We start from the raw sequence: 60940 nt of genomic DNA, 5'->3' as shown, positions 1-60940 counted from the left end.
TGCCAAAAAAAATCACTCCGACCATCATCAGCTCAGAGTGCAAGCAACGCTCCCATCAGCAGCAGCGCCGCCATCGTCGCCGCGGCGGCCGGGACGACGGCGGCGGCGGCGCCGCCGCTCGGCGACGAGCCCGGCGGCGGCGAGGTCCCCGGCGCGGAGCTCTTGATCGGGCACGCGTAGCCGCACTCCGCCGGGTCGACCACCCGGTAGACGCCCTTGCTGGTGAGCAGGTAGACGTCGCCGGCGTTGTCCTCGCCGAAGGAGAAGATGTAGCCCAGCGACGGCAGCGTGCTCCTCGCCGCGGCGGCGTCGCAGGGGATCGGCGACCTCCCGGAGCAGGCGAACGGCAGCGGCGTGACGTCGTACGCGCCGCTGCCCGGCGGCGACTCGAGGCCCGCCCAGGCGGACTGGGCGTAGAGGTCGGCGTAGAGGTAGCGGCCGGCGAGGCAGGGGTCGGTGCCGGAGCGGTAGACGTAGCCGCCGGTGATGGAGGCAGAGCCGACGTTGTTGTTGACGGCGCTGTGGGCGTAGCCCATCACCGGCGGGATGGCGTCGATGTCGGCGGCGGAGGTGTTGCCGCCGGGGCTCGCCAGCGGCAGGTACGCCGTCGTGCCCTCCAGCACCCGCCACCCGTAGTTCCCGCCCTTTATCACCAGGTCAACCTCCTCGTACGACGACTGTTTTCAAATTCCACACAAATTCATCAACTATATGGCAAATTTGGACCACCAAAACCATTTTGTTAAAATTAAAATGGACTAAATTAATCCCAGTGACATGGTATCGCTGGAGAAAAATACTACTCCCTCCGTCCTATAATATAGCAATCTAAAATTGGATGGGACATTTCATAGTACAACGAATCTGAACATGTATCTGGACCGGTTCTAGGTTGTTATATTATGGGACGGTGAGAGTATTAGAAGAGAGAGCAGTATAAAAAAAAGCTATCACTAGGTCAATCTCCTTGGTGTTGCCTATTTAAACTTACACAAAATCATCACAATTATATGGCAAATTTAGGGGGAAATACAAAACAATAATTTCTTAAAATGGACGAAATTAATCATGTTTGCTTAAATATACGAGACATGGTATCGCTGAAAAAGAATAGTACCAGTAGGGACCATCGTAAAAATCTTTGTACCGATATATGTCCTATTACTAATAGAGATCGCCGTAAAATTTGTCTTAAAGGAAGGGAATGTGGCACCTGTCCGACGTCGGCGCAGTAGAGGTCAGAGGGCTTGCCGGAGTCGAAGCTGCACCGCCACGGGTTCTTGAAGCCGAGGGCGAAAACCTCCGGCGCAAACTTGGAGTCAGTGGAGAAGGGGTTGTCCTTGGGGATGACATAGTTTCCCCAGCCTGCAGTGCTATTGCCAGCTGCAGAGTTTGTAACAGGAAGATCGGTCAATCATCTTGTCAGGGGTTGTTGCAACTCAATTTCAGAACTCACCAAAATATGAACAAATTTCTGAATTCAGGTACTATCCTGAACAGTGAATTAGTTGAAAGTTGCTTTTGGGGGCATTTGATTTGATTATGAACAAATTCCAGAGGAATAGAGCTAATTCACACACTATCCTTTTTTTTGAACTTAATTCACACACTATCCTGAACAGTTCTGAATAGGATTGCACCTGAAGCTCAATTCGTTTGAAATAAAATGAATTTTATTTTGTTCAAATGTTGCTTTTTTTTTGGGGGGGGGGGGGGGGGGGGCGGGGGGGCATTTGATTTGAATACGAACAAAGCTAATTGACAAACTATCCTGAACAATGTTACCTGTCAGGACTGGACCTTAAGTTCAATTCGCTGGGGGAAAAAAGAAATGAATTTTTAGTTGAAAGGTTGCTCTTTTTCTGGGCAATTTGATCGCAAAATGGGGGAGAATTTGGGATTACTTGGCAATGCGTTGACGTCGATGCGGATGATCTTGCCGAGCAGCGACTTCTTGTTCTGCGCGAAGTTCCACGGGTCGCCGACGCTGCCGCCGTCGCCCATCATCAAGTAGAGGTAGCCGTCGGCCTTGCTGAAGAGGATCTGCCCGCCGTGGTGCGTCGTGAACGGCAGCCCCATCGTCATGATCCTCCTCACCTCCGCCGGGTTCGCCGCCGTCGCCTGTGACATCAACCGCTATTGAGTTACATGCATCGACCAATTTAACCCAAATACCTAAGCTGATGAGAAAAGACGGACAATTCACTTCATATCCAAACACTTCCCCCTCAAATCTTAAGTCAGGATTCAAACTCGTGATGAGAAAAGACGGACAATTTACTTTATATTCAAACATTACCCCCTCAAGTCTCAAGTCAGGATTCGAACTCAAAACTTTTGGCTCTGATACTACTATTGAGTTGCATGCACTGACTAGTTAACCCAAAAGCTAAAGCTGATGAGGAAAAAATAACAATTCACTTTATATTCAAACACTTCCCTCTCAAGTCTTAAGTCGATATACGAATTCGAGAATTCTGGCTCTGATACCGTGTTGAGTTGAATGAACCGATCAATTTAAACAAAAAGATTAAGCTGATAAGGAAAGACGAACAAACCACCACCGCTGGCGAGCGAGAAGAGCTGGGTGTGCGTACCGTCGCCGGCGAGCCGGAGGAGGCGTTGGCGGTGTACTCGGCGATGACGGTCTGGAACTGGCACGGCTGGGCGCCATTGTCGGCGGTGAGCTTGGAAGGGTCGCAGCCGACGTCGGAGTTGCAGGCGCAGCGGCCGGAGCAGGAGGCGGACTGCGTCTTGTCGCAGCTGTAGGAGACGAAGAAGCGGCCGTTCTTGGCGAACTCCGGGTGGAACGCGAGGCCGAGGAGGCCGAACTCGTTGTCGAAGTGGACCTCGTCGGTGATGTCCAGGAACGGCGTCGCCGCGTCCACCTGCAGCGGCTTGCCGGAGCCCTGCGCCGGCACGGTGGCGACGAACACCTTGCCGGCCTGGTTGTTGAGGAACACGCGGTTCGAGCCGTCCGGGTGCGGCGCCATGTTCAGGTACGACCCGTTGCCGAGGCGCTCCAGGCACATGCCGCTCGCCGGCGGCGCGACGCGGCTCGCGTCGAACGCCGCGGACTCGCCGTCGAAGCACGGCGCGCCGCCGCCGCCCGGCGCGCCGCCCAGCGCGGTGCAGAAGTCGCCCGACGACTGCCACACGTCGGTCAGCGTCGGCGCCGCCGCGCCGCCGCGGGGCGGCTGGAACGGCGAGCCCGGGATGCGCACGGCCTTGCAGGTGTCCCACACCGTCGTGCAGTAGTCCGTCGCCGCCGCCGCCGCCGCCTTGCCGCCGCTGAGCCGGCTCGCGACGCCGGTGGAGTTGCACAGCCGCGGCACCGTCCGGGGGCTCGTCGTGACGGTGAACAGCTCGCCGGCGTACGGGTTGCATCTCTGCAGCAGCCGGCGACCTCATCAAACCAAGAAATCAAATCTCCATGGAAATTCCGGCGACCAAGCGAAGGAGTCATCATACCGCGCAGAGGATGGACTTGACGAGTTCGCCGCACGGCGTGCCGGAGATGTTCATGGCGGCGAACTGCCTCTGCACGGCGGCGTCGTCCGTCGAGTTGCAGCAGGCCGTGCCATTGTAGCCGCAGAAGGTGAGCGATCCGTTCACCGTCCTCGGGAACGCTGCTCCGCGGCCACCATGATCCAAACCATCAGTTGCAATTCACAATTCAATCACAAAGAAAGACAAATTGCAAGAACATCATACTTGAATCCATGCACAATTGCGCGCAATGGCCATCCCGGACGGCGAGGAGAAGCACGGCGGCGATGGCGAAGAGTAGTACCGCCCCGGTGGACGACGCCGACGGCGCCATGGTGGATTCAGGGAAGGAGAAGGTGTGAAGATGCTCAGAGGCAGAAATGGTGGACAACTAGTTTGCACTTATATACTAGTATATAAGTAGAAGGCAGCCATTGACCAATGCAAGATCAAGAAATTCAAGATTTGGTAGTAAAAGAAGGCAAACAAGTGGTAATTTTTGGGTAGAATTAAATTCTGATTTCTGAAAGTTCACGTGTTGGATGGTGACAACTTTCTGTACACATTATATATCATAAGATGAGCATTAGCATCTGGTCATGCACTCCAATTTGCAATTAATTAAACAAGGAAGTCGCATGGAGAGAGAGCAGACAAATGTGCTTGTTTGGATTGTGAAAGTGACAAGGTGAAATCGACAGCAAATTTGTCAACGGCCTATTTGAAGTATGGAGTTCAGAGAATTTGCTCACTGCAAATACCCAATGCCCCAATCAGCTGAATATTTTCACTCTTGAACCTGAAGATCCCAGATCCATCGGTTTCAGACTTTCAGTGAACTACAAACTACAATATTGTATTGTTTTTTTATGCCATCAGGAAATAAAGCATGCAGTAGCATCAAAGCTACATGTAACTTGTAAAATCTTCATGTCAGAGCAAGAAGGTAAAGTTGGTGTTACTCTTTACCATCTATTGTCATAACAACTAACAAGTGGTATTAGAGATTCAGAACATCTTGACAGTTTTTCTTTTCTCGAATATGCAGCAGAACTGCATATCATTGCATTAAGAAGGAACATCTTGGACAGTCAACTGGGACATGATAGTTCTTCAGTGGCCTTGTAAACCCTCTTCATCACTGTACTAATTGAACAACAAAGCTCCTGGATTTTCTTAAGGTTGGTTGTCAATTTACGACCAGATAGTTCAAAGCCTGTCTAAAGAGACTTACCTAATTGCAATTTCCTTTTTCATACAGGACCATTGACACAAGTGGGGATATATCAATAGATCATGAAGGTCCAAATGTAACAGAAAAAAATGATTAGACAGCAACAGTTGACCTTGGAAAGATATGAAAGCTTTGAGTCGTTGTAGTTTGGATTAATTAAAGGCACAGGAAGGTAGGTTACTTTGGATACTTGAAATTTGTGCTTCTTTTAAGGCCCCCAAGGGAAGATTTTTAGAAGAAAATTGTTTACATGAGGATACTGAAGTCAAAGAGAGTGAGCAAGTGGGTTTGTATTTTGACACTGGATAAGAGTACTCACATGGATCAATGGACTTATAAACAGTGGGAGATATCTCACACTGGTTAGGGGAAAACCCAGCTATGATCACTCAGTAGTAGTGGAGCTGAAGTTACTACTAATTATTAGTATCATATCTGACAGTGATTTTGGTCTCAAAAGTTACAAATGACAAAGTTATGCATGCTGCCTCTTCTGTCACCAAATCATCACTCCAAGCCTTTATGTGCCTATATGTAATATATTATGATATAGGGATAAATTTTATAACCTTTTTACAATGTTCAAATAACAATGCCTTTTGAGGGAAAAAACTGACCCTGGGTGGTAGGCAAGTCCAAAATAATTTTTAAGTGAATCTTTTGAGAGCTTCGAAAAGGTTAGATGAAACTTAAGGAAAATGATATGTGAAAGGATTTTTTTTCCCTACATGCAAAATTATACAAAAGGAGTTGACTATGGGCATATGGATTGATGTGCCCAGAACAATAAAGTTACTTGTTCTTAGGGTAACATTTTGTATAGCATTTAAATAAAGAAAATTACCTATGCAAAGCTAAATATGGAATATTTGACGGAAGCTATCAAGACAAGAAAAAATATCTCCATTTGACATTGAAGAAATGTCTACATTTGGGATACGACTGCACCAGGCAAATTTATCTACTCCTGTGCATAGCTGTCACCGATAGAATTTTGTATGTAACATGACTAATCCAACCTACAAAAAAGTTTAAGTTTGAGTTGAACATACGCGAAATGCAGAAATTTTAGTACAGAAAACCTCGTGTTATCTAGCATTCAACAAGAAAGACGAGTAGCAACATATTACATTATTCCTGAAACTTCAGCGAAACCTTTCTTGGAAAACATCACAAAATGAACTGGAAACTGAAGCAATTGTTTTCTTTAAAGAAAACATGGAACCAAAGTTATAGTTTTTATAAATGCCAACTGCTTAATGGCAACTCTTATCTATGATGCTGTTGTTCCATGTGCCAATAAGTGTATAACAATAACTTTGGAACAGGATATTGTATGGTTGACCTACAGGCTACAGGTTAAGTTCAGAGGAAAGATTGCAACCATATATGACTATAAGAGCTCAAGGTGTTCTTGTTTGATCCCTTGTATCATGCTAGGGAACCAAGGGAATATTGCTGTTACTCATGGGTTAGCTTAGGTCAAACGATTAAAATAATCCAACCTCATATTAAGTACACAATTGAAATGAGAACAATAAGTCAGTGTCAACTGAAGGCAAACCCATATCCAGTTCAGAATTCAGATTTCTCTTCTGGCATGAGAAGTCACTAATCAGAGAATAATTTATTTCGACAGTATCATGAACCCACAATTCAATTTATGCTCTGTTCAAATCAACTATGACATGTAGATCGCGTACCGTTTTATGATTTAATCAAGAAAATCATATGTTTTCTTAGAAATAATATGTGATACGTGACACAGAAACGGACAACAGTGACTGGGAATAAGTTTTTCTTTATCTTTCTGTCTTCTTTAATGGACGAATGAGCTGAAGCTGACTTTACAAGACATAATAAATTACTATGTTTAGATAAATGAGTGACAGATGTTTGTCCAGGAACTTCATGAAAAGAACAAGAGAGTTGACATATAAAAAAAATGTTTTTAGGGAAAATGGGGTTTTGGAATACTGAAGATGGTGAACTAGCATACTGTGAGCAATTGCACAAGTTATTAAGAAGATGTGAAATCTTAGCCAAGTATCAGTATGAAACAATTTATTTTTATGCAGGATCCAGGAAAAAATCACGCTTGCAAATGGGGCCATAATGTCTGAATTGGATCACTCATAATGCATAATATTATTAGTAGTATAAAAATCTGATTATCTGGATCATCTGTGCTTCAAGGATTCCTTTTCAAAACATGAAGACCACAAAGTGAAGAGCTACTACATGTCCACACGAATCCTGGAGTAGTCAGTTCCAGACAGGAAGAGATACAAGAACATACATACTGACACGTTTTCTAAGCAGAAACATTATTTTTGTTACAACTTTTAGAACCTGTAAGCAGAAGCATTCTTTATGATATCCCACATATAAACATTGATAAATCCAGTTAGAAATGTATGATAAATTCAGCTAGAAATGTATCCACAACAATACACTATTATTGCAACAAAAATTAGCTTGCACCAAGTTCACTCAGGCACCCACAGATATCACAATTTCATGACAGCTGTGGCATAAGCTAAGCTAAACAGTCATGCAGAATGTATACAAGGGGCTAAGCAAAGCTATTAGTCGTGTCACACACGACTGGTGGTTTAAATTTGAATATCTGCCAGGGCAACTCGTTGAACATACAACTGTGAAGATAGGCAATCATGCTCTATTGATTTGACTTGGTACAGTTGTGTTGCACAGCAACTGATATTTGATTATGAACGTTTCCCCATTTTCACAAAACTAGATCTGGAATATTGTTTTCTCATGGGGAAATGGACATGGTTTCTGAGTACATGAAAACCTACTCGTGAGCCCTAACGCAAAGAGGGCTCATGCTTAGTTCATGTCAACAACTGCAATTTGCAGTCAGACTAATTGAGCTACTCATCAAGAGCACCCAATTCCTTCATATCTTCCAAGAATGCCATGTAGGAATCATCAATGCTTTGTGGCTTGGATACTGAGGACGAAGGCCGGGGCTCAGATCTAATTGGAGCCACTGACGGTTTCAGGGCAGAAGATGATGTTGTTGCTGACTGTTGCACCTTTGGTTTTGGTTTGAGGAGAGCCGATTCTCTCTTAACTCGAACTGATGCAGGAACCTGTAAAAAACCAATGGTTTTTCAGTACAATGGTGCATCTAAAACTATGTAAATGGAACACAAAATATATGAATCAATTAGCTATAGCAATCTTAGACCAACTCAGCTGTTTAAAAGTTCGTGGCCAATTTGTTTATTTATGATGACATAAAGGGAAAGCAAATTTATGTAAGTGTTAAGAGAAAGCTTAATAGTGGGCTAGCCAACTATAAGCTCATGTGGAGGAAGGGGAACAAGAAAAATAGAAAGTGTGAGCTCTCATGAAAGAGCTAGACTTATACATGCTCCAAGGTAAATGCATTAATAACATAAGTGAGAGAAAAAGTGAGAAGAAGAAAAAAATAGAGAACCATATAGCTAATCTATAATACTACATGTTAGCTCTAATACTACTTTTAGATTGGCTTGTAGCTAGTAGTTAGCTCTACTATTAAACTTGCTCTAGAAGGATAGATAGCCATATTGAAATCAGTGGCAAGCATATAGTTTTGTGAGTTCTAGATTGTGGATCTGGATACTGTAAACTACAAGCAAGTCTACAATGAGAACCACATCCAATACATGAGGGAACTCTCTACGCAAAGAGATGGTGCAGAAATGTGGCATGCCAGCCCTGAGAGAACTGTCTAAAAGATCTCATCAGCTCGTTATATGGACAACAGGTGTTTGATAATTAAAAAAAATGTATTTAGAACTAATCCTTCAGTGTTCAAAGTAAGAAATATATATAAAAGATGTAGAGAAGCCTTTTATAGTTACTATCATAAGGATCAAACAGTGTCAAACACTTCCGATACTTTTCTAATTGTGCTTAATATTTTTTTAGAGAATAATCAAGCTTGATGTTAGTAAAGTTATCAACCAGAGTAAAGAGCACATACCATAGCTGTGAGCTCAGGAGTATGTTGTGCTAATGGTCTCTTTACAACTGTTGGGGCAGCTGACTTGACATATGATGGCTGCTGAGGTACATTTGGCCTTGGACCAAAGGCAGCAAAATCACCTGTTTGAATTGGGGGTCCTGGATAAAATGGAGGCGGAAGCATTGGTGGTGGACCAGGAGGTACACCAAAGGGTGCCATTTGCATCTGTGCTGGAGGTAATCCCGGAGGGGGTGGTGGAAGGGGCCTGGCATTAACTCCAGGAGCCATAAATGGTGGCCTTGTATCTGGTGGTGGTGGAGGTGGAGGAAATCTGGGAACTCCTGGAGCTAGCATATCCGGTTGCATTGAAGGCATTGTTGGTGGTCTTGGAGGTAAAGGTGGCAGATGTGATGGTTGTGGTGGAGGCAGCGGTAAGATCCTTGTGACTTTATCATCTTCTTTCAAACCAGGAACCTCATTGGCATTCTGCATTTCACTTGAGTTTCGTATCAAACCAGGAGGTGGTGGAGGTAGTGCACCTTTTGCCTGCAACACAAGATGACAAGGTTCATTCAGACAAATCACAACAGGAAACAACATACAAACATGAAAACCAAGAACTACTCTAAAGTATACATGAACAATAGAAGATTCAAAATTTTCTGGACAACAGAAAGAAACTCAAAGTGCACCTGCGCAGAATCTGTCAAGCTTGCACCCTCTCCAATGGTTTGCTTATTAGCAAATTCGTTTGTACCAGCTAGGGGTGATGGCTGCAAAGGCCGTGGAGGCGGAGGTGGCGGCAATAATGTTTGACCTGGCACAATTTCTCTGGGAGGTGGGCCAGGAGGAGGTGGAGGTGGGGGTGGCAGAGGTAAGCCAGGTGCTCCTGCTATGTTAGCAGGCTTAGGTGGAGGCGGGGGTGGGGGTGGGAGAGGGGGTAAAGATGCAGCAGATGGGTCAACAGGTTCTGAAGAGGCAGGCAATGGTGGGGGCGGTGGAGGGGGTGGCAGGGTTGAAGGACCTGCTTCTTCAGTTCCTGGCATAGAAGATGAAGCACCAGCGCTTGATGAAGGCAGTGGGATCCTTGGCCCTGAATATCAACCAAGAAAAAAACTGAGAATTGCTAGAACATCCTACAGGTAGATTTTTTTAAAGGGAAAAATGATGATTTAAGAAACTACTAGGCACAGAAACCAGGGATATTAACCTATGGAAGATTTGTACATTGGAGGTTTGCCAGGTGGTGGTGCTCCAGATGGATTCAGGGTTGGGTGATAGTAAACAGAATCCTGCAATGCAAAGCTGGTTAGATTTGTAGTCAATATGCAACAACACATACAATGCTTTGTGAAAAATCATCAATACCATACCTCCGGCTTAGGATTTTTAGCTCTATCATCCTCCTCTGCTGCCGGCCGCCTCTTTGGTGGTCCAAGATGGCTGGAGGCACAAGAAATACATGTTGAATTACAAGAATAGTTACGTAAACTTAATAAAGTGAATGCATAAAAAAAGGATAAAGCTCACCTGAACATAATTGGTTGCTCACCCTTTTCTTTCATTTTCTCTTCATATTCCTGGCACAGATAACTTGAAATTAATGGGCTACCATGTGTGGAGGAAAGAAAAATAAGCTAATGATAGTACAATCCATGAGATTCTTTGGCCATTATAAGTTCAAATCAAATGCCACCCAAATAGACTTGAAGGTGCAGAAGCAATGGGTACACATTGAAACCAACAATTAAACAAAACCATTTTGCACAATAACATCTCAGAAATGTGCATGATTCATAGGAACCTTAAGTTGGATTGTAATAGAGTTGATACAAATAATTGAACAAGTCGTATCTCTGCCAATGCTGTGGTATCCTATTTTTTGTGAACCAAGACAATTGTCATAGTACAAAAATGTCACGGAAGGGGTCGACAAATCATTATCCAATGGCACATAGAGTAAGAGACCAGTATCAAAATATCCCCAAGTAAATGGAAAATTAGGAAGTGGACAGTTTAAAAGCTGCATGTTGTATAGTAAATACAAATGGCATGATAACTGTTGGCAAAAACAGTCTGGGCTATCACAAAAAAAAAGAAGGGTTCAATACATATCAGAAAGAAAAAATACCTTTCTTTTCTTGACAATAAGATTATATGTATCCTCAAGCTGCCTTTTCTTATGTTTCCTAGCCTTATCGAGAGCACCATCAGCCTCTGTTTCAACCAAAAAGTAATTTTACTATTCAGGAAAACCAAATTAGCTAAAAGTTAACAAAAAAATGCTACACATCCACTGTTGCACAGAGTTCCTCCAAGCAAGCAAATAAATAAAAAACAGGCAAAAATGCTGCAGTAACACATATAGTGCGACTAAGAGGCAACATTAGTTGTATTCCAGTGCATTGCAAGGGGAATTTGATCCCCCCCCCCCCCAAGTATGTACTAGGCAAAGAATCGGATCTGTAAAGGTAGGGCCCACATGATGGTGCTGACGGCTGACTCGCTGAATGATAAGGATCAGGCCTCCTAAAAACAAAATCCACTAAAACTAGATTGTGAGTGAAATGCCATCCAGTAAATAGAACAGATGAAAACTGGAAGATAGATATCACATAATCAAGAAAAATTCCACCCACATATATATTGGGTAAAACACCGCTTATATTTATATATATTGTGAGTGATGCATTAAGATGCCTTAGACATTGAACAGGTTTGACAGAGCATCCTAGAAACACCAGTGGAGCTAATAATAAGAATAGATACCACATTTACCTTGATAAAAGCACAGATGAAAGTTAAAGAAAAAGCATACAGACCATGAATTACAATCATGTCTAAATTAATATTGCCTAAACAGGTATGATTAATATAACTACAGAGTAAATGAAACACACCAATGTGCAACCAAAACAGAAACAATATGATTATTTGAGCTTTGAAAAGAAGTCTGTAAAACAAGAAAGAATAACTTTTTTTTCTAGAAAGACTAGTTTCAATAATTTTGTCTAGATACAGATATGCACTAATACAAGTTATTGCGCAATATACTTACTCATCTTTTCCAGTTTCTCAATCTGCTCCAGTATAGCCTCTGGATCCTTTTTCAAAATCCCAACCTCTCGTACTTTCTTCCTTTCTTTTTTATTCTGGCAAGTAAAAAAGGTGATGGGAATTTAGAATGTGAGGACAGAACAAACTAATTGGTATCTACCGTATTTATATCAGCAACCATAAAAGAAATAGAACTTAACAAGAGTACAAGATTAAAGAAAATCTGTAAAAGGCTAGATTGGTTTGCTACACTTACCGAAATTTGGTAATACCGAAATTTTGGCAAGGTAGCAAAAACCAAACACTCCAACAAAACCTTCTTCCACAAAAATGTTGGCAATGCCCATATATGTGCCTCATAATAGCCCAATTTTAGCACCAAATCAAACCTCTTAGCCATTCTACACTACCGAAATGTGGCAATACCAAGATTTTGGCAAGGTACAGAACCAAACCAACCCTAATATACAAGCAGTCATACAGATAGTGGGTACACGTGCAACAATCATGGTTGTCAAGTCGTAAAGTCAAGTCGAGGTACCCCTGGACCGACTTGTCGACTAGTTGACAACTTGTCCAGTTGTCCATGACTTGGTCATGCAAAAACAGGGGATGCAATATATAGTATAAACTATGGACTATGGAGTAGCAAAGCAAGACAATAAGTCAACAAGAAATAAAACAAAAGTACTAAACACAATAAGCCAATTAGCATGGTGAATTAGTGATTTGCTACGACTAATTTACAACCAACTTTACGACTAATCTATGACTAACCGACTTCACGACTAATGCTATTTTGTCGAGTTGTGGCTCTCTAGTCGACTAGCTTGACCGATTTTACGACTAATCGCGACTAGTCGGGTGACTTGATAACAGTGACAACAGTTGCCACATTTCTAGATAAAATGGCATGTTATAACATTATATCAATGTGCATATGAAGATACTCCTGGTCTCCTGCTCAGCAGCATAGAGCAATTGCAGTAAAGTAGCTGATCAATATAGTCACTAGGTTGCTCAAGTACAGGGGAAAAAATATCATGGGCACTCCACAAAATTTTCCAGCTAACCAGGAGAATCAGCAAAATTATGACGCAATATAATTGGTATTTGCAGTTGTAAATGCAAGAGGAAAAAGTTCCATTGGTAATTTGGTTCCATTGGTAATTTGGTACTATTTGCAGTTGTAAATGCAAGAGGGAAAAGTTCCATAAACCAAAAATCTGTTTTCATCCCAATTACACCTGAACACCTAATATTATTCAAACCCGCTACATATAGGGCTAGGTGAAAAGAAAATCACGAATCCAACAATCTACAATGCAGGCTGCCAAGCGAATCAATTTACTTGCAGTACGCACCATTTACACCACCATGGATATTCAAGTAATTGCTTAGATTATCAGTTGCATTGAAACTCTTAAACCGCAATATCTTAGTGATGCCCATGGAAATATGCTTAATTGCTTATTGCATGAAAAAAAAATCCCACATTGGAACTGAATCAAAACCACCATATTTCGCGTAGAACCGATCGCACGAATTAATTTACGATGTTTTCCTACCTCAGATATAGCCCAAATCGACGAAAGAACAGTAAACCTGACGAATCAAATCACCAGGCGCATAGCAGTCAACGAAGCATGAGGAACATCACAACGCGCCTCTGCCCAAGGCCAAATTCCACTACCCCCCCCCCCCACACGGACCCGGACCCGCGCGCGCGGGGTGATAGCATGATACGAACCCTAGGGTTTGAGAGGAGGAACTCACCCGCTTGAGCTCCTTCTTCCGCTGCTCCTTGCGGAAGGCGTCGGTGGGGTTCATGACCTTCCCTCCCTTGGTCGTCTTCATCCTGCCCCACCTACCCTCCTCCCCTTCTCCCCCACCGGCGACGTACGGCGGCGAGCGGCGAGCGGCGGCGGCGGCGGATTTAGCCGCGGGGGGAGAGAGAGGAGATGGGGTTCGGGTCGGAGTCGGACCGGAGTGGTGTGGTCTGGTCCCCTTGGCGAGTCGCGAGTGGAAGCGGGTGGGTCACAGAGACGAGTGGGTCGGTTTGGTTACCGCCGTGCAGCCGGCCCAGGCACGATACTGCCCGTTTACGCGAGCAAGGCCCAGTCGGTCCACCTAATTCTTCCCAATTTTTCTAGGAAAAAGTACACCGAAGGTCCCTCAACTTGTCATCAAATTACAAAATCGTTCTCCATCCACAAAACCAGATATAGGGCATCCATCAACTTACAGAACTGTTCATTTTAGGTCCTTTGGTGGTTTTGACCCCGTTTTGTCCGACGTGGCGGCTGAGTCAGCATGAAATCCATGTGGGGCCCACCTGTCAGACTGTCCACGTCATCACCTCTTTCTTTCCACTGTTTTCTCACCTCCACCTCTCTCTCACACTCTTCATCTCATTCGGGCAGGGCGGCGGCAGGTGGGGAGGAGGCGGGGCGAGGCAGGAGAGGAGGTGCTGCATCCGGCGGCGGAGACGCGGGATAAGGGGAGGGCGGCGGCGACGGGAGAATGGGAAGGCCCAGCTGCCCGTCTGCCTTGACGCCGCGGTGGCACGCCGTCGTGGTTGCGGGAGAGGCGTCGACGACGAGGAACGGCGCGGCGTGACACAGGGCCGGAAGCGAGCATGGTGGTGGGAGGAGGAGGGCGGCGGCCGTCGAGCTACCAGGATGACAGCCATCGCGCCACAGTGGGATCCGGTGGGGACGAGGGGGACACCGACGCCGACGCCGACGAGGAGGAGAGGATCCCGTCAGGAGGAGCAGACTTGGGCGAATGGTATACGGTGCAAAAGCGGTGGAGGTGGCGGTGGAGTAGGGGAAGGTGCGGGCAAGCGTGGCGGCATTTACCCTACGGGGCGGGAGAGGTTGAGCTTGGACTCGTCTCTACTGCGCTTCTTGCAGCGGCGGTTTCTGGCGTCAACGGCATCATCGTCTGAGTCTGAATCGTAAACAGTGTTCTAGAGAAATAGATGTTATCTAGATTCTGTCATCAAATACTCCAGCTTTATGTGATTTGGTATGGATATCTAAGATCAATTAAGTTTAGATGGAGAGTTTGCTCGTTCTGTGATAGGGCAATTTCATGACATTTCAATATCGTCCATGGCAGCTTCGCCCATTGATGTGGGCAGGAGAGGTTCCCTGCCCTCTCAGCCACTCTAGAGCGTTGTAAATGCTCTGACTTGAAGAAGCTTTTCAGAAGAAAAGGGGGTTGATCTGAAGAGGACTGAACGAGTCGAAGTGGTAGAGCTGCTTTCTTCTGAACAATTTTGTTCTTGTTCTCTTTTTGGGTGAAGCCAACCCAAGCTAAGCTAGCTGCCGCCTACACAAGCCAACGCTACCATGGGCAACCGGATAGCCTGATGAACAGATAATAGAGACAAAGGGCATGTTTAGATCCCACAAATTTTTTTACCATATCACATCGAATGTTTGGATACATGCATAGAATATTAATTATAGACAAAAAAAAAAGAAAGAAAAACTAATTACACAAATTACATGTAAATTGCGAGACGAATCTTTTAATCCTAATTGCTCCATGATCTGATAATGTGGCGCTACAGTAAATATTTGCTAATGGTGGATTAATTATGCTTAATAAATTCATCTCGCAGTTTACAGACGGAATTATTAGTCTATCTATGTTTAATACTTCAAATGTGTGTCCGTATATCCAATGTGAGATATGTTAGAACTTTTCATCCCTAGATCTAACCACAGCCAAACATGCTGCAAAGTTCAGTTCGATCGACTGGCTGAGCTGTGATGGATGCACACAAGAGCAGAGATTCCTTGCAGCATTTCACAGACTTGATGATCTGAAATTTCAGGCATAAATATTGTCCTTTATTTACTGGATGCCATTAACTTTTCAACGAATCCTTGAAGATGCTAATGGCAATGTGGCATAGCAAGGCTTAGGTAAAATCATTGTCACAACTCACGACTCAAGCAAATTTAAGAGAATTTTAACATACTTTTTTTTTGAATAATTGAGGTATGTGATTTAATTCGTTGGAAGGGAATTATGCTACAACTGCATCTGCAAACAAATGAAAGCTTATATGGATTAAACTTATCTAATCTTAGATGTGGCAAAACCGTGACGAAGTATGGCCATACCAAATGGTCTGGGATCTTTACACCTCTACATATCCTATCCAAGACATATTTTAAAAATAGAAAATGGCTTGTTTGAACCTGAAAAAAAGGTAGTACCAGTTTAAACAAACTGGAATAAATCCCAGAATCTTTGTTCTAAAGAACAAAAAAACAGCCACCATGCTACCATGAATCTTGCTCTAAACAACAAAAAATAGCTGCCCAGTACAAAATCTTTGTGAGGGCTGTTTCTCAATCCCATGGAACAATGGGGATATGATCAAGGACAATAATCCTCTGTCTCCAACAACATGCCAGTGACTCATGATTATCAGTACACACAAGAATCAAAATTATCTTGTCAGAACAAAAAAAATCTTAAGTACAGACTAGTACAGAAGAAAAGCCTCTCTTCTTCATCACACTGACAGCTGGGACCACCACTGGGCCCACATCCTGACAGCTCCGAGTACTACAAGTTCACACAGGGTCAGTCACACAGTTAACGCACTTGGCAGCAAGGTCAGGCGAGGCGAGCTTGCAATGCCGGCGGCGAGGAGGATGAGGCGCGCGGCGGCGGCGGCGGGGGTGGTGGAGAGATTCGCCGGGATGGGGTCGGCGCTCGCCGGCGTGATGTTCGTGTGGAGCATGCTGAGCCCGCTCCTGCCGCGGCAGCTGTTCGAGCACTTCGTCGGCCGCTTCCTCCGGCGGCACGCGCGGCGGCTCGCCGGGCTCGTGGACCCCTACCTCACCGTCACCATCAGCGAGCACTGCGGCGAGAGGATGAAGCTCGGGGACGTCTACGAGCAGGCCAAGGCGTACCTCAGCCACCGGTGCGCGCGCCGGGCGCGGTCGCTGCGCGCGGAGCGCGCCGCCCGCGACGGCGGCGGCGACAGGTTCCTGCTCACCATGGGCGACGGCGAGGAGGTCTACGACGTGTTCCAGGGCGCCACCGTGTGGTGGAACTCCGTCTCCTCCGGCGGCGGGCGGCGCTACGAGTCTCCCTGGTTCGGCGGCGGCGGCGTCGTCTACGACGACGACCGCCGCGCGTACCGGCTCCTGTTCCACCGGCGCCACCGCGACCTCGTCGTCGACTCCTACCTCCCGCACGTCTGCCGCGAGGGCCGCGCCATCATGCTCCGCAACCGCCGCCGCAAGCTGTTCACCAACGCCGGCGGCGACCGGTACAGGAAGTCGGCGTGGAGCTACGTGGCGTTCGAGCACCCGTCGACGTTCGACACGCTCGCCATGGACCCGGCCAAGAAGAAGGACATCATGGACGACCTCGACGCGTTCCGGGACGGGAAGGACTACTACGCCCGCATCGGCAAGGCGTGGAAGCGCGGCTACCTCCTGCACGGCCCGCCCGGCACCGGCAAGTCCACCATGATCGCCGCCATGGCCAACTACCTCGACTACGACATCTACGACGTCGAGCTCACGTCCGTGGCCACCAACACCGACCTCCGCCGCCTCTTCATCGAGACCAAGGGCAAGTCCATCATCGTCATCGAGGACATCGACTGCTCCGTCGACCTCACCGGCAAGCGCAAGAAGAGGTCTCCTCACGCCGCCGCCGCCGCCGCCGAGCCCGTCGACGCCGCCAAGGACGAGAGCGCGAGCAAGGTGACGCTCTCCGGCCTCCTCAACGTCATCGACGGGCTCTGGTCGGCGTGCGGCGGCGAGCGCATCGTCGTGTTCACCACCAACCACGTCGGCAAGCTGGACCCGGCGCTGATCCGGCGAGGCCGCATGGACAAGCACATCGAGATGTCATACTGCTGCTTCGAGACGTTCAAGATCCTGGCCAAGAACTACCTCGCCATCGACGCCCACCACCTGTTCGACGACGTGCGATCGCTCCTCCAGGACGCCAGGATCAAGATCACCCCGGCCGACGTCGCCGAGCACCTGATGCGCAAGTGCGCCACAGCCGCCGCCGACGAGGCTGCCGCCTGCCTCGCCAGCTTGGTGAAGGCGCTGGAGAAGAAGGCCAAGGGGAAGGAGACAGTGGAGGAGGAGGAGACAGTGGTGGATGAGTAGCTTAGCTTAACTGCAGAATTATCAGGTTAATTAATAACAAATTTAGCTCTATCATCTGCATCAAGAAAGTAGAATTGTGTTCAGCTCTGCTGTTAGTTTGCTACCAACTTAGGAGATGATTAGTTGTTAATCTTGTTATGATTACAATGCATCACAAGATTAACAATGAACTGATGTTGTTGTCAACTCAATTCGAATGGATTGGAATATTGGATGATCACAGCCTCACAGGTTGTGTTTGAGGCTGAAAATTTGACTGCTTGATGCACCCAGCTTTCAAGGAAAGTACGGTTTCAAGCAGAGTTTGAAAAGCAAAAGCTGCTGCTTTCTTGTCAGGCTGATGCAACACAAAACGAATCTAGGAGTACCATACTGCGGATAAGGATTGGGATTTGGGAATGCCCTTGGTACATTTATAGCAATGAAATGGCATTGAGTAATTCTTGACATGAAGAGAACCATGGCCACTTCCTTTTTTAAAAAAAAATAAAAATATACTAGACAATCACAAGGAACTTAGGCCCCGTTTGTTATTCAACTACAAACATTAACTTCTTTATTTTCCGTTAACACATTTTTAAAATGTTAATTGATGAGTTTTTTTAAAAAGAAAATCTATATAGAAGTTGTTTTTTAAATCAAATAAATCTATTTTTCAAGTTTATAATAGCTAGCGCTATGTTAACATGTGCTAATGAGTTTTCTCGTTTCACGTGCACTGAAAATCTTTCAGCCCCATCGGATGGCCTATTCAGCCAAAGAAAAAGCCAAAATTTAAATTTTCAAACTTAATTTTGACATTGATTTTGAGATATTTTCAACGTAATTTCTTTTTCAGCATTGGCTTTTTAAGTCACCGAGAACACATCTATAAAAGTTTTACCTACAAATTTATTTTTATTCTCTAATAAGCCGTTTTGGCTTATTACGAAAAAAGCCAAACAATGATGCTCTTTCTCAAAACACTGGTAACGGACATACCCTAGTGTCGAATAATTAAGAAAAATATGTGAGGTTATTAAGAATCAAACATGAGATCTCGGGGACTTGGGTTAAAACCACACACTCCTACCATTACACTAGCAAATGCAACTCCTCGTAATACTTTCGGTGTTGGTAGGCAATAATTGATCATTGCCAAAAATTTTTGGCAAAAACCGGCTAGACCTTTATTTGGTTCTATACTAAAGTTGCATTTTGGCATTGAACTATGCCAAATAATTAGACAATGGTAATATTTTAGCTAAAACCAAGTAGATGACTATTTTTTGTCATCAGCATTTTTTTTTGCCTTGGTTTAGTTTGGTTATGAAATAAACATAGTGTTTTTTCTTGCCAATTTATAGTACCTCTTAGTAACTTCATGACTATCGCAAATTATCACTCAAAATTTTTGGTACTTCTCACATCTCTTATCGCTAATTAGTCCATGATTAGTCATAAGTGCTACAGTAACCCACATGTGCAAATGACGGATTAATTAGGCTCAAAAGCTTCGTCTCGCAGTTTCCAGGCGAGTTATGAAATTAGTTTTTTCATTCGTGTCCGAAAACCCCTTCCGACATCCGGTCAAACGTCCGATGTGACACCCAAAAATTTTCTTTTCGCGAACTAAACAGGCCCTGAGCCTTTGCATTGCATCTGGATTTGTGTCTTGGCACATCTCCATGACAAGGTCTAGGGTCAAAGATCCATCCAGGCCCATCTTAAATTGGAGGAAGGGGTGACAATGTGCAAGCATGCATTGCATGTGATTGTTTGCAAGTTCCTTTTCTTTTCCTGTTTTTCTGCAGGAGATGCTGTCCTTTGAAGAGCAGTATGGTTGGGATCAAGTTCAGGCCTTCAATCTCCCTCTCAAATGTATGATGTCTGGACTATGACAATTCGGTTTCAACTGGAATCCAGGGGAAATAAAACCGCATGCTATAGGCCCTGTTTAGTTCCAAAGTTTTTTTTTTCCAAACTTCCAACTTTTCATCACATCAAACCTTTCATACACACGCAACTTTTCTATCACATCGTACCAATTTCAACCAAACTTTCAAACTTCGGTGTGAACTAAACACGACCAAACGTAAAGTATTTGAAACTTGTCCAATCAAGCCATAACCTGAAACAGAAGGGGGCAGCTTGGAACTTAGGAGTTTCACGAGAAATAGTTCAATCGTCGCATAATCTAGGAAAATTTACATTGTTTCAAATAAGGAAGAAACCACCGCTGAATCATACACATCTGAATAGAAGCACTCCTATACAAAATTTGTTCAAGGCTTGTTTGGTTCAATACACTACCAAAATATTGGTAGTGCCAAAATCTAGACAAACTTTGGCACTACAAATTCTTTGGCAGGGTAAAGTAGCATTTGGTTTTATGCCAATAAGAAATCGAAACCTTGATTATAATCTAGAAAGTACCAAGTTAGACATTGGCAATGCCAATAATTTGACTTCAAACCAAAACCAACTGACATGTCTACTATTTAAGCTACCAAAATATTGGTAGGGTATATTTTGACTTCAATCCAAAAGGCCCTCAGTTTCTTCAATACCTTCAGCTTAGATGCTGACACCAGTCAATTGGACATCTTGACAAGAATCTTTTCACCAATCTCATGTCAATTCTGGAAAACCTAACTGAAAATTTGAAGTCCATGATGCAGATTTCCTTTTTATCATTGAATTCTTCACTTTCCAATTTCTTGTTAGTTCTCCGTTTGTTTCGGTTTTCAGGATTTTTTACATTTCTGGCAACGTATTTGTCAATCTGCCGATATGCTTTTACAACTACCGGCCAAATTACCTTTTACAACTTCACATCCTTGTTGCTCTGTCATGCATGATAAAGACATAAAGTAGACTGGAAATTAATTTCTTCGTTAAGGACTAAAGTGTTGTACGCTGAAGAAGAACCTGTAGATTAAGTTGCGTTTCACCGGTATTAGATGTCCTTACAATGGGCAGTTGATAGCTGTCGGTAGAAAAATGGAATGTATCACATCATTGTAAAAGTATCGTACAAAGAATTACAGGATACGGTGGGTAGAAATTTGATGTTTTTGCCCAATTGTATTTTGTTTTTCATGCTCCGAATTTCGATATCTTGTTCTTCCATTTGAATTTTGCCTTTTCCACTTTAAGTTCTGATATTTCTCCTTCCCACTTGAAATTTATTTTTGCACAAGGAAATTGGTCCTCACCTAAACGGCCTAAATGGCAAAAATAACTTCGAAATAATAAAATATTTTCCCTTATAAAAAATGCAAAATCTTCATAATTTATATCAAATTTGGCCAGTGTTCTCTTTCATATCTGACACGGACTTTGAATACAACATGTACATAACATGCAAAATTTTATGATCCTTAATAAAGTACCTTGAGATACCTAAATTTTACATTAATTATTTTTTACCAAAATTTACGTACTTATCAAGGATGGTAAAATTATCCAAATAGCATCAGTAAAAGGACAGAAAATTCACAACAATTTCATTATTTCAAGATTGCTTTCTGTCATATTTATATATCCTTACATGAGTGCACAACAAGCACAAAGACATGGTAATCTCATCAGATTCAGCACACAAATGCTCACTGTCCTTGTAGTAAACAGTGATATAATTCAGATCAGTGACAAGTGGGACAATTTCAAAATCGAAAACTCACAAATGAAATTTTGCAATGTCAAAAGTACACACTCAAGTAAACTATTGCCAAACTCCGAACTTTCTAAAAAAAGAACAATTTTACGGTCCTTAAGAAGATACCATGAGGTATCGTAAAATTGCTCTTCTAAAAATGCTCGGAACCGGGTTCTACAATTGGTCATCTGCTTCTATAAACTTCCAGCACATGAAAAAAAAAGGATCAACTCAATCATCCCTACTAATTAGATTCATCTTAGTATCTTACATTTGAATTTACAGGAAATGAACCAAACACCAGCTACATTTAAATTTCGTTTCGAAGTTCGAACAGCTACACATCAGTCAGTGCAACAGTATCAGTTTTCGCAGAGAATTGACCGTTGATTCTTTGTATCTTCTTGTGCATTTTGAGTTCTTAGCTTGAATCAATCGTCGTCGTAGTCGTCGTCGTCAGTGTAATCATCCGAATAATGGTCGTCGTCTTCCTCCGAGTCGTCGTCAGCCATTGCCTTGGCTTCCGCCTCCGCCTCCGCCCTCGCCTTCGCTTCGGCCACCGCCTTGGCGTTCTCCATTGCTCTCTTGTTGAGCTCGTCGACCAAGAACTCGAGGGAGGAGGTCACGTCGGAGTCGGAGGAGCGCTTGGCCGCCATGAGGCACTCGGCGACGTCGGCCGGCGTGATGTCCTCCTTGTCCAGTATGTCGTCCACGGCGTCGAACAGGTGGTGGGCGTCGACGTCGAGGTAGTTCTTGGCCAGCGTCCTGAACGCGGCGGCGCGGCAGTAGGACATCTCGATGTGCATGTCCATGCGGCCGCGGCGGATGAGCGCCGGGTCCAGCTTCTCGACGTGGTTGGTGGTGAACACGACGACGCGCTCGCCGCCGCTCGCCGACCAGAGCCCGTCGATGAAGTTGAGCAGGCCGGAGAGGGTGACCATGCTGCCGCCGCCGCGGATCTCGCCGGGACGCCGCGTGGCGCGGTCTCCGGTGAGGTCGAGGGAGCAGTCGATGTCCTCGATGACGACGATGGACTTGCTCGTCGTCTCGATCAGCAGCTTGCGGAGGTCGTTGTTGTCGCTCACCATGGTGAGCTCGACGTCGTAGATGTCGTAGTCGAGGTAGTTGGCCATGGAGGCGATCATGGTGGACTTGCCGGTGCCGGGCGGGCCGTGCAGGAGGTACCCCCTCTTCCACGGCTTGCCGGCGCGGCGGTAGAACTCCCCGCTTCGCCGGAACGCGTCGAGGTCGTCCATGATCGCCGCCTTCTTGGCCGGCTCCATGGCCAGCGTCTCGAACGTGGTCGGGTGGTCGAAGTTGACGTAGCTCCACGCCTTGTGGTAGACGCTGCTGTAGCTGAGGCTCTTGTTGTTGGTGTAGAGGCGGCGGCGGCGGTTGTGGAAGAGGAGCTCGCGGCCGCGGCGGCGGACGTGGGGGAGGTACTCGTCGACGACGAGCCGCCGGTGGAGCTGGTGGAACGTGAGCCGCTGGCTGCGCCGCCGCGCGCCGCCGCCCTGCTGCTCCTCGTCCACCGACGACCACCACATGGTGGCGCCGCGGAACTCGTCGGCGACGTCCTGCCCGTCGCGCATGCTGACGACGAGGCCGCGGCCCTCCGCCGCGGCCTCGGCGCGGAGCTCGCGGGCCTCCGACGAGCACGCGGCGCTCAGGTACGCCTTCACCTCCTCGTACGCGTTGTCGCCGGCGCGGCGGCCGCCGAGCCTGGAGCGGTGGTGGTAGTACTGCTGGTGCGCGTCGGCGGCGCCGGGGTCGGGGATGTCGACGGTGACGTAGGGGTCGACGGCGGCGAGCAGGCGGCGCGCCCGGCGGCGGAGGACGAGGTTGAAGTAGGTCAGGAGCAGCCGCCGCGGCGCGTACGCGGCGAGCAGCGGCGCGATGAGGAACCACACCGGGCCGAGGTTGGACAGCAGCGCGCCCAGGCTGGCGAACGTCCAGCGCCGCCACCGCACGACCCTGCAGCCGCCGGCGGTGGCGGTGGCGGCGGCGGCGGTCTCCGCCGCCGTGGCAGCCATGGCGGGCGGCGGCTGCTGCGGTTTTTTCTTGGTCGAACACCTGCGTATGCCACGCAGCGCACGCGTTCCGGATTTATGGTGCGGATGAATTATTCATGGTCTCATGGATCAGCCGAGTTCATGGCGAACTTGAAGTTCTTGACCGTGTAGGATACGGATTTACGAAGTATTACTACGTATGATTTTCTATGGAAATTTACAGGATGCTAATATGCTATCCGACTCGGATAATCCGAGAGCTTACTTCATGTCTCTTATTATTGACAAAAACATGTGGGGAAAAAAAGAAGAATTGATATTCCTTGTAAAAAAAGATAAATATTTGCTCATGTAAAAGTGAAATTTTGACATACTATTTAACAGGACTGAAGAATAAGGGATTATGCCAATTTTATCAAACATCAAAGTACTAGCGATATAAGACATTACCTTAGTTATACTTTTGACATATTTAACAGGACTTGAAGTGTAAAATGTGAAAGGTTGAGGGATTGAATGGCAGCTTAAGTGATGTTTGTTGTAATTATTTTTTCCCTAACATATTCGTTGTTAGTATCTGCGTTGTACTGTGTAATTTTCGAAAAAAAAATCCTTTATGTTTATGGATGGAGGTAGATGACCATATTTCCTTATAGAACTTCCATTGAAAGAAAAAGGGGTAAAAACCACCTTAAAAGGGTAAAAATCTATGCAACAATCGCCGAATCGCGCTTAAGGGAAACGGATAGAGATGCAAAATGAGGCACATAGAGAGCCAACCTTCGAAAGTAGAAAGTACTAATAGTTTTTTTTTGTCACTTGAGAGGACATACATCATGAATGATAAAAGTTATTCATTATTTTTAAAGAAAAGTGAAAATATAAATCAATATATGATATACTATTAAAAACATGTAAATTAAACTTCGACTTATAGAGTAGAAATAAAAATAACAAATATCAACCTTGAATAGCAAGAACTTTTGCCAATTTACCTAGCTCACTATCTGCAATATCATTCTTTTTTATCTCGTAGTAGACTTTATCACTGGCACACTCACAACTAGAAATCATTCGCAAAATTCATAAAATCTTGATCAGTGCTATTTTAGTCCTATAGTAATTAAGCATTTGTACACATGAAAGAGTATCAATTCACGTATCTCTTGAATTAGTGCCATATTTTTCTTTCCCACGGGCAAAGGAGCCCAAATTTGGTGCCAATCTGCCTACATTACCAATTCTTATCTCCTCGGACAGCTTATTATTAATCCTAAGCAAATTTCATAAATCTTGATTGTTATTCTTTTACTTTGATTCTAATTAAGCATCTGTCATCTGTGCATATGCCTCGTTGGTAGTCACTGTTTCTTTTTTTTTATCATCTGTAATTCTACATTTGTTTCCCACTAGGTGTATCTGATGATTATTCCTCTCGTGTCATACGGGCTCATTAGTTAATTTGGTTGTTCATTTAACACATCGAAGATTTGGCAAGGAATTAGCTAGCTCATTCATGTTATTTCACTTTACTTCCCGATAGCACTAAAATGATTAGTACGTGAACCACACCAAACTGTTGTAAGTACTGACTCATGAATCTCTAATCACCCATTTAGAAAACTTCCAATATAATGTATTTAAGTAAAGATATCATATATATATATCAATTATCAAATAAAATAATGACATATATATCCTGCATCGCAGCAAGCACGAGGTTTTAAGTTTTAATTTACCGACCATCGATACCATATCAACGTGAAGTTTTTGGCGTATCCGTCGATTGTAAAGAAACTTCAACATAATCAACATGCTTAGTCACTTCATCAGTTTTTTGAGTCACATTATATTTAAAAATCTGTAATCTGTGGTGCATGTACATCAGCAAGCATAAATACAGTACAACTCTCATTGTTTGATTGTGGCAGTGGATTTGAATATTTGATAGAACTTGAGAAATGGATAAAATGAGTGGATGAACTTTTAGGTTTGAGAGCGCCTTCTCTTTGCGTTACTAGATTGCACAGTCAGCAATGCGGCAGCCTTGACTCCGGGGTCTCGTTCTGAAAATTAAATGCATCCGGTTTGACTGTCTAGAAAAGAATGTACGTGATTTGACTGTCTGAAATTACGATGAATTTTGGAGGTTTCTCGAACATGCTCATAGAGCTAGAGTATAGACGGTTTTCACATGGATAAGTATGCACGTGTATATTAGCATTTGTGTTTGTTCCGTATTTCGAAGACAAAATACACTGGATACATCTTCCCAGATTGACACCAGGATGGCATGATATAGACGACTGATCAACTACAATGCCAAGGATAGCCAAACAACTATTTCTGTCAGCTGTGTTTCAGAGACCTTGAGACCGCCCAACACCTATTTAAAGAATGTCCTTTTGTGCAACAGATTCGGAGCCAGATTAGGCCACGGTGCTTCCAACACTACTCGAATGGTGGCGCAACCAAACAGGCAATGCAGAGAAAATACAGAAAAAAGGGCTATGCTCCGCTTTCCTGACTGTGCATTGGGAAATTTGGATGGAAAGAAATAACCGTATCTTCCGAAGCACGGAGTCAACGCCGCCGGCGATTGCAGGCAAGATTGTCGACGAGCTGCAGCTATGGGGAATGGCAGGCGCCAAAGGAGTACAGAATGTAATATCGCGAGAGTAGTTCTTATTTTCTTCTTAATGTAGGTGGGAAGTGCTTTTCAAGTACTACACCGCACCCCCTTACAGTTTTTCTCTCTCTATAATATAAAACCAACTTTGCTGGTTCTTTCAAAATCTTTCCCAGATTATAATCTCTCGATATAACTTCTGATTGAATGACATGCAATGGTAGTATTATACTAGGAGTAGTTGCTAAGCAATTTCGCCCAAGAATATCACTTAAAAATCTAGGGAGACCAGCTATATAACAAGTCAAGACAAGACACGCCTTTTGTCCTAAGACATGATCAGCAACAAACAAAACCAAAACAAGCACAAAAATTTCTGAAAGATAATCTTGCTTGATCAAGAGTTAGATCAAAAGACTGATTTGCGTGTACTTTGTAGAAATTGACAAACCAGTAGAACAAAATACAAAATTTTGATTGAGTTTGCATCATAGCTATTCAATGATCAGTAGAACAAAATACCAAAAAAAAATGATTGAGTTTAACATGTCAATACAGGACAAGCTAAAATGCACGGACATCAGCAACAAACAAGAACTAAGAACAAGCACAAAAATTTCTGAAAGATCTTGCTTGATCAAGAGTTAGATCAAGTCATCAAAAGACTGATTTGCCTGTACATTGTAGAATTGACAAATTAGTAGAACAAAATACAAAATATATTTTGATTAGTTTTCATCATAACTACGCGATGATTCTGAATTATTCGGTGAATTGTCCTGTATCAGCAGAAGATTCTTCTTGGCTATCTTCTTCTTCTTCTTCTTCTTCTTCTTCTTCTTCTTCTTCCTCCTCCTTGGTTGCGTTTGGCTTCGCCGTCGCCGTCGTCGCCGCTGCCGCCGCCGCGGCTGCGGCTGCGTCCACCACTGCCTTGGCTTTGGCCAAAGCCTTCTCCTTCGCCTTCTCCTCGAACTCCGCCATGGCCTTCGCCTCGGCCTCCTCTCTCGCCTTCGCCTCGGCCTCCTCCTTTGCCCTCTCCTCCGCCCTCTTCTTGAGCTCGTCGACGCAGATCTCGAGGCAGGAGGTGTCGTCGGAGCCGGAGCGCCTGGCCGTCATGAGGCACTCGGCGACGTCGGCCGGCGTGAGGTTGACATCCCGGAGGAGCTCCTCGACGGCGTCGAACAGGTGGTGGGCGTCGACGTCGAGGTAGTTCTTGGCGAGCGTCTTGAACGCCTCGAAGCCGCAGTAGGACATCTCGATGTGCATGTCCATGCGGCCGCGGCGGATGAGCGCCGGATCGAGCTTGTCGAGGTGGTTGGTGGTGAACACGACGATGCGCTCGCCGCCGCACGCCGACCAGAGCCCGTCGATGAAGTTGAGGAGGCCGGAGAGGGTGACGTCGCTGGAGCGGCGGTCGTGGCCGTCCCTGTACGACGGCGGCGGCCGCGACCGCCGCGCGGCGCGGTCGCCGGTGATGTCGAGGGAGCAGTCGATGTCCTCGATGACGATGATGGACTTGCTCGTCGTCTCGATGAGGAGCTTGCGGAGGTTGTTGTTGTTGCCGACGACGGTGAGCTCGACGTCGTAGATGTCGTAGTCGAGGTAGTTGGCCATGGCGGCGACCATGGTGGACTTGCCGGTGCCGGGCGGGCCGTGCAGGAGGTAGCCGCGCTTCCACGGCTTGCCGGTGCGGCGGTAGAACTCCCTGCTCCGCCGGAACGCGTCGAGGTCGTCCATGATCGCCTTCTTCTTGGCCGGCTCCATGGCCAGCGTCTCGAAGGTCGTCGGGTGGTCGAAGTCGACGTAGCTCCACGCCTTCTCGTCGGAGTACGACGCGTACTCCGACATCTTGTTGTTGGTGTAGAGCCGCCGCCGCCGGCTGCTGAAGAGCACCTCGCGGCCCTCGCGGCGGACGTGGGGGAGGTACTCGTCGACGACGAGGCGGCGGTGGCGCATGTGGAACGTGAGGCGGAGGCACCGCCGCTCCGCCGCCCCCTGCGGCGGCGGCGGCGCCGCCTGCTGCTCCGCCGCCACCGACGACCACCACATCGTCGCGCCGCCGAACTCGTCGGCGACGTCCTGGCCGTCGCGCATGCTGATGACCAGCCCGTCGCCCTCCTCGGCGCCCTCGGCGTGGAGCTCGCGGGCCTCGGACGAGCACGTGGCGCTCAGGTACGCCTTCGCCTCGTCGTAGGTGGTGTCGCGGGCGTCCACGGGGTCGTACCTCGAGTAGTAGCGCGCGGCGGCGGGGCACTCGGAGATGTCGACGGTGATGTATGGGTCGACGGCGTTGAGCAGCCGCCGCGCGCGGCGGCGGAGGAAGAGGTTGAAGTAGGTGAGCAGCAGCCGCCGCGGCGCGTACGCGGCGAGGAGCGGGCCGAGGAAGAAGGAGAGCGAGCCGAAGTGGGCGAGCAGCGTGCCCATGTTGGCGAACGCCCAGCTCCGCCACCGCGCGCCGGTGGTGGTGGTCACCGCCGACGTGGCCGCCATGGCCGGGTGCTCTTCTTCTTCTTGGTCGAGTTCGTGTCGCGGCGCCGTGCCGCGCGCGCGCGCCCAGATTTATGAGGCCGCGCGCGCTGGCCGAGTTCGTGGCGAACTCGGCGTCTCTACGGAGTCGGAGTCGTGATGGTGTTAGGAAAGGCAGAGAGAAAAAAAAGAGATGGCAATTGAAAATCTAAATTACAAAGTTGAAAATTTAAAAATAATCTAGGCATGGATGGTTACTGTCAATAACTTTTAGTGAGAAAAAGTTGAAAGTGTTTTTACTGCATATATACTACTAGTACACTTGTGTAGTGGGCGGTGGAAACAATGTGTTGTGCACACATTGTTTTGCACATATTCATGAAACTCAGACATCCTAGTGTAGAACACATTATTTTGCGTACATATTCTTGCAACTCAGACACACGTTAGTGATTTAGTGTAGAACACATTATTTTGCGTACATATTCTTGCAACTGAGACACACTCAGTGTGAAGCACACTATTTATCAGACATTCTCATAGTGTAAAACACATTATTTTGTGTATATACACATTCTTGGAACTCAAACACACTCTAAACCACTAATGTATTCCCTCCGTCTCAAAAAAAAACAACCTAATACTGGATGTGATTGTTTAGATTCGTTGTATTAGGACATGTCACATCCCGTTCTAGATTCACTTTTTTTGGGACAGAGGAAGTAGAACCCGATGTTTTGCACATCTATAACCTTCCAGTTCCAATCGATTAATATCTTCAATTGTACAGCTGCTCTCCAAGGTCGTTTCAGAAGTCTGCATAGGAAAGAGTGTGTAGAACTGAATAGAAATTGTTAAATTGATCCATTCGGATGCATCTACATGCTGTCAAGCCACAGAGGCAACACGACACATCCAACATCTAGGGTATCTGAAATCTTTCCCACCAGACGTTATATGGCACCTCACAAAAATACTAAAGATAATTGAACATAAACAAAAACAAGCCACATACAAAGTATTCAAATGGAGTCTGAAGTTTTAAACCAAGATTTCCCATAATATTTTTTTTACAGAAATAAATGCAAATATTACTGAACTGGCAATGTGACGCTCAACAAGCTTAAGGAGATCCCATCCTAGGAAGCAAGAAATGTAAGAAGTTGGAATTCATGCATAGCTTTGAATCCTCGGACATGTAACAATAATCAGTGCAAGTAGTCAGAAATGCAAGGAAAATACTCACGAAACTATGTTGAGCAGATCCTGGGAGAATGCATGAGTAGACAATGGTAATGTTTTTTTCTTCCCCAGGATGACTTGCCACACAAGAAATTAATAGGATTGCATATCATGTAATAGTTCTAATACACTACGCTGAAAATGATTGTGGTTATGGGTACAAAATGGAGATTGCACAACCAATAACAAATGTTGATGAAAACATAGTGTACAAGTGACAAGATTTATCAGGACAACACGAACCTCCAATATGAGGCAAGCAAACCTATGGAACAAAACAACATATCCTAACGTAAATACTATCCCCTAGATCCAAGGTTTACCAACAAGACAAGCCCCAACATTAAGACAAACAAAGCTACAGGTAGGAAAAACACAAGGGCCAAGATCACATATCAAGTTCTCTAGGTCTGGTGTAATAACAACCAAGCCTAATAAATCCACACATAATGAATACACATCGAGCAGTCAACTTGGTGAAGAAACTAAAAATAAACATTGTACTGGCATGAAACCAAACACAACATGCTACAACCATAATAGAACAACCTCCTTTTGTTGTTGTCAGGAAGCCACTCCCTAATCATGTGAGTGTAACTTCATATTTAATGTGCTAATCACTAATTTGTTGTGATTCTTCGAAAGGCTTTAATAGTCGTGTGATTTGGTTTTAGAAGTTGGAAAGGCAAGCAACAATATTACAAGGCTGCAAGGTAGGTATAGGGAAGAGAAACAACACCAACATAGCTGATTTGCGACTAGAGGCAACGAAGCGCAAGCTAAATGATACCTACCAGGAAGCTGAAAACAGTTAGTTAATTAACTCTCTAGTCACATTTTGATATTATCATTATTGCTGGCTGCAGTGGCGTTAAACAATCTAATTGTGCCTAACCTTTCAATATATATTCATCTAAAGAAAAGAAGCAGTGTTGCAAAATGTGGATATGCATGACATCGTACCAAACTTCCAGCAAAAAAAAAGGCCACTACTACATCAACGAAGCATAGGAGGAATAGACCAAACGACAGGTTTTGTGTACCTTGATCGTGCATATGATCCATAGATTTGGATAATTTATTTTTCCTATCAAGAATAAAGTAGTATAAAAGTTAGTAGATGGGAGATTAAATTAGTATAAAAGTAGATGGTGGAGGAATAAACTAGTATAAAAGTTGGTAGGTGGAGTATGTCTTGGGATCCTAAAATCCCTTATATTTTGGGACAAATTTGATGGGAAAAGTCCCTTATATTATGTGACAGATGGAGTATTAATTATCATATCTGCTAGTCACAATTGCTTGTTACAAAAGCTCAAGCATTGGACCATTTCATCATGAATCAACTTTCCGCTTCTCACCAAATACTAGCATTGAACTTATGTTCCTGAAAAACACATTGAGCAAATAATCAACTAAGTTAACAAGGTTTGTGTCATTTACACTTTCTGACCCTAGTGGCACTTCCTCAAGCTTACAATTTTCCATCCCACCTCTGTTGCCACTACGCCACTATACCCTTTGCAATGTCACCGGCCAACCATCCCCTGATCGGCAACAATCCCTCTATCTAGAATATTTCGATGCCACCTCATGCGCTGCTTCCACCAGGCAATGTTCCAACACGCTTAGTACTCCCTCTCTCAAGCCTGAGTATTTTGAGGAAGGCTACTGATGAACCACCCATTGACTCGGGATCCAATGTCATCGCTCGAATGCTTAGGAGCGTACTCTTGGCTGGTTTTCATGAAATTTCACAAAGTTTTCAGTGCTCCAGTGTTGTTGTCAAAGGTTTTTTGGTGGATTGGTTTTGCAGGCTTGTAGCTTTATAGTATGGGGTTGTTTCACTTACACGTTTTAACAAGGGATTATTTGCGAATTTATAGACCAACAACCTAGAACACACAAGAATTCTTTCAATATTTATGGTCAAAATCAATCCACTCATATGCTCTACTCTTCGGTGGACTTCAATGGTCGTTGCTGCATATTTATTATTCATATCTCCTAGCCACAATCGCTTGCCACAAAAGCTGAAGCACTTGAGCTTTTCATCGTGAATCAACTTTCTGCTCCTCATGGATTACTAGCATTGAACTAATGTTCCCAAAACCATGTTGAGCAAAGAATCAAGCAAGTTAATGAGGTTTGTGTCATTTACACTTTTTGACCCTTTTGTGGCACTTCCTCAAGTTTGAATTTTACCACCCCACCTTTGTCGCACCTTGGCCAACTATCCCTCTTCGGCAACCACCTCTTGAGCTCGAGTATTTCAATGCCACCTCCATTGCCGCCGCCGGCCAATTATTCCAACGTGTTCGGTACTCCCACTCTCAAACCCGAGTAATTTTAGGAAGCATCTGGTGTACCTCCCACTGACTTAGGATCCAACATCGCCACTCAAATGCTTAGAAGTGTACTTTACGAGGTTTGTGTCAATTAAACTTTCTGACCCTATTGTGGCACTTCCTCATGATTGAATTTTACCATGCCACCTCTCTGTAGCGTCACCGGCCAGCCATTCCGTCTTCAACAACAATACCTCGAGCTCCAATATTTCGATGCCACCTCCTCCGCTACTGTCACCCGCCGTTTCTACCAGCGTGTTTGGTACCCTGTCTATCTAAAGCCCAAATATTTTGAGGAATGCTGCCAGTGAACCTCCCATTGACTCGAGGTCCAACGTGAAGCGTACGGCTAGGACTTAACGGCCGTACAACGATGGACCTCGTGCTCGACCAAGACGAAGTCATAGTCCACGTTGTGTGCATACTCTTCCGTCGTTGGGGTCGAGAAGATGACCATCACTGAGGGCCTGGCATAGCGCATCGTGCCGACGTTGTCCCTGCTCTGCTCGCCAAAGCACACATCGTGGAGATCGACCTCAACGTGATAGTGGCATGATGCCAACTACTATGTGCATTCCAGGATCAACTCGTGAAAGATTTCCTTTCTATTCCAAACATTAAGGACACCATGTAATATTATTATAGTCTCTTGCAAAGCACGATGTTTTACAAGTCAAATGGCAGGTTTACGTGAAGAATATGTTTTCTTAAAATGTTCATATCACGATATTGAACCTTAATCATCTAATATGTTAGTTTTCCCCATCACAAGACACAACCACTTTTCTAGTCAATAAATAAATACTAGCAAGGTTTGTGTCATTTACACTTTCTAACCCTATTGTGGTCAAGTCAAAACTACATCGGACAACCACACTAACAGTGTTATAAAACTGGATATTGACAAGGAATCTACTGAGGATCCATTCTTAGATATAGAGTATGCTCCATTGTTTTTGTGAAGGATCTAGGAGAAGCACTAACAATTTAAAATGTAGAGTCGATGGTCCATGAAAAGTTGTTTGGCAGCTTGGTTTTGCTAGTTTGCCGCTTTTTTACCCTCAGGAAATTTTACTCTCAACTTCTAGCAGACGATTGTTTCACCTTTTTTTTTTGACCAGACACATATTACTCGCAAGCATTCTCTCTAGACACTATATGGATAAATCCACAATGATCAAAGAGTCAAAACCAATGCATCCTCTTCAGTGAACCTTAACAGGTGATTGTGCGCACATTTTATACCCAACAGTCGTGTACTACAAAACTTGAAGAATCTAAGCTTTTCACCTTAGATAAGCAACTTAATAGTTCCTAGAGTGGCCATGAAAATATTGACCTAATGATGGTTTGCTAGCTTTGAAATGTGTCTTCCAGAATCATGTTGAGCAAAGAATCAAGAATCAACTAACAAGTTGGCAACATTTGTGTTAATGTGGTCAAGTCAACCATGTTGGACAATCATAAAAATAGGGCAAGGTGCTGCTAGCAGAATTAACTTCCCAAGTGGACAAACACTTAGTTAGGACAACACTGCAATAAAACTAGATCTTTGACAAAGATTTTGCTTAGGTTTCATCCTCAGATTTGGCATCCTCCATTGTTGTTGTGAAGATTCTAGGAGAAACACAACAATTTTTAAACTAGCTGCAACCTTAGTTGACAGGCTTCAAACTTTCGAATGGCTTTAGTGTAAACATGCAATATTTCAACAATACAAAGTTTCTATCAAAGTAGGTTGGCATCTTGGTTTTTTTTGGTATGTAGATTTACCAAGGGATGTTCTACTCACACCTTCTAGCGGAAGATTCTTCCTAAAATGTCTATTACTGGCACCTAACAACTCACAAGAATTCTCTCTTGGATTTAAATGTATACATCAACAACAATCAAAATAAATCCACTTATATGCTCTCCCCGTCAATGTACTTTGATCATTATTGTGTTTCTTCAATTGTCCATTATACTGTAGCAAAATCTAAAGCAGGAGATTTATATCATCGACAAGCAACTATCCAGTTTCAAAGTGGTATACTTATTGATAGTTTGATAGCTTCGAAACGTGTCCTCAAAAATCTTGCCAAGAAGCAAATTAACAAACAAGTTGGCAATGTTTGTGTCATCTCCAAATTTGTTGTCAACTAAAACTATGTTGGATAAGCACACAAACAGTGCAAAATGCTACCAACGGAATTGTAGTCTTGTCTTCAAATTTGGTATGCTCTAATATTTTTGTGAGGGGTCTAAGAAAAGCACTTCAATATTCAAATGTGCTGCAATGCTTGTCAATCGACTCATACTTTTTTATGGCTTTAGTGTAAGCATGCAAGATAAAAATGTTCCTAACTTAGCAGTTTGGTTTTGTTGGACTGTTCAAGGAAGTTTTACTCGCGTCTTCTGGTTTAGGATTGTTTCTTGAATTTTGCTTCGGCAACCACCTAGTATTCACAAGCATTCTCTCTGGGCATTTAATTTGTGTCCATGATGATCATGTAGTCAATCAATACACTTACACAAGTTCTCTTCGGTGGACTTTGATTGTGATCTGTGCCATCTGTTTTACTTGAGTTTTTTAGCATATTTTGATTCACCAACTGCCTAGTACTCACAAGCATTCTCTACTGCATCCACGATGATCAAGCAGTCAATCAATACAAAGTTCTACTTGTGTCTTCTAAAGTAGGATTGTTTGTGTTTCTCAAACATTTTGCTTCACCAACCATCTAGTACTCACAAGCATTCTCTAGCCACAATCACTTGCTACAAAAGCTGAAGCATTGGAGCTTTTCATCATGAATCAAATTTCTGCTTCTCAAAAATTTCTAGCATTGAACTTATGTTTCCCAAAACCATGTTGAGCAAAGAATCAACTAAGATACCAAGGTTTATGCCACTTACACTTTCTAACCCTATTGTGGCACTTTCTAAAGCTTGAATAATTGCATCCCAACCCTGTTGCCACTGACATCACTACCTTTTGCGCCGTCGATGGCCGATTGTTCCCTCTTCCGTAACAATTCCTCAAACTAGAATATTTCTCGAGCTGCATCCACCAGCCAATCGTTCAACGTGCCTGATACTCCCTTTCAAGCCTAACTATTCTGAGGAAGCCTGACTTTAAATGCTCTATTTTCCATTTATGAATCATATAACTACTCTCTGTCCCAAAATAAGTCCACTTCTATACATGGAGTATGGACTTATTTTGGGACAAAAGGAGTAGAATTTATGTATTTGATTTCTATAATGATCTTAATACATATGGAGCTCTCAACCAATGTGGTACTATGTGCGTGATCGCATGAGCTTGCAGTGCCAGGATGAACAATGCAACAAGCCAGCTAGCCACAATGGTTTTCCTCTCGATCGGCTAGTGTGTGGCATTGCGTGCTAAAGTTTTCACTTTCTTACTTGGCTAAGGATACCAGCTAGGCATGCGGTTTTTGTTCTTGATCTTGAACCCACCTAAACACTTTTGTTAAAGCTCACAGAGTGATGTGTGATTCGTGTGGGTTTCTGTTTTAGAGAAATGGAAACCACAGACAATAGGGTGGTATAGTGCACGAAATGTGCGAGCAACGACAAAGCTAGCTAGTCACAACGGTTTGCCTTTTGATTGGCTGGTGTGTGACATTGTGCAGTATAGCTTTCATTCTCCTACCTGGTAAAGGATATCGGTTAGGAACATTGTGGCATGGCATGCGGTTTTGTTCTCAATCCCGAACCCGACTGGACACTTTTGTTAAAGCTAGAAGTGTTGTGTGATTCGTGTAGCACCAAACCGTATGTCTTCCTGAATCATGTTGAGCAAAGAATTATCTAACAAGTTGGTAATATTTGTGCCATTTACACTTTCTAATTCAACTATGGCCAAGTCAATGCCATATTGGACAATCAGACAACCGTGGAAGAATATGTGACTAGAATTTGTGTACTTGATTTCTATAATGTTCTTAATAGGTATTTAGCTCTAAAGCAGTGTGGTACTACGTGTGTGCTCACAATACCAGGATGAATGATGCAACAAGCCAACCAACCACAATGGTTAGCCTCTCGATCGGCTGGTGTGTGGCATTGTGTGCTAGAGCTTTCACTTTCCTACCTAGCTAAGGATACCAGCTAGGCACGCGGTGGCATGGCATGCAGTTTTTGTTCTCAATTCTGAATCTGACCAAACACTTTTGTTTAAGCTAGCAGTGTTGTGTGATTTGTATAGCACTAAACCGTATGTCATCCAGAATCATGTTGAGCAAAGAATTATCTAACAAGTTGGTAATATTTGTGCCATTTACACTTTCTGACCCAACTTTGACCAAGTCAATGCCATAAGCAATATGGAACTACGCGCGTGTGCTCGTGGCGCCAAGATGATCAATGTAGCAAGCCAACCAACCACAACGGGTTGCCTCTCGATCAGATGGTGTGTGGCATTGTGCACTATGGCTTTCACTTTTCTACATGGCAAACAATATCATCTAGGCACGTTGTGGCATGCAACCAAATCAATCCAATTATCTACTCTCCTCTTTTACGAACATTAATAGTGATCGTGTGCACATCTGTTAGCCACAATCCTAGGTGCAAAAGCTGAAGCATTGGAGATTTTTAGTGTAGAGAAGCAACTTACCACTTCTCACTATTGCATTGTAAATCTCAACCTAGTCACAACTCAATATCTCTCAAATGTATGCCTTCCACAAACATGTTGAGCAAATAATCAGCTAACAAGTTAGCCATGTTTGCGTCAATTTCACTTTCTGACCCAATTGTGATCAAATCAATCAGATAGAAATTGCAAAAAAAGAAAAAAAACAAGTTAGTTCTCATGTTTTGTGTCTTCCATTGTTCTCTTAAACGATCCAAGATAAGCACTACAATTTTTAGATGTGTTACTGTCCTTATTAATGTACTTCATAATTTTAGATGGCTTTAGTGTAAAGGTCAGTTTGGTTGCATATGCTAAGTTGCCAATTTTTTAAGCTAAAGCGTGCATGCCATGGATTGTGTGCCTGAATATAGTTGGCCACAACTTAGGTAAGACATGGCTAGAAAATGTGTCTATGGCATGTGGGGAAATAAGGTAAGGTTATGTGGCATGTCAAAAGTGTGGTGGCAAACAAAACGTCTGCCTTAAGTTGGCCAAACCCGTGGCAAAATGTAAGTACACGCAATTCTAGTGTTCCCATGTTTCCATGGAAAGTTGTTTAACAACTTGGTATTGTTGGTTTATACTCCCTCCGTTCTTGTTCAATTGATAGTTTTGCCAAAAAAAATGTTGTTTGCAAATACTTGAAATGCATTCCCAATGTGTAGTTTCCTTTTTTACCCCTATAATAAGTAGTCATATTCTACCCACAGTCCCCCACAAATATAAAAGTTGCTTTATAACACTCTCACCAACTTGCTACCCACAATACTAAACAATATATTCAAGGCGAAATAGTCATATCTAGAAAAATATAATGATTTTCTAGTCTTGTGTGCACACTCAAGGATCAACTAAAAGAAAAAGAAGGGGGTAGGCAGGTAGCTTTTGTGTGAGGTAAGTTTTACTCACGCCTTCAAGTGAATCAGCATTTTACTTGCATGCATTCTCTCCAGGTGTTTTATGTATGGATCCACGAGGATCATACAATCAAAATCAATCCATTTACTTGCTCTTTGGTAGACTTTGATGGTGGTTGTGTGCACATCTATTCCCCACAATCATTTGCCTCAAAAGCTAACATATTGGAACTTTTGGGTGTGAAGACTGGAGAAGCATCTTTCTAGTTCCCACAATAGGAATGTAAATCTCCACCTTGTTGGATCTAAAATGTATGCCTTCCAAAATCATGTTGAGCATAGAAAAGCTAACAAGTTGGCAATATTATGGTCAAGTCAAAATCATATTGGCTAATCAGAAAAATAGTGTAAAAATATGCTCAGGCTTCATTCTCAAATTTGGTTCCTAGTTGTAAGGCTGAAAGTTTTTCATGTTACCAAGGTTCTGTTAAAGTTGTTTACAGCCTTGTTCTGTTAGGGTGCAACTTTACTGAGGGGAAGTTTACTCTCGTCTTCTAGTAGAGGTTCGTTTCTCCAATTTTGTGAACCATCATGTACCTTCCAGCACCATTTTCTAGCTTTGGAAGATCCTCCACTGTCCACCGACACTCCACCGGCTTTGGTTAAGTATATTTTAGTTAAAAAGTTTCAAGTATTTCTCTCTTACTTCCTCCGTCCCAAAATGTAGCTACCTAGTACTAGATGTGATATTACCTAGTACTACGAATCTGGACAGGAGGACAGAGGTAGTATATCATTTCATTTAGTACAAGCTACTCCCACTATCTAGTGGACTATGAAAAGTTTAGGTAAAAGACATTACTTTGCATAATATTCTTGCAACTTAGGCACAATCTAATTTCCTTATAAAATCGTTGACACTCCCTCTGTTGTCAAATAAATGAAGTTTTAGAATGTGTGCAATCAAAACTCAAAATGTTAATTCACTAATATATGCAAAAAAAAAAGATTTGACATGTGAAAATGTCATTAGTTGATTTTCTTGGAAAAATACTTTCATGTTGTTATGCTTTTAATTATTTTTGTGGATATATAATCGTAGTAAGCAACAATAAAACATGTGCATTGGAAACTGTAAATGTCCTAAACCATAAGTAAAAAAAGGAGGGAGTACCATATACTAGTTGGGCACTTGGGCTTGTTACCCACTGAAAATGATCTTTACATGGATGTTCATGTATTTTGTACCCTGAAAAATAAAATATCAGTAACATGTATTTAGCTTAGCGATCCATACACACTCCTAATAGCACAAATATCTCACTCTAATATAATTAATCATTAGCATGCAAGTGTCTTACCGACATACGTGAGTAATTCCACCTCTTGCTCTTGAAATGAAGCAAAATTATGATGACTCATCAAGCTTCTAGGGCTGGTCTGGGAATGTGTCCTTTACAGCATGAATGTACCGGAGCACATCATATGCTTTTATCTCTGGCTCAGGCAGTGTAGTGGCTTGCCCGACATTCAAAAGAAACAATCAACTGAACACCATTAGAATGTAAGAATAAGATAAAGTGATTTACACCAGTCAATCTTTTAACTAAGAATAAGGTTCAAACAAGGCCCCAATCAACAAGATACGAAGCATAAGTACGTACCAAAAGAAAAAAAAATGATAACCTCATTCAGTTAGAAAATAAGGAAAAAAAACAAGAATATGCATCGTAACTTGCTGCAAGCGGCAAGCCACTACAGCCACCTCCTATTGATGAAGAAAGGGATTGGCTCACCTCCTAGATATGGCTGTTGGCGCTGCCTATTTGCAAAGGGAAGGGAAAAGAGAGTCTATGAGAGCACACTTCTCACGGAAGAAAGGCATGCTCTTCAATGATAGGTTGTTAATTGTGTCATAGGAGACCTGATCGGGATGTGAATAAGCCGTGGGGTTTCGGATGTGAACCTATGCAGACTCTACAATGCGATGAACTTCTTCTGCAGAAAAGAAAAGAAAATGCTACTCTAATCTGCTTATATCCTTTATGCCAGTTTTAATGCAGTTTACCATAGTATTTATCTTTGCTAGCTATCCAAATTAAGAAAAACACTATGATATATGCAGCTCATTTATTCATGATTATGATCTTATTTTTTACGCATGTCCTGATTCTGAAGATTTTGTTCATGAGCTCAAATTCCTATCTTCTGTGAACAGGGGAACTGCGATTAATATGAAGATTCTTCTGGAGGTTTGCCATGTTATTCAATTAACGTAAAAAATGGTCATTTGTTTCAGCAATGTCATTTTATTTTCTGTAAAAGACTGAAGATATATATCTCAGTGTAATTTCAGAGGCATTCAAAATTATATTAGCAAGTGATATTTGTGCAGATTTTTTTCGCTATTATCTAATACAACAAAAAGTAGCATATATTAAGAATCGCAAGACAAAAAAAATATTTTACGATTGTAAACTTGACTATCTAAGTTTTTTATGGTTTTTATCAAATTACTCTTTAGAATATACAGTCAGATCAATGAAGACATATTCTGTAGGACTCCTTTTAAATACAATAATTGGATGAGCATTTAATGTCTTAGTTACAGACCAGAGCAAACACAATAAGAAAATAAAATATCTCATCTTGAAGAAAGGTGCACAATTGGCATTATATGGATTAAAATATTACAACTGAGGTTCTAATTAAAAATCGTTATGGCAATATAGGAGCACAGATACTTCAAAGGGCACATCTCATCATATCTAAGAAAATAAACTCAAGTCAGTAAATTTTATAGTAACTCCAAGGAAAATAGCATTCAATATTTCAGTTAACATCTGAAAGCAAAATTAAGATTGCATTGATAGCTTGAGCACTACAGAAGCATAGGATGCCAAACCTTAAATATATAGTTTTCTCCTCAGTGACTTCCTCCATAGTAGCTTCAGGATTGGTTTTCCCGCTTCAGACTTTTCCCATGAACATCTTATATTCAAAAGAAAATACCAGCATTTAAGTTGTTTGAGGCTTTAAATGTTATTACGATGTAAATTATAGAATGGTTTAAGCACACCAGATGAGAGGAAGAATGCAGTATAAATATATATTAGCATCTGAAAAACTCCATACCATATCTTAAAGAGATGGATGACTGTGATCCTCTTTTAACTGCTTTAGCATTGAATTGCACGCTGGCAACCTCTGCAGACAATGGTAGTATGGTCTTTCAATGTTTGTCAACTCGGCATCCAGTAAAACTCATTCACCATTTGAAAGATAAACTCCATACCAAGAACATGTTCTCTGTTATTAGCTGGCTAGTTGATTAATGCCATCTTCCTACGAAACATGTAATAAACTGAAATTTTATGTATTCAGTAACTAACGTAATCAACACATGCATGTAATGCAAATATATATTTGCGCAAATAAGCTCATGATTTCATTCATAGGATTTCCTAGGCATTACGTCAAGATGTCAAGCATCATCGGCATTTTGGTCATGACAATACTAATAGAAACTCTTGGATATTCTTTCGTATATGACATCGGTCGTAAAAAAACAGACAAATAATAACTTTAAAGGATTAGGCCACTTATCCTTCTATTAACGGTACTCGTACGGATGAGGGCTCAACTCGCTCTGTTCCACCTCCCAAGGAGGTTCTTTAAAGTTGAAACCATATGCTCTCGGGATATGTAGTTAGGTCTCCCATAGACCTCAGTTATCAGTGAAAGTGCATTAATCCCCCTAGTGGGTTTTGGTGATTAATGACAAATGTGGTTAAGGAACTAATGAGTTCATTGAGTGACTTTCAGGTGCATTAGTCCAAGGTGTGGAAGATGGATGCTTGGAGACCCCCAAAAAGTACAAAATCAAAGCGGACCGGAACTCGAGAAGTGCATAGGATAGTTTATCTTTTGAAATCGAGTTTTTAGGAAAAACCGTACTATTAAGAGGGGTTCCAGGTGATGCTCTGAGATATATCAAGTGCTCTTAGTGTGAACCAAGTGTCAAGTTTCCCTAGGAGTCATTTTTGCAAATACTCCATCTGTCCAAAAATGCAAGTCCGGAACTTCCTGTCTTCCAGGTCCGGAAGTTCCGGTCTTGTGAAAAAGATTTTCCTAAGTGTAGTCCGGAAGTTCCGATCTTCCAGGTCCGAAACTTCCTATCTAGTTTCCAGTTCAAATTTGTGAGTAACGGCTAGATGATGTCACCTAGCCGTTATACATATACAGCTCGTTCCTTGGCCATTCCACTTTCACTTTTCAAACCTAGAGCTATTGCTAGCCTCTCCCAAGTGTTTCTTGCCTTCTCCACTCAATCTAGAGCCTAATTCATGTGTGAATGAGAGATTGAGAGGGAGAGAAGAAGATTTGGAGAGGTGTGAAGACTAGGATCTTGGGTGAGCACTTGGAATATCTCGTGGGCTATCATCTCGGTGCTTATTACTCTTGGAGATGATCTCCTAGACGGTTAGGTGTCGCCCGCGAGAATCCGTTGCATATTGTGGATGTCCCGGGTAAGTTTGTGAAGGATTTCCTCTCCTCCGAAAGGGAACGAGGTAAGTTAGTGAAGTTCTTGTGCTGAGATTCTAGAGGCTTTCCAAGTAGAGCAACCCACACTTGTGGTGGATTTCTAGAAGTAGGTTGAGTTGGATCTTGGTGGTCACTCAATTCTAGAAATTTGCCTAGGGGTGTTTGGGGTTGAAGGCTGTGGATTTCCTCTAGGGTTTTTGCACAAGTGAGGCAAGGGGTTAATCGAGACCCAGCTCTTTGGAGCTCCTCAACGGAGAGTAGGATCGCAAGATCCGAACTTCGGGAAAAAATTGCTCTTGTCTCTTTCTGTGATGTTTCTGTGGATGATTCTGTGATATATCCTCTGCTTAGAATACCTGTGCACCATCTTGTGAAGATTGGCTTAGTCTCTTGTTTTGAAATTTGAATTTCTTCTCTATTCTGTTACCCGGAAGTTCCTGTCTTAGAACACCGGAAGTTCCGGGCCTGGGAGACCGGAAGTTCCGGAATTCCTTACCAGGAAGTTCCGGGTCTGTTTGAATTTTACCGCTGCGATTTATTTTTAAGTTTTCAGGGACAGCCTATTCACCCACCCCCCCCCCTCTAGGCTTCATCAGCGCGTTCAATCAGCTAGGATTAACAATGACAACACAGACTACAGGTCAACTATTCACCCATAAGCCAATGGATTCTTGCATCACATCGACCCTGATATTCAGTTGTTTTACAAGTGGGTACCTAGCAAAAGTTATATGATTCCTTGAAGTCCAACAAATTATTAATCACTAATCAACCAGACTAACCTTTCTTTATACTAATTTAGAGGCTATCCTAGAAGTCCCTGCCTTAATTTTACAAAGTATGAAAACAAGAAATTTCCACATTGATGGGAAAAAAAAGCTTAAAATTCTCCCATTACTCTGAAAAAGGAATCTTTCAATGAATCTTTTGTTTGGATCTTCTAGCTATTATGAAATATACATGGACGCATGTGAAGTAACAGTACGGAACACAGACACGTGTATAATGGATTTACGGATTCAATTTTGAACACAGCCACACAGCTCACATGCATGCAATTGATTGTGTGGTCACAACAGGACACATGCATGCTCATTTCTTTCCTTTTTCCAGAAGTGCACATAAGACTCAATAATTTGCATGCATAAAGAGGGTAGGAAGTTGTGCATACTCTATCATGTCATCCTGTAAGATTGATTAGTACGCCATGAGGAAAATATTCTATTTGAGCCCTCAGAATGGCAGTTTGTGCAAAATCCATCATGTGAACATTTTTTTCCCCAGTAAATTGAATTAAGGAACATATTCCCTCTGTTCCAAAAGTAACATTTCGGATATAGTATGGCCTACAACATGCTACACAGACCACTTTTTACAGGTATACACTTCTTATAGAAATAAGTACTATGATAAATTAACTAGTAACAATTTCATACAAAAACTTTAATAGATTTATTGTTATTAGCAGGCAAAAATAACTACTCCAATGTTATATGCTTTCTAAAATACCAAAATGTGCAAGAGAAGGAAGTATATCCATTTGTGTAATTGTGCTATAAGATGATAAAAGTAAAATCATACCTAATATATCAACCCTCTAAACTCTTAATTCTAGTGACATACATTGCAACAAGAGACGACATAGTAACGGTACACACCGCACAAGGAATCTTCCAAATAAGTTCACCTTGGATGCGCGGGAGAGGGAGATGGGCATAGCCGCGGCAGCGCTTCGAGGGCTTCCATCTGCGTGGCGGCCGTGCTCCTGAGGTCCGCAATGCAGTACAACGCCTCAGTGGCAGGGGCTGGGGACGCTGCTGCGTTCAGGAGAGTGGAGATGGTGTGTGGCCTGGCGAGTGCGAGCGGGGCTAGACGCCTAGACGCCTTGGACTTTGGCGCAGCCGCAGGCGGCGTGGACACGAGGAGCCAGGGGAGGAGAGGACGCTGATGCCAGCAGTGGGGGAGACTTGTGACAACGGGGTGGAGCTGATGCCGGCGCGGTGGGGGAGAGGAATGAGGGCTTAGGATTAGGGCTCACTACCTCGCCTGAACCTGGTGGAGAGGGAGAGGGAGTAGGTGGCGCGCGCGCGGTGGGGGATTTTGGCGGCGGCACCGGCGGCGGAGGGGAGGAGGACTGAGGCGGCGGCGGCGGGGGAAGGGAGGCGCCGTGGAGGTGACGCGCTGAGCAGATGGAGGCGGTGGCGATGGCCGCGGGCGATGCGGGGGAGGACTGTCGTGTCGGGTAAGCTGATGGGGGTATCAGGCGGCGGCGGCGGCGGCGGCGGCAGCCCGGCGGCTAGGGCAAGCGACCATCGCGGGCGTCGGATCACCGAGGTCGCCGTCGGCGCCGCCACCGTACGCCGCCTCGGCTTGAATCTCCCTCCGCTCAGGGATGGGACAACCGGAGCACGTGCGCGGCGGCGCCGGCGATGAGGTCGTCGACGGCGCCGCGAGAGAGAAAACCCAAACCCCTATGCGATGGCTGTCTGTGAAAATCCAACGGCTATCAGGGATTATTTTGCAAAACGTACAAAGTCCCTGCAGAGAATTTCGAGATTTTTAAAATTAGGCATACACCACCATGGCGGGTTCGTTGTCCCTATATGACGAGAGCACGAGTCTATTAGGTACTCCGTTGAGACCGGTACGTTTTTGGACAGTCAGCAGCGAATGCAGATTTATGAAATTGTACATATGCACTTAGTTCTTGAGGGCAGATCACTGCTTGCTAGGTCCGCCATGGTGGTCTATGCCCCAATGTTAAATTTTCTCAATGTGAAATTTTTAACATTTCTATTTTGAAATTCAAATTTGTGTAACAGAGGGAGTACCGTGAAAGGCATAGACCACCGTAGCGGACCTAACAAGCAGTGACCTGTCCTCAAGAACTAAGTGCATACGTATAATCCCATAAACCTGCATTCGCTGTTGGCTATCCAAAAGCGCATAGGTCTCAACGGAGTACCCAATAGGCCCGTGCTCTCGACACATAGGGACAACAAACCCATAAACCTGTGTGTCTGTAAGGGCATCAGCAACATTTACTATCCACATCGGTATTAGCGTGGGCCCAAATGACAAGCGGCAATAGAGGGAGACGTGCTTCACATTGCTTATTTCTGTGAGTTCGCAGTAAGGTGGGGTCCATGGGGTAAAAAAAATCGTAGCAAGGACAGAGCATGCATGCAACGCTGGGAGAAGCAATGCTTTTGCTGTAAGAAAACACTGTGTACATGCATATACTATTTCCTTGCTTCCGGCAGTAGTGGTATGACCCGGTCGTAGTTATGTACTAGCCCCACAATGCTTAATACCACGTAGTAAAGGTGTATTTATTGCTTACGACCCGATTTGTGAGCACGTTGCTGATGCCCTAACATCGGAAACACTCACTCAGGGACCTGATTGTAAAATACGCAACAATTACAACAGGGACCCGATTGCAAAATGTTTGGGCCCCTAACACTGCTGCCGATCCCAATTAGGGACTGGATTGCAAAACAGCCCAACGAAATGGGCCGCATCACTAGCTCTCCAGAAGACCCAACTCCGAAGCAGCACAAGCCCAAGTAGGGTTTCCTCGCTCCCACCTTCACCCACGAGGTCTCCGACGCCGCCGCGGCCGCCGACGACGACGACTACCTCCGGCGACCGCCGGGGCGGCCTTAGCGCCGGGTACCCTGCCGCCTCCGCGTAGCCGAGCCCTATCGCGTACCCGTCCCTCTCGCGCCTAGTGCGCCGGGCTGGCCGGTGGCGGAGTACCGGAAATGGTGATCTCTTCTCCCTCTCAGAGATTCCAGCTTTGGTTAGTGGCTCGTGTGTCGTTTGCATGTGCTAAGATTGGATTGAGTTTTTGTTTGAGCAATCCCATCCGTAGGGTAAGGGAACCAGGTGCAGCTATAGAGGGAATTTTCCAGGTGTTGCACTGATTGCTAATGTGAAATGTTGAGCAATTTTGGAGTCAGGGGTGTGTGTGGTAGATGTAAGATTGGGAACTTTGTTGGTAAATCTGTTATTATTCCGATTGAAAGTTAAAGCTCAGATTACTCTGCTCTGTGGATTTGTTGAGCCAGTTGCTTATCTGGGACTTCGGTAATCCAATTAGAGTAGAACTTGGTGGGCATAGTCAATCTGCACGAATTGTTACTAATGATCATGGAAACATCTTAGTATAACTTACATCATTTCTCATCCTCCTATTACTATTGGTATGAAATTACATTTTGGGTGCATTCACTGCATGGTTTTAAGTATTAATCAGCGGGTTGTCCGAAACTAAGAATGAGTGTAAATTGGCATTGGTTTGATTTATGTTTGCAATGCAGCGGCAGTTTTCTAATGACCGTGTTGTTTTCGGTTATTTTTGTAGTTCGCAAAACAATTTCCTATTGTCTTCTCCATGCATCCTACCAGTTTGTGCTTATTTACTTTCTAGCTTCTGGATAATTTTATGATCTCTAAATGTTTGATTTCAGTTTAATGCATGAATACAGAGTGCCAATAACAAAGTAGAGGCCAAAAATGGATGCGCAACACGACAAAGTTAGTTATAAAGTTATAGCGATTTAATACTTCCATATTTAATTTCTGCAGGCTACACCACTCATAGCAGGACTCACGGTTGCAGCGGCGGCCCTTGCTGGTAGATATAGTATCCAAGCTTGGAATGCTTATAAGGCAAGGCCTGTAGTTCCTAGGATGCGCAAATTCTATGAAGGTGGCTTTCAACCTACAATGACTCGAAGAGAAGCTGGTTTAATCCTAGGTGTCAGGTAAATATCATATAGAAGCATAGTAGTATCTGTAGTACAGTCAATGAATCTTTAATGTTTATATTTGTATTAGCACAAATCTACTCATATATCTAGCTTCACCCCATCCCCATGTCATTGATATTTTGTTGAACTGATGCACTCATACTCATGAACTTTTCCTGATCCCTGCCCCCCTCTTAACTCATAGTAAGATTCCACCCATCCCAAGCCTCCAATTTGTTGGCCAGATCCTCATAAACAATGGAAGTACACATTTCACAGAAATGTAGGGAGTTAAGGACTGTAAGGCCGATGCAGTAAAATCTGTGAGATGCTTGTTTTCTGTATGGGGAGATATTGTTGAACATCATTGAGGGGTACTCATTAAACTTCTAAAATAGACACAGGATTCATAGCTGTAATTTTACTGTAATGAACACATCATAGAACACAGCTAGTTGCAAAGAAAACAACTCTTCCCTTCCCAAATACAAATAGTTCTGTAGCTCTCGATGTTTATGTATTAGACATGTCATAAAAGTATAGTTTTAGAAGCTGAACATGATCATTCTATCATTTTAGATGTAAGCCTGCCAATGGGTCTAAATCCAATCCAAAACCAATCCAACCCAACACCTGCCGAGGCAGCCCACCAAACCAATCCACACCATTTTCCCATTTATAAGATCCAACCCAAACCAACCCACAAGCACTTCCAGGCCAAACTAACCCAAACCATTCCAGCCTAGTGGGTTCAACCCATTTTATATCCATGGGTTCAGTCCACGTACAGTCCAATCTTCATCAATTGTCACCACTCGCCATCGGGAGGAAAGGTCCAGGACGCCGCCGCGTTCGCAAAGATCGAGCAGCTCGTTCCCCTTTCCCTCCCTCTCCCTTCGCTTTCTCTCTTCCTTCCTAGGGCTTCCCCTCCTCGGCGGCGCTTCACATCAGCGGCGGGGGCAAGTTCGGGGACATGCTGATCGAGGAGGAGTTGGTCGTCCACGACGTGGTGGTCGGTGTCGGGCTGAGCGGCGACCGCGGCGGCGGTGGCGGGACGGCGGCGGAGGCGGAGGCGGAGGCGCGGCTTGGCCTTGTCGTCGTCGTCAACAACGGCGACGGCGGCGTGGTGGTGGAGCGGCATTGGGCGGTTCTAGAAGGTTCTAGAAGGGGGAGGGCGCTGCTACGACTACGAGCTCTGATATGAATCTGCGTCTTAAGTGTGCTTTCTAGCTTGTGTGTGTGTGTGTCTAAGCTTGCTTTGGGCTTAAGCTTTGGTTAAGCTTCACACACACTTCGCTGGCTGCTGCTGCTGGGTTTGGCTTTGTACTGATCACTGTATTCAGAGGCCATTAGTGCAATCCACTCGTATCCATGGGTTGAATCCATGGTTACAATCCATTTTGGACCATAAAGAATTGTAACCACATCCAAACCAACCCACACCGTTTTTCAATGAATCCAAACCGCTCCAGTCCATTCTGAGTATTGCCCCATTTGAATCCAACCAAAGCCAGTCCATTTAGAAATCCAACCCATTCCACCCATTTACATCCAGTCCATTAGCAGGCTTATTTAGATGGATTAGTGGAATAGATGGATCAGTCTTGCATTTCACCCATACTATGTGGGGCAAAAAGTACTGAGCTACTGGTAACAGTGCACCTAACTCCCATTAACTAACCTATCTACCAAGAGTCAATTGAAATTTCCCTGGTAAATTAGCTCCTTTGCAATGATATGCTTTCTTTTTAGTATGCTTTCTCCATTGATACAGAAAGGAATTGTTATCAGAGGCGTAGTTTTCTATTCTTGAGAGAGACAAATATGTGTTCTGTCAAATGTACTCTTTTAGCACCTATAGTTTGAATTAAGTCCTGTGTTTGTCCCTCCAAAGTTGAACACTTCAGATCAGTCATTCCTGCATTTGTGAAGTCCCTTTTTTTAATTCAACAGTTTTTATTTGGTAACTTGCAATTTGAGATTTATTTACGTTTCTTTCTTTCATTAAGTTGTTGTTCCTTTCCTCCTTTGATCCCTGCAGGGAAAACGCCCATCCTGAGAAGGTAAAAGAGGCGCATAAGAAGGTCATGGTTGCTAACCATCCAGATGCAGGCGGTAGCCATTACCTTGCTTCAAAGATCAATGAGGCCAAAGATATTTTGTTAGGGAAGACAAAAGGAGGGGGGTCAGCCTTTTGATTATTACAATAATAATGCACCATATGTTCTTTCAATGAAATGGTGAATTTTGGTATCTGTAGTCTGAGGACTTGAAAGGTAGGCTTAAATCTTGATGCGTGACTAGAAATTTATGGACAGAAAATGTTAGCAGGTCTGTCCACTGTTTGACATTTCAGTGCCCGGTCGTGTTCGCTCAACTGGTTATCGAATAACTGATATACATGGAAATGGTAATACCTGTACGATGTATCATATCTCTATTAGACCTGTTGCATTTTGGTAGCTCTTCGGTGGACTTGAAATAAGCATGTACTATCATTATTAGCATCTGTGCAGATGTATCTCCTGAGATCACAAAAACCATGGTCAGGTAAATCATCACCGAACTTTTGTTACTTCGAGTTCATTTGCTCGCCCGAGTTCTGAAGATTAGCACACGACCATAATATGGTTTTGATTCAGTAGTTTATACATGCAAACCAACAATTTTTTGTGCAGAAGATCTAAGGTCTGAAATTTGGCGGATTCAATCCAACGATCGTTCGTACGTTGTAATGGTCAGGCTTATATAATTGAGGATGTGTTAGTACGGTGATCGAGGATAAAGTGATTACTCATGCCGATTATCCGCACGGGAGGGAATGAAAGGAGAACAACTTCTTCGACTGTAGTAGAGACATACTCCAATAAACGTCAAACAAATATAAAACAGCATGGTTACAGCAATCCATATCTTATGGTTCTTTCTCTCTCTGTTTTTTTTTTCCTATGCAGAAAAGGCAAGTAGTAATAAATAAATAAGTAGAGTAAAAAATAAATTTATACACGCTGCCATTGCTACTGTTTGATGGATTGATCATTCAGTCGACTTTCTTTTATATATATAATAAATTTTATTTTTATACAATGAAAGCTTTATTGAGAAAAAAAATCAATCAATTACATCAGGATGAGTCATCCATCAGATCAAGAATGAGATCAGCTAGCACTATTGACCATCCTATCCTAGCTACTAGCTTGCTGCTGCTGCTGCCGCCTGGTCCTCCTCCAGCTGCTGCTTCTTGACGTCGGCGAGCAGGACAGCGACTATCATGTACATGCACCAGACGCCGAGGAAGAAGTTGAGAAGCGACAGCGGCGCCGCCGCCTGCGGGGAGCCGAAGACGCGCTCGGCGACGGCGTCCTTCTTCATTGTCTCTTGAGGTGGTGACGGGCGGCGGCGCGACGTCGGGGATGTCGATGGCGACGTGGGGCGGCGCCGCAGCCGTGTTTGAGGCGTTGGAGGAGGAGGCGGCAATCGGGACGGAGAGCACGGCGGGCACCATGCTGCCGCCGGCGAGCGACGCGCGGATGGTCCCAGCTCGGGCACGCCGCCTGCGTACAAACTTATAGGCGAGCCGTTCCGTCAGTCCGAGTCCGACATTGAAGCCAACTCCTTCATTCTAATCCCAGTCGGAATTTCCAGTGTTTATAATCTAATCTTTTCACAATAAAAGTATTACTCCTATATTGCAAAATTATTATTATTGTTGTTGATGATGATGATGATGTTTTATGTCCAATGTTTATTGATGCACACAGACCATGCATACTCTCTCTTATACAAGTATTTTGAATAAAACGATTGGTGCGAAAAGTTAACATTGTCATACATTATAAAATGTAAAATGAAGGGATTACATGCAAACCAACAAACTCATGGCAGATGACCTAACGTCTGAATTTTGGCAGATTCAACGGGTTTCAGGCTTTCAGCAGAGTTTTCAACGGAGTTCTCGAGCATGTATCAGAGGGTTCCAACGATGGCTCGTGCGTTGTCACGTGTCAGGCTTATATAATTAAGCATTTTGCTAGGAGGGTGATCGACTGTAACAGAGAATGTATGAATATGAACGTATACACGAAAGAAATGGAAGGAGAACGACTTTGCTTCTACCGTAACAGAGATATGAACATCAAACAGATATAAAACAGCATGCGTACGCCAATCCATAGTTTGTGGGGAGGTTTTTTTCGCCTAAGCAAAAATGGCAAATAGTAATAAATAAAATAGAGTAAAAATATAGTAAATTTATAATCAGCTAGCAGTCGACTTATTTTTAATATAATGAAAGTTTTATTGAGAATCAATCAATTACATATCAAGATCAAGATCAAGATCAACAATGGGCTAGCATGCATTAATTATTGACCATCCTATCCTAGCTTGCTGCAGCTGCTGCTGCTTGATCCTCCTCCTCCTGCTTCTTCTTCTCCTCGAAGTACTCGAAGCGCAGGACAAGGTACAACCTGTACATGAGCAAGACGCCCATGGCGGCGTTGAGAAGCGACACCGGCGGCGGCGCCCGCGGGAACACCTCGAGGCACAGCATCGGCAGCAGCACCACCACGTAGAAGACGGCCACCACCCTCACGAGCGCGCCCTCGGCTGTGCAGCGGAAGAACCCGAGGACGATCCAGCAGAACTCCGCCATGGCCACCCGATCCTGCAGCCGCACGCCATTGCCGCCGTCATCGACGACGCCGGCGTCCTTCTTCTTCATTGTCTCCGAGGTGGCGGCGGCGCGACGTCGGGGATGTCGATGGCGATGTGGGGCGGCGCCGTCGCCGCCGCCGCCGCAGCAGCAGCAGCCGCGTTTGAGCCGTCTTTGGAGGAGGAGGCGGCAATCGGGACGATGGAGAGCACGGCGGGCACCATGCTGCCGCCGGCGAGCACCGTCGTCGGGAGGTCGTCGGAGAGGGAGTACGGGAGCAAGCAGCTGGTCGGCGACGCGCGGATGGTCGCAGCTCGGGCACGCATGCATACATCTTATAGGCGAGCCGTCTCGTCAGTCCGAGTCCGACATTGAGGCCAACTCCTCCATTCTGACCCGAGTCGGAGTCTCGGAGATTCCAGCGTTTATAATCTAATTAATCGTTTCAGAATATAATAAAAGTGTTATATATTGCAAAATTATATTTTGTCAGAAACATCGTGAACTACTCATTGGCAAGTACAAACAAGGAGAAAATATAATAAAACCACATAAACAGTACATTAAAAAAAGGGTAGAGGTTGAGCTGAGTTTAGATGAATTTTACATGTTGTATGTCTTAATTTCAAGTTGGTATGAATCAGTCATAAATTTTAGGTTTTAATATGTTTAAACCATTTTCATAAATTTAATTTGATTTGTTGCATCATCACGTTTCATATCTATGCTAGAAAAGAATTATGGCATCAATATATCTATGCTAGAAAAGAATTATGGCATCAACCATTGGGAGAGGGAGCACCAAATAGTACCCATACGTCATCGAGAGGGATGCCCTATTCACCGTGGAGTAGGGGCAGGACCTGGCCTTTGGCTTGAGGCCTAGGATTGGCAACCCATTAAGATTGAGAAATTTTCACCATATAGTCACCATGCAAAGCCCATCTCTCCTTGGGCTAGCCCAGGCATTGGGCCAATCCTGGGTCCTCCCCTGCTATGGATTGGGGAATTTTTTTTATTTATATTTTTTTATTAAAATATTTACAAATTTTTTTTTGTTTCAAAAATTTACAAATCTAATCACCTGCCACCCTTTGGAAAAAATCGTCCTGCCAGAGAGCGGCAAGGGACCTAAATGCAAATTTTCCAGCACAACTTGTTAGCTCTATAATTTTACAATTTAAAATTATATTATATAAAGTCAGATGAAATAAAACTTTATATCAAAATAGTAGAGCTCAAGGAGATCTACAACTTTGTAGTTAATAACTTTTTCATTTAAGATGTTTTAGATATTCAAATATTCGTTACAAAATATAAAACACATTTTAAAAAATCTCAGATCTACATCTCAAACGACATTGGATGGAGATAAACTTTATATAAAAGTTGTAGATCTTGATGAGATCTATAACTTTGTAGTTTATCACTTTTCCATTTAAAATCATTTGAAGTATCGAATAAGCATTATTAGTTTTTAAGCAATTAAAACCGGTGGAAAGGGTTTGAACACAAATAAAAATTTTGCATTTAGGTCCCTTACCGCCCATTGGGAGGGCGATTTTTAAAAATCGCCCTTCTAGAGGGCAGCAGGCGATTAGATTTGTAAATTTTCGAAACAAAAAATTATTTTTGCAAATATTTTAATAAAAAAATGTATAAATAAAAAAAATTCATGGATTGGGTGCGCTGAGATAACCTACGAGAATATGCGGCTAGGTTTAACTCATCAAGATCAGACAGCCAGGATCATTTCTGATATGAGGGACCATGTAAGACGCCATGTAGGTGGCCATGACGGACAAGATAGGGATTTCATCGAACGCCGAAATGGCAAAAGGCGGGATAGGACACCACAAGCGGCTTCTCGGATGACAGTAAAGTTGGTGTTCTGGTGGCGTTGGGTTTCGAGAGGCGATGGTTGAGATGTGTCGCGTTAGAAAATGACTGTCAAATTTTGTAGGTTTTGTAGTAAACATCAATCCTCTTATTTGATTTGAGAAATAAATCCGACTCCCCAAGCATGCCTTTGCGCCTCTAACCCTTATCGGACTGTATTTTGGACGGGGCTCCCATCTCCTCTACAACGGAGACATGAGAATCCTCATGACACAGGTTGAACCTACCTGAAACAGTTGCTCCTACATAACAACCTAAAACCACATGCCACATAGTAGCGCTGTAAATGGCCACAATCTTTATCACTGAATTTCTTTCATCCTAACCTTAGCCGGCTATATGACCGTTTCGGTAGACGTGTGGCGATGTGTTTGCACGTGCGTAATTCCTCTCTAAACAACAACTGTGCGGCGTAAAGCATCCGGCCTTTTATCTCTCAACCCATCTGCCCATTTGGCATGTCCACCTCAGGGGAAGGTAATAGGAGAAAGCACCTGCATTGGCGGTTTGTGCTGGCGTGCAAAATAATTTCAGGTCTCTCTACTCTCTGGTTGTAGTAGGTTGCTTCAGGTGTTCTTCACCCAAAGTGATCATCAATAAGTGATCCCAAGTTCAGGAAAGTACAGCAGAAATAAAGTTGATTTAGACGGGATGCATGGCCAAATTAGAGGGAGTTTAGGTGGCAAACTATTTTCTAGTACACACCTCAATCAATTGCGACATTGATGGGATTTATTTTTCTATTATGTTAGGCTCTTGTGGAAGCTAGTTTAGCTTTTGTTTTCTTTCCGCACATCGAAACGAGAAATATCATTAACTTATGACTAATTTAATATTAACTATTATGACTTAAAAGTAGGTTTATTTGATTTTTTTTAAAAAAACTTATATATAAAAACCTTTTGTAAAAAAATATATTTCAATAATTCGGGAAATGTGTTCGCTGTCTGTTTTAACAACTCACACGAGATAGTGCGATGTTTTTATTGATAAAGCAGAAAAAAAATATAAATCTATAATCTTGGAATACCATAGCCAGGAAAAAAAACCACACCATATACCTACAACCAGATCTCGCTACTGAAAGGCAAACAGGCACGACACCTATAAGGAAAGGACCTTACAGACAAGGCCTTCAAGAAGGGATTGAGACCCGAAAGTGCCACCGTCATCCGTCTTGGGAAGCCAAGACAAAGTTTTCACGTGAAGAAATCCTATTTAGGAGAGCAGAGATCACACAACAACACCCCCAAGAAGAAAGCGACGCCCGTACATGTCGCTGTTGCTGGCCCGAGCTTTCGCTCGTGAACTTTCTGCCCTCCCGAGTCAAAAAGTCATTTGCTGGAAATAGCAGCCCGCCAACCGTACACCTTCGATGCGCAGCTACCACACCAGCGCCTCGTCGCTGGTCGGCCATCAAGAAAGAGCTTGGCCATCGACGCTTTCTGAATCCATTCACGCAGTTGGGTTGGAGAGGGAGAGAGGGAGAGAGAAGAGTGGATCCCCTCTTCTCCGCACTAGCCTACCAACGCGGTCATCAAGAGGACAAGAGCTCATGCTAAATGAGAGAGTTGCAAAAGCTAAATGAGGAAAACGAACGCACCAATGACCCCATATAGAAGAACCAAATCGCTGATGTACCTCTTGGATGATCGGAAATTTGATCTCAAGTCAAATGTTAAACCAATCTTGCAAGAGTATAGGTTAGCATTTTTCTTTCTTGAAAGGAACTGAGCTTTACGAAGTCTGAGCGGCTTCAAACGTGAAGGACTATTGTTGCAAACAGTTTGAACTATAGGACTTGATGCTTTAAACTCGATTTAACTTGCATGTTTGAGAAAAAAAAAAGGAATTTTTCAACAAAGTTGGAAATGAAGTTATGTTGAAGTCAGAGGGAATGCAAAGTTTACACCGTTTTCAGAAGAAATTATAGCTCGGCAATAAGAGAAACATTTTAATAAGTGCAGTAGTATGACTATCTTTTTTTTAAGAGAAAATTGGAACCATGCCATTATAATTTTGTAAAGTTTAAGATATGTCATCCTGACCCACATGTCATTGACTCATGTGGGTCCTACATGTCATTGAGATACCGATGGCATATCTTAAACTTTACAAAATTATAATGGCATGGTTCCAAATTACCCTTTTTTAAACAACCCACACAGAATAGTGCGACGTTTCTATTGATAAAGCAGAAGAAAAATACAAGTATATAATCTATAGACAGGGAAAAAAATATACATCCACACCACGCGTTTACGTCTGATCTTAATGCTAAATACAGGACAAGCACACAACACCCCTAAGAAATGGGTCTTCTAAACGACGCCTCCAAGGAGAAAACGACGCCAATAGCACTGTCGCCGCCCGTCTTAGAACAGGACGTGGTTTTCACCTGAAGAACCCACTGAGAGAGGAAAGAAAATGCAGCAACGCCCCAAGAGGAAAACGTCGCCCCCAGCCCGAAGGCTAGGCTCAGTAGTATGACTATCATATTTAATTTAATTAACTAAAGAAGAATAAAAGGTTTTCTTCGACCAACCCACGGCACTAAAAAGTGACAACGTTAGAAAACCCCAACAATGACATGAGGCAAAGGAGAAAGTAAAACAACAGTCAAAATTTGTAGGCTTCGTAGTATCAAACCCCTCATTTGTTATGAGAAATAATGCCTCGTATTAGTTTGATTTTAGAAAATTCTTAGAAAAAAGAAGCAGAAGTTCCATCGATCCATTTTCATGTGTCGAGCCAATTTTTTTTATGTTTTTTCTTAATTAAAACTAAAACTAATACACTAGTTAATCATGTAAGAATAGTCAAATATCTGTGACAATCTAGCACAAGCGAAGTGAGCAAGTAATCCAAGTAAACATCAAATAAGTCAACATTAGTCTACTCCTCGTCGTCATCGCCGTCGACCTCCTCTTCCGCCGCCGCCGTCGCCGCCGCCTTCCCTTTCGCCTGAGCCTTGTCGGCCTTGGCCTTCTCGAGCTCCTTGACCAACTCGGCGAGGCAGGTGTCGGCGTTGTCGCCGGCGGCCTTGGGCGTGAGGTTCTCGGCGACGTCGGCGGGGGTCATGTCGACGTCGCGCAGGAGCGCCCGCACGGCGTCGAACAGGTGGTGGGCGTCGATGCCGAGGTAGACCTTGGCGAGGAACTTGAAGGCCTCGAAGCCGCAGTAGGACATCTCGATGTGCTTGTCCATGCGGCCTCGCCGGATGAGCGCCGGGTCGAGCTTCTCGACGTGGTTGGTGGTGAACACGATGATGCGCTCGCCGCCGCACGCCGACCAGAGCCCGTCGATGAAGTTGAGCACGCCGGAGAGCGTCACCTTGCTTCCCTCCTTGTCCTTCTCCTCCTCCTCCGATGGCGGCGACTCCTTCTTGTCGCCGTCGGTGTCGTTCTTGGCGGCGGCGGCGTCCTTCTTCTTCTTGTTCTTGCGCTTGCCGGTGAGGTCGAGGGAGCAGTCGATGTCCTCGATGACGATGATGGACTTGCTGGTGGTCTCGATGAAGAGCTTGCGGAGGTCGGTGTTGGTGCGGACGGAGGTGAGCTCGATGTCGTAGATGTCGTAGTCGAGGTAGTTGGCCATGGCGGCGATCATGGTGGACTTGCCGGTGCCGGGCGGGCCGTGCAGGAGGTACCCCCGCTTCCACGCCCTCCCTACGCGCGCGTAGTACTCCTTCCCGTTCCGGAACGCGTCGAGGTCGTCCATGATGTCCTTCTTCCTCGCCGGGTCCATGGCGAGCGTGTCGAACGTCTTGGGGTGCTCGAACACCACGTGGCTCCACACGCTCTCGCACCACCCGCCGTCGTCCCCCCAGGTGTCGCCGGCGAGGTTGGTGAAGAGCTTGCGCTGCCGGTTCCTGACCATGGCGGCGCGGCCCTCGCGGCGGACGTGGGGGAGGTACTCGCCGAGGACGACGTCGCGGTCGCGCTCCAGGAAAGAGAGGCGGTAGAACCGCCGGTCGGCGCGGGCGGCGCGGCCGCCCCAGTAGAACCCGCCGCCGGCGTCGTCCTCCCGCGGCGGCGTCGAGTAGGCTAGCCACCAGACGGTGACGCCGCCGCGGAACACGTCGGCGACCTCCTCGCGGTCGGCCATGGAGAGGACGAACGCGTCGGGGTTCTTGGCCGGCTCGGCCCGGAGGTGGCGGACGCCGGCGGAGGCGTCGCAGGTGGCGCGGTGGAGGTAGGCCTGGACCTCCCTGTAGGCGTCGCTCCGCTTCATCCGGCCGCCGTCGTGCTCGGCGACGGTGACGGTGAGGTAGGGGTCGACGACGGCGGCGAGGCGGCGGGCGTGGCGGGCGAGGTGGCGGCCGACCAGGTGGTGCAGCTGCAGCGACTGGAGGCTGTTCCACACCACGGTCCACAGCACGGCGGCGAGGCTCAGCACGATGCCGGAGTTGACGCTGCTCCACGCCGACGCCGCCTGCGAGGCCTCCATGGCCGGCGCCTCCGAGCTCTGTGTGCCACAGTGTGCGGTGTCTCTCTCTCTCTGGATTGGGTGTGAATTTATAGAGGGGGTTGCTCTGCTCTGCTCTGCTCTTCGTTTTGGTTGCTCTGTTTGTTTTTGAAGTGTTGGTTTTGAACTTTTTCTTTCTTTCTTTTTTGTTTTGAAAAAGTTTTGGGCGAGTGGTCATGGGCAGAGACGTTTTTGACCATCTTGTGTGGATGAAGGAGTACACAAAATGAATCTTGGCAAGCAAGTATCTTGCTCCGTTTGCTTCAGGCGGTTGGGAAAACGAAGCAGTACATTAACGTGTGATTAATTAAATATTTGCTAATTTTTTTAAAAAAAATAGATTAATTTGATTTTTTAAGCAATTTTTGTATAAAAATTTTTTACAAAAGACACACCGTTTAGCAGTTTAAAAAAGGTGCGTGCGATAGACGAGAGAGAGGAGTTGGGAACCTGCTCAAACTAACAGAGCCGCATATGCTACTACATGGTCAGAGAAATATTTGTTGGACCTGAGGTGTTTGGTCGGTGAATGATGGATGGACCTAAATTGATGATAATTATTTGAGGGTATAAAGGAATGAGCAAGATATTATAGAGTTAAAATGGTTGATTTTAAATAGTTCGATGAGAAATGCTTGATGATTTTTGTTTTGGCAAAATTCGTAGCAGTTAATGGCTTAAAATGTATGCCCGTAATAATTCATCGCCCATTCCCTAAAAAAATACAATAGTGATAGAAAGTAACTAGTGCTAAAGTAGATATGGTTTTTTAGGTGCTAAAGTAACTAGTGCATGTTATTTTGGTATTTTCCCTGTAGCAATGGCAGGTAGAAGCACAGGGAGGATTATTTTGTGAGTAAATTTTACAAAACTGCAGTTTTTTTTATCAAACTATCACAAAACTATATATTTAAGGCGTTGTATCACAAAACCACAGATTTAGCACCATGTTTATCATAAAACTATAGATTTAAGGTTAAGTATCACAAAACTGCATATTTAATATTGAAGTTACCACAAAACTACAGCTTTTAGAGTTTAAATTCATAGCACCATTATTATGCTGCAGCTATAAACATTATTGTTTTGTGACTAAATTAGTTCTAAACCTGTAGTTTTGTAATAATTTAGTTACTAAACATGTAGTTTTATGACACATCATCTTAAATGCATAATTTTGTGATAAATTTAGTGTTAAATGTGTAGTTTTGTGATACACTGAGTTAAATATGTAGTTTTGTGATAGTTTGATCATAGTATATGCAGTTTTATAAAATTTATTCTTATTTTGTTGCATCATGTGATTCAGTTATTGATTTTTTTTATCGGATGGCTATAGGCAATTCTTAAATGCTATGAATTGTCCGTCCTTTATGGCCTTGTTTAGTTCTAAATTTTTTCTTCAAACTTCCAATTTTTCCATCACATCAAAACTTTCTGTAATATCGAATCACACGAACTAAGCCAACCAGAGGGGGGGTGAATGGTTGGTATACCCAAAAACCGAAAACTTTTAGCGGAAATAAAAGTTACCCTCAAAATCGATGGAGATCGATCTGACCGAGATTGATCTGCCGGTCTGACCACGCTCGCGTCGTCGGTCTGACCGGTGTTGATCACTCGGTCCAACCGCCTGAAGATTGCCTGCTGCGTGTGAAGTCGTCGCCGGTCTGACCGCCGGTGTGTCGCCGGTCTGACCGCCGGTGAGTCACCGGTTAGACCGTCGAAACCCGGTGAAACACAAATCGAAGAACTCTCAAAGTAGATGACAACTTTATTGCTTCTCTCTGTGTTTACAAAGTGCACCAACAGCACTCCTTATAAAAATCTCGACTAAACTCGAAACCCTAACTAAACTAGCAACTCAATTGCTCTCAAAAGCGATACAAAAGAGATACCGGGAAGCCTCACGCTCCCCCTCTATTTATACATGAGGTAGGCAGCCTAAAGCCACGAACCAAACTCATACTAAGAGTCCTAAACACCTTAGGAAACCCTTTAGTACAAGAAAGAAACTTTACATAACCAATCGTACCAAATTTGGACTCCTTCCAAATTCGACTCCACATCCCATACGCACACAATACCTCCATCGTATGCCATATGGAATCTCCATCAACCACGTGCATCAACTCTAGCCTAAGTATCCCGCATAATCTCCGACCACCACGGACATCGTCTTACCACCAAGCCGACTCCTGGTCCATCACCACAAATACTCTCCCGAGGCATCGAGTCACCTACACATGAAACAAACAAAGAAACCATATTCCGAGACCAAGCTATCCCCAACTTGACTCATTAGTAGCAAACAACAGTATTACATACGTATAGAATCCATCTAGAAGCCATAACCATGAAACAATCACGGATATCCAAAGAAACAACCCGAAATCGAAACCGACACAGCGTCGGCCGGTCAGACAGCGGGCCTGGCCGGTCTGACCGCACACATAGCACCGGTCTGACCGACAACCTCCGCCCGGTCGGACCGGTCACATAAAATAACAGTGAATCCGATCATCACCTGAAAAACCACTTCGACGATAATCTCCAAATATCAAAACCAATAATCACAGATGCCAATTGTTCATCACAGAATAAGAATCAAAACACACGTTGATCTTACACTTTCTCATACACATAAACTTTCAACTTTTCTATCACATTGTTCCAATTTCAACCAAACTTTCAATTTTGGCGTGAACTAAACACACCCTATATTAGAATCTTTAGACTCTACTACATAGGATCCCTATTCCATGTGTGGATGGGGTTTGAGGTTTTCTTGGAGTTATGGTTGGTATTGGATCATAGTTTCAAAGAAATTCATGCACGAGTCGCTCTCTGTAGTTT

At 44.2% G+C, this 60940-nt stretch overlaps 7 protein-coding genes and 1 non-coding gene across 16 annotated transcripts in view; 2 read left to right on the top strand and 6 right to left on the bottom strand.

The window, feature by feature from the left end:
- The window catches only part of LOC4342633 (HIPL1 protein), a 4154-nt gene extending 289 nt beyond the window's left edge, over positions 1-3865 (bottom strand). Inside the window, exons 1-6 of the mRNA XM_015789886.3 lie at positions 3715-3865; positions 3472-3629; positions 2598-3389; positions 1905-2121; positions 1214-1383; positions 1-677 (exon numbers count right to left, since the gene is read on the bottom strand). The exon at positions 1-677 is cut by the window's left edge and continues 289 nt beyond it. Coding sequence (XP_015645372.1) covers positions 33-677; positions 1214-1383; positions 1905-2121; positions 2598-3389; positions 3472-3629; positions 3715-3823 — 2091 coding nt within the window. The 5' untranslated portion in view covers positions 3824-3865 and the 3' untranslated portion in view covers positions 1-32. The remainder of the gene's footprint in view (positions 678-1213; positions 1384-1904; positions 2122-2597; positions 3390-3471; positions 3630-3714) is intronic.
- Positions 3866-7160: 3295 nt separating this feature from the next.
- LOC4342632 (protein EARLY FLOWERING 5) lies at positions 7161-13775 on the bottom strand. Its single transcript, XM_015792303.3, has 9 exons — positions 13539-13775; positions 11764-11857; positions 10837-10922; positions 10236-10285; positions 10079-10148; positions 9916-9997; positions 9398-9798; positions 8724-9251; positions 7161-7842 (listed from the first exon to the last, which is right to left on the bottom strand). Exons 1-9 carry the CDS (start codon positions 13617-13619, stop codon positions 7621-7623), a joined length of 1614 nt encoding a protein of 537 aa, XP_015647789.1. The 5' UTR covers positions 13620-13775; the 3' UTR covers positions 7161-7620.
- Positions 13776-16356: 2581 nt separating this feature from the next.
- On the top strand, positions 16357-18258 carry LOC4342631 (AAA-ATPase ASD, mitochondrial). The gene has a single exon (XM_026026798.2). It carries the CDS (start codon positions 16424-16426, stop codon positions 17921-17923), a length of 1500 nt encoding a protein of 499 aa, XP_025882583.1. The 5' UTR covers positions 16357-16423; the 3' UTR covers positions 17924-18258.
- Positions 18259-21792: 3534 nt separating this feature from the next.
- LOC4342630 (AAA-ATPase At3g28610) lies at positions 21793-23635 on the bottom strand. Its single transcript, XM_015791801.3, has one exon. The coding sequence runs from the start codon at positions 23594-23596 to the stop codon at positions 21995-21997; it is 1602 nt and encodes a 533-aa protein (XP_015647287.1). The 5' UTR covers positions 23597-23635; the 3' UTR covers positions 21793-21994.
- A 3166-nt stretch (positions 23636-26801) lies between these two features.
- LOC136351074 (AAA-ATPase At3g28610-like) lies at positions 26802-28891 on the bottom strand. The gene has a single exon (XM_066312556.1). It carries the CDS (start codon positions 28692-28694, stop codon positions 26967-26969), a length of 1728 nt encoding a protein of 575 aa, XP_066168653.1. The 5' UTR covers positions 28695-28891; the 3' UTR covers positions 26802-26966.
- Positions 28892-29065: 174 nt separating this feature from the next.
- On the bottom strand, positions 29066-44808 carry LOC107281781 (uncharacterized). 9 transcript variants are annotated; one of them, XR_010742627.1, is made up of 8 exons: positions 43998-44808; positions 41061-41129; positions 40901-40972; positions 40671-40756; positions 39127-39312; positions 38940-39014; positions 30956-30999; positions 29066-29486 (listed from the first exon to the last, which is right to left on the bottom strand). It is a non-coding gene; the product is annotated as an uncharacterized protein (transcript). The 9 variants fall into 9 exon arrangements; XR_010742624.1 differs by having other exon boundaries at positions 41061-41110; XR_010742626.1 differs by having other exon boundaries at positions 39127-39283; positions 41061-41110; positions 43998-44354.
- A 1053-nt stretch (positions 44809-45861) lies between these two features.
- LOC4342627 (mitochondrial import inner membrane translocase subunit TIM14-1) lies at positions 45862-49529 on the top strand. The gene is made up of 3 exons (XM_015789719.3): positions 45862-46080; positions 46904-47082; positions 49109-49529. The coding sequence occupies exons 1-3, from the start codon at positions 46078-46080 to the stop codon at positions 49263-49265; spliced, it is 339 nt and encodes a 112-aa protein (XP_015645205.1). The 5' UTR covers positions 45862-46077; the 3' UTR covers positions 49266-49529.
- Positions 49530-56364: 6835 nt separating this feature from the next.
- Positions 56365-58105, bottom strand: LOC4342626 (AAA-ATPase At3g28580). Its single transcript, XM_015792288.3, has one exon. It carries the CDS (start codon positions 58064-58066, stop codon positions 56516-56518), a length of 1551 nt encoding a protein of 516 aa, XP_015647774.1. The 5' UTR covers positions 58067-58105; the 3' UTR covers positions 56365-56515.
- Positions 58106-60940: the final 2835 nt, after the last annotated feature.

Source organism: Oryza sativa, chromosome 7, assembly GCF_034140825.1.
Source record: "Oryza sativa Japonica Group chromosome 7, ASM3414082v1".
NCBI lineage: Eukaryota > Viridiplantae > Streptophyta > Magnoliopsida > Poales > Poaceae > Oryza > Oryza sativa.
The sequence above is the reverse complement of the archived record's forward strand: the minus strand, read 5'-3'. Positions and strand labels throughout refer to the sequence as shown.

Bases quoted from the DNA above. Each gene is read 5' to 3' on its own strand.
- LOC4342632 (XM_015792303.3), bottom strand. From the start codon at position 13,619: ATGAAGACGACCAAGGGAGGGAAGGTCATGAACCCCACCGACGCCTTC. The intron at 11,858-13,538 runs GTGAGTTCCTCC...TTTACTTGCCAG, and splicing joins GGAAGAAGGAGCTCAAGCGG to AATAAAAAAGAAAGGAAGAA. The intron at 9,998-10,078 runs GTATGGTATTGA...TTTGCATTGCAG, and splicing joins CTAAAAATCCTAAGCCGGAG to GATTCTGTTTACTATCACCC.
- LOC4342631 (XM_026026798.2), top strand. From the start codon at position 16,424: ATGCCGGCGGCGAGGAGGATGAGGCGCGCGGCGGCGGCGGCGGGGGTG.
- LOC4342630 (XM_015791801.3), bottom strand. From the start codon at position 23,596: ATGGCTGCCACGGCGGCGGAGACCGCCGCCGCCGCCACCGCCACCGCC.
- LOC136351074 (XM_066312556.1), bottom strand. From the start codon at position 28,694: ATGGCGGCCACGTCGGCGGTGACCACCACCACCGGCGCGCGGTGGCGG.
- LOC4342627 (XM_015789719.3), top strand. The intron at 47,083-49,108 runs GTAAATATCATA...TGATCCCTGCAG, and splicing joins GGTTTAATCCTAGGTGTCAG to GGAAAACGCCCATCCTGAGA.
- LOC4342626 (XM_015792288.3), bottom strand. From the start codon at position 58,066: ATGGAGGCCTCGCAGGCGGCGTCGGCGTGGAGCAGCGTCAACTCCGGC.